At 40.5% G+C, this 72,089-nt stretch overlaps 6 protein-coding genes across 10 annotated transcripts; 2 read left to right on the forward strand and 4 right to left on the reverse strand.

Annotated features, from left to right (window-relative positions):
• Positions 1-13,398: 13,398 nt before the first annotated feature.
• Positions 13,399-16,679, reverse strand: LOC115225578. Of its 2 annotated transcripts, XM_036514447.1 has the most exons (3): positions 16,343-16,679; positions 13,852-15,426; positions 13,399-13,821 (listed from the first exon to the last, which is right to left on the reverse strand). In XM_036514447.1, exons 2-3 carry the CDS (start codon positions 14,546-14,548, stop codon positions 13,691-13,693), a joined length of 828 nt encoding a protein of 275 aa, XP_036370340.1. In that variant the 5' UTR covers positions 14,549-15,426; positions 16,343-16,679; the 3' UTR covers positions 13,399-13,690. The 2 variants fall into 2 exon arrangements, with proteins under 2 accessions (XP_036370340.1, XP_036370339.1); XM_036514446.1 differs by having other exon boundaries at positions 13,399-15,426; positions 16,343-16,676.
• Positions 16,680-20,413: 3,734 nt separating this feature from the next.
• On the reverse strand, positions 20,414-21,787 carry LOC115225580 (zinc finger protein 239-like). Its single transcript, XM_036514477.1, has 4 exons — positions 21,661-21,787; positions 21,464-21,540; positions 20,722-21,367; positions 20,414-20,595 (listed from the first exon to the last, which is right to left on the reverse strand). The coding sequence occupies exons 1-4, from the start codon at positions 21,785-21,787 to the stop codon at positions 20,414-20,416; spliced, it is 1,032 nt and encodes a 343-aa protein (XP_036370370.1).
• An 8,341-nt stretch (positions 21,788-30,128) lies between these two features.
• Positions 30,129-55,202, reverse strand: LOC115225582 (zinc finger protein 62 homolog). 3 transcript variants are annotated; one of them, XM_036514419.1, is made up of 5 exons: positions 55,156-55,202; positions 53,607-54,044; positions 53,487-53,573; positions 31,002-33,021; positions 30,129-30,450 (listed from the first exon to the last, which is right to left on the reverse strand). In XM_036514419.1, exons 2-5 carry the CDS (start codon positions 53,680-53,682, stop codon positions 30,297-30,299), a joined length of 2,337 nt encoding a protein of 778 aa, XP_036370312.1. In that variant the 5' UTR covers positions 53,683-54,044; positions 55,156-55,202; the 3' UTR covers positions 30,129-30,296. The 3 variants fall into 3 exon arrangements, with proteins under 3 accessions (XP_036370312.1, XP_036370313.1, XP_036370311.1); XM_036514420.1 differs by lacking the exons at positions 53,487-53,573; positions 53,607-54,044; positions 55,156-55,202 and adding an exon at positions 34,921-34,997 and having other exon boundaries at positions 30,129-30,393; positions 31,029-33,841; XM_036514418.1 differs by lacking the exons at positions 53,487-53,573; positions 53,607-54,044; positions 55,156-55,202 and adding an exon at positions 34,921-34,997 and having other exon boundaries at positions 31,002-33,841.
• LOC115225581 (zinc finger protein 658B-like) lies at positions 41,992-44,991 on the reverse strand. The gene is made up of 2 exons (XM_036514423.1): positions 42,959-44,991; positions 41,992-42,671 (listed from the first exon to the last, which is right to left on the reverse strand). Exon 1 carries the CDS (start codon positions 44,850-44,852, stop codon positions 42,987-42,989), a length of 1,866 nt encoding a protein of 621 aa, XP_036370316.1. The 5' UTR covers positions 44,853-44,991; the 3' UTR covers positions 41,992-42,671; positions 42,959-42,986.
• A 3,606-nt stretch (positions 55,203-58,808) lies between the features above and the next one.
• LOC115225583 (zinc finger protein 525-like) lies at positions 58,809-60,013 on the forward strand. Its single transcript, XM_029796505.2, has one exon. It carries the CDS (start codon positions 58,853-58,855, stop codon positions 59,954-59,956), a length of 1,104 nt encoding a protein of 367 aa, XP_029652365.1. The 5' UTR covers positions 58,809-58,852; the 3' UTR covers positions 59,957-60,013.
• A 5,806-nt stretch (positions 60,014-65,819) lies between these two features.
• On the forward strand, positions 65,820-69,809 carry LOC115225584 (zinc finger protein 91-like). Of its 2 annotated transcripts, none has more exons than XM_029796506.2 (2): positions 65,820-66,110; positions 67,166-69,809. In XM_029796506.2, exon 2 carries the CDS (start codon positions 67,455-67,457, stop codon positions 69,708-69,710), a length of 2,256 nt encoding a protein of 751 aa, XP_029652366.2. In that variant the 5' UTR covers positions 65,820-66,110; positions 67,166-67,454; the 3' UTR covers positions 69,711-69,809. The 2 variants fall into 2 exon arrangements, with proteins under 2 accessions (XP_029652366.2, XP_036370314.1); XM_036514421.1 differs by having other exon boundaries at positions 65,820-65,921.
• The last annotated feature ends 2,280 nt before the right edge of the window (positions 69,810-72,089 follow it).

Below are 72,089 nucleotides of genomic sequence, written 5' to 3' on the forward strand. Positions count from 1 at the left end.
TACAATTCACTCATCAATTCCTACCTTCCTCAAAGACCCCTATATCACAAAGTGAGCCACTCTATCAAAGACTTTCTCCAGACCAACAAGTGCCAAGTATAATGGTTTATTCATAACTAAATACTTGTCTTGCAGTCGTAACTAGGAAGACCTATTCATCATCAGCATCGTTTAACGTCCACTTTCCATGATAGCATGGGTTGGACAGTTCAACTGGGGTCTGGGAAGCCAGAAGGATGCCCTTCCCAACACCAACCACTCCATGAGTGTAGTGGGTGCTTTTTACGTGCCACCGACACAGGTGCCAGATGAGGCTGGCGAACGGCCACGCTCGGATGGTGCTTTTTACGTGCCACTGGTACGGAGGCCAGGTGAGGCTGGCAACAGCCACAATCGGATGCTGTTTGTTATGTGCCACCGGCATGGAGGCCAGTCGAGGCAGCGCTGGCTATTGCCACGTTTGGATGGTTCTCCTACGTGCCACCGGCATCACAACTACAAATTCCATTGATGTTGATTGATTTCGATTTTTTCATATATATATACCGGAGTAAACACATAAATGTGAAACAAGGTGGAAAAAAGAGTACTCAAATACCAGTGGTAGAGAAATATGCTTTATTTAAAGCAGCAGAAAATTCAACAAAATCTGTTACTCTGAGTTTCTCGTTGCCGTTCATCAGACAGTTTTTGCTAGAAATTTTTGAATTTTCTGCTGCTTTAAATAAAGTATATATATATATATATATATATATATATATACATACATAGGTAGGGTTATAATCTAAATTGTGTTGTCTTGAAGTATATATGTTTATTCCAGAACACCAAAGTTATATGTATATTTGTGTTAGGTATGCAGTAAGAGTTGAAAAATACTGGAAAATAGCTTTTAAGAAACACAGGAGATTGGGGAACGTTTTGCTGTTATTTATTCACAATTACATGCATTTACAAAATTTTATACATAGAGAAAACAAACATGCCAGACATCTCTTATTAGAAATTATTCATACATACATACATCACTTATTGTCCACTTTCCATGCTGGGATTGGAACTGGCAAGCTTCAGAACTGCACCAAGTTGCACTCTGATTTGACCAAAAAATATTATCAATTAATTTTCAAGAATTATCTACTTGCGTTTTATTTAATTTGTTCGAAAAATATTATTTAATTTGTGTAAAAAAAAATTATTTCATTTTGTTCATAAACAGGTAACACGCAGTGTGTAAAATAATTATTTTATTTAGTTCATAAAAAGGTAACGCGCATGTGCAAATGAACTCATTTGCATACGCCCAAGTCATAGTATCGACCACGTACGACTAGCTTGCGTGTCGCTGCGCAACAAGACCAGTATGTGCTAGTAGTACCATAATGCTTCGCCTTGAGAATTGTTTACCTTGAAAGCGAAAATACAAGACCAACATATACAACAGGTATGTAAAACATACCTGTTGTATATGTAAAGCATTTTATTAAAAAAAAAAGCATTCTTGAAGACTAAACTAGACAGTATAATACTGCCTAACGCATCTTATGAAATTCATAAAAGCAGTCTCTGTTTTATCACCGCCAACTAAACTTGGACAGATATGTTGAAAACAACACACCTGATTATTGATTGGAAAAAAAAAAAACCCGAAAAAGTTAAAAATTAGGAGGCAGAAAGAGAGTTAAAATTTTAAAAATGTAGATTTTTGCATATTCAGAATCTCCATCATAGAAAGCTCAGTTCCGGGAGGCTGACTCCACTAGTTCCACCTAGTAACTTAAGGTGTATTGATCACAGAAGGCATGGAACACTACTTATTAGTTCCTGAAATATTGGTAACTATCATTAACATACGAAATATAATCTGATAGCAGCAAATAGAATGGTTTTTCACTACTCTCACTTCACTCAAAAATGCTTCTCGCTTTCTCACTCTTCCCCAAAACGCCAATCAAAATACTCATCATCAGAACTGCAAACAAAAAGCGTGGTGCAGACAAATTCTGTTGGTACAACTAGCGAAAAGCGGTTCCGGTGCGCGCACACATGCAGTCACTCATAAAGCCGTGAAAGAGTCTATTAAAAAGAATTCATATCGGGAAAACTAAATTAAAACTACGGGACTTTATCCTCGTTACATATTTATGGTCGCATAACACACCTATTTATACATCGATTGAAATGGCACAAAGTACTTGCTATTCAATGGTACCACCAATACATCAGAGACATTTGCAGTAATCATCCTGTGAATAACCCATACCGAATTGGTGGATTGGGCACATCGTGGAAATAGATGAATCCAAGAAAAACAAGGAAAATGGAAGTGCTACGTGATGGGACAGAGAGCGTTCAACATGCTGGCGAATGACTTCCGAAATGATGTGTGCCCATCCAGGATGAGCAAAGAAGATGCCCTGAAAGATGTGGAAAGGAAGAGCACCAGCACGCCGATTCCATGGACCCAGGAGGCAGAAGAGACGGGTTCCCCCCGTCTGCCGGACCCAGACGAAACAAGGTAAGTGAATTATGGCTGTATAAATGTGCGCAGCCTGACATCGAACTGGAAACAAGGCCGTTTACTAAATGATGTCAGGTCGCAGAATTTAGACGTAATTGTAGCTACTGAGACGCGAATCGAAGGGCCAAGAGATCTACTCCCGCTCCTGGATGGCTACGAGAAATATACTTCTGGCCAGCAGTGGGGTGTTGGTCCTGCTGAAAAAAGATAGAGTCTCAGAGAAAAAGTTGATTTTTTCTGATTCAGAAGGTAGGCTGGTCGTCTTAGATCTGACGTTCAGTTGTGGTAAAAAAATCAGGCTGGTAGCGGTATACGCACCTAATTCGAGTCAGACGGATTTTTATCGAGACCTGGAGAAGTTTCTTGGCACGTCAAAATCCATAGTCATGCTAGGGGACTTTAAACATCATAGTCGATGCGCGCGTCGATGGCGTTGGCTCAAAAGATAGAAAACCAAACCTTGGCTTCCGGGATCTACTGAGTCGCTTCCAGCTGGTAGATCCCTACAGACTTGAATTCCTGAACGCTCCACAGTGGACGTGGTCAAATAGCGACGGGTCTGTCAGGTCCTACATAGACAGAATTCTCATTAGAAAAACAGATAAAGGATTAGTTAAGTGTCCACAGTTTCACCTGGTCAGTTACAGCGACCACAAGATGGTCACTGGCGAACTGAACCTAGATAAGATATGTAGTAAGGGATTCGGCTACTGGAAACTCAATAAGTCCCTTCTGGCTATTGAGGAATACAGAAACCGGATCGAGTTATTAGTGCAGAGGGCGTTAACCGGTTCCATTATTAACAATAAATGGTGGTACGCCCTCAAATACGAGTCCATTAGATGCAGCATAGGTCTAGCAACTAGTGGGCGTAGGAAAGAGATAGGGCTAGTTAAGGCCTTAGAGGAGCCATGAGAGCTGGCGATGGAGCCCAAGTTAGGCTGAAGAAACTGGAGTTGAACCAGCACCTCGAAGCCAAACATATGGGTTGTATCGTCAGAGCTAGAATTCGCGCAATGGGGTGCGAGGGTATTAAGGCTGCCGGATGGGCACGAGTTGTGGAGGCCAAACGTGGAAACGATTCCACAATTAAGTCTGTGACGAACGGGCGAGGCGATGTGATTACTGAACCAGAGGAGATGTGTCGGACGTTTCAGGAGCACTTCGCTCAGCTCTTTGGGGGCGACGGCGGGCCGGAGGAGAGGGTGGACCTAACGGACATCCTCGCCGGGTTGCCGCGCCTCTCGGGCCAGGACGTGGAGAGCTGTGAAGCGTCGATCTCGCCTGAGGAGATAGCTGAGGTCCTGGTCGACTGCGGTGAAGGCAGGGTGCCGGGGATTGATGGTTTACCTTACGAGCTATATAAAAGAATGCCAGACTTGTTCGGGAACGTGCTGACCGGCGTCTTTGCGAACTGGCGACAGAATGGGTTCATTCCCAGATCTGTACGTCGGGGAGTGGTGACGCTGATCAGAAAGGACCCGAGCAAGGGGGACAACATAGACAACTTTCGGCCCATCACACTGCTAAACACAGAGGTGAAGATTTTGGCCAAGGTGCTAGCGAAAAGGTTGACGCGTGTTGCGGGTGGTCTGATCGGTGAGGCACAAACGTGTGCGGTCCCTGGAAGAACCATCCAGGATAATCTTCACCTAGTACGCTACACAATAGAGAGGTTTGGGAATGACTCTGGCAAAGGTGGGGCATTGGTCCATTTAGACCAGAGTAAAGCGTTTGATAGGGTGAACCATCGGTACCTGGTGTCCATGCTGGCGCAGTTCGGTCTGGGCATTGGCTTCCTCATGTGGATCATACAGTTGTACAATAACATCGACTCGATTGTTCGGGTGAATGGCTTCTTTTCGAAGCCGTTCCGCATCAGACGGCCTGTTCGTCAAGGGACTCCGCTCTCCCCAATTTTGTATGTGATGGCTCTCGAGCCACTGCTGTGAAAGCCGAGCGCCATCCCGACGAATCCAGGAGGTGGAGGATCTGTGACATCGTATGCGGACGACATCACCATCATCGTGACCGAGGTGGAACTCCTACGTAATGTGGGAGATGCCATCAAGGCTTACGAGACGGCGACAGGAGCAAAGATTAACCGGGAAAAATTGGTCGGCTTGCAACTCGGCACGTCGATGCCTTCGAATAGCATCGTGGGTTGCTGGACGGAGGGCCCGGTTAAGCTGCTAGGGATCTGGTTTGGTCCAGATATCCAGATAGAAAAGAACTGGTCTGAGGTGATGAGCAAGGTGGCTATCCTTGAAAGGGAGGGCGGAGGTGGCCAATGTGTTTTTAGCATCGGTCATCACCTACTGCCTGACCGTCGTCCCTTGTCCGGATTCGTGGTTAAGCAAGTTGGAGAGGAAGATCTTCCACTTTTTGTGGAAGGGAAACACTCCTCTTGTAAGACGTTCTATTTGCTGTCAGAAACTGTTAAAGGGTGGGTTAGGGATGCCTTGGCTGTTGATGCGCTGAGGTTAGGGCATCTTTGGCCCTACCTGGATGGTGAACGGGTGTGGTCCCCACTTGCGAGGCAGATGATCCCCAGCTTTGCCAGTTTCAGTGGCAGAGAAACCAGGTATCGTCGTAGACTTAGATCGAGCATGTGGTATTCAGAGTGCCACAGGGCACTCTGCCACAGGGCACTCTGCCACTTCCGCAAGTCAGGCAATACCGGCAGCTTTCTATAGCAGGTTGGTAGAGGCCGGAAATGACGATGCCTTGGGAAGGACCTTGGGCCTCGATCGAAATCAGTTAGACAGTCTGTTCCGAAGGACGTTCGGGCCGAAGACATTGGATAACTTCCAGAAGTCTTTGACCTGGCAATGTTTCAGAGGGGCTTTATCCGTTCGGGATAAACTCACAAGGCATGGTTGGAGTGGACCATCGAACTGCCCAAGATGCGAGCGGGATCTGGAAACAGTCTCGCACGCTATTGTTCAGTGTCCGGAAGTTTCGGACGTGTGGGTATATGCCGAACACCTGTTGTCGGATGGAAGAAGAGTACAGCTATCGGCTGAGACAATTATAAAAATTGACTCGCCTAGCTTTTTGACAAGTGAAGGTAAGCATTGCTTTCTCAGTACAGTAGCAGTAGCGAAAGAGTGTATATGGAAGACTAGAATGAAAGCGGTAATGACAGGCACCATGATCTCTGGCTCCGCCTTGGTGACCTATTTCAGGTTCCACCTAAAAAGAAAGGTGGAGTTAGAGAAAAGGTGTCTGTCTGCGTGTGAGTTCGACAAAATATGGAACCGTGTGGCACGATTGCTGCGAGTGAAAGGGGCCACGTGAACATGCTGTAAGTTGGCTGCCGAGTTTCGGTGGGAAAAACAGGGCTCGTGGGGTCGGCAATCCTGGTGTTCCCACTTCATGTGTTCCTTTTATGTCGTGCTGTTGTTAAAAACATTGTGTATCATTCGATTTCTTCGATTTTGTGTAAACATTTTTATGTAAATTTCATCTGTATCTCGTGACCCCAAATCATGATGTGTTGTCCCCTTCTTCGTTGGCCCCTTGTGGGTAATAAAGAAATAGGTGAACCCGATAGGATGTGTATTTTTTTCGGCTCGTGAAAATTTTGTCAGTGTATTCTACTACCAGTTGTTATTTGTGAAAGATAAAACAAAAAGAAAAAGCAAGTTGTTTTTTGAATTCGTTAGTCGAATTTATTTGACTAATATTAGTGAAGCCGCTGAGGAGGGGTAGGCCAATAATGGCCAGCCCGAAGGCGGACAGAACGGAAGACCAAACCCAGGTCCTGAGTCCAGAGATGTCCAGCCTAGAAAAAACAATAGCTTTACCCGACATTTCCTCGGACGAAGAGGAAAGTAGGGGAATCAGAAGAAATATAGATGTGCCAAGCATGGCAAAGAAAGCGCTAAACTTCGCCGAGGCGGCTAGCCCAAAAGAAAGAAAGATAAACCTGACCAAGTTGGAAGAAGTGAAAAAGATAGTATCCCGAAACGGGTATAAAATTAAACTGAACCAGGCGCAAGAATCTCTCGAAGAGATAGAGAGAAAGACGATAATATATAAAACATATCGTAATAAGGAAAGGAGAATAGACTTTTCTTCGGAAAAGGAAGTGGAGGCTTGCTTACTACCCATCTGGGAAAAAATTACATTTTTAACCAGGGGTAAGAGATATGGTACCGTGGAAACCAGGTTCAGAACAGAGGAAGAAGCAAGGGAGCAGTCCATGCAACCCCTGAAAACAGATACAATAACCCTTCTACCTATTTATAGAGGAAGGCGCATTTCAAGAATAACAATTGCTAACATACCGCCAGAGGTTGAGCCCGAACTAATAGTGGCTGGAGTCACTGCAGGGCTGGGAGAAAAAATAGAAATTCGCGATGCCATGGTGGAAGACGCCAAAAAGTGGCAAGGACAGAGAGTAAAGATTATTATACAGGCCGAGGCGGACGTCTTGGAAGAGATAGGCGAGGTTATCGAGATAGGAGAGAGCCGGATGGCAGTAATGGTGGAGGGCCGGAAGCCCAGGTGTTTCACCTGTGGCAAGAAGGGCCACATCAAGAAAGACTGCAAGCCGGCGGAGAAGGAGAAGAGCGAACCCACAAAGCCAAGTTCTCAAGTGGCGGTAACAGAAACAACACCTGCAACAGAAGTAGGGGAGGGGTGGTCACAGGTTGCTGCTACAAAACGAAAACACAATAACCCCTCCCCGGAGAAAACCATAAGCAAAAAGAAGAGAGAAGTGAAGAAAGCGAAGAAGCCGGAGAAGGAAAACAAGGTGTATGTTGCGATGAACACCGCAAACAGAGAAGTGATGCGTAGAGTGGAGACACAACACATCGAGGAGGTGGAGATGGAAGTGAGATGTAGAGACTGGAGATGCTACGTGATGGGACTGAGAGGGTTCAACACGTTAGCAAATGATTTTAGAAAAGATGTAGGCCCATCCAGAATGAGCAAGGGGGATGCCCTGAAGGATGTAGAAAAGAAGAACAGCAGCTCGCCGATTCCACGGCCCTCGGAGGCAGAAGAGATGGGTTCCCCCCGTCGGCCGGACCCAGAGGAAATAAGGTAAGCAAACTATGGCTGTTTACGTTGGTTGTATAAATGTGCGCACCCTGGTAGCGAACTGGAAACAAGGTCGTTTACTAAACGATATCAGGGCGCAGAATTAAAATGTAATTGTAGCTACTGAGACACGAATCGAAGGGCCAAGAGATCTACTCCCGCTCCTGGATGGCTACGAGAAATATACTTCTGGCCAGCAGTGGGGTGTTGGTCCTGCTGAAAAAAGATAGAGTCTCAGAGAAAAAGTTGATTTTTTCTGATTCAGAAGGTAGGCTGGTCGTCTTAGATCTGACGTTCAGTTGTGGTAAAGAAATCAGGCTGGTAGCAGTATACGCACCTAATTCGAGTCAGACTGATTTTTATCGAGACCTGGAGAAGTTTCTTGGCACGTCAAAATCCATAGTCATGCTAGGGGACTTTAAACGTCATAGTCGATGCGCGCGTCGATGGCGTTGGCTCAAAAGATATAAAACCAAACCCTGGCTTCCGGGATCTACTGAGTCGCTTCCAGCTGGTAGATCCCTACAGACTTGAATTCCCGAACGCTCCACAGTGGACGTGGTCAAATAGCGACAGGTCTGTCAGGTCCTACATAGACAGAATTCTCATTAGAAAAATAGATAAAGGATTAGTTAAGTGTCCACAGTTTCACCTGGTCAGTTACAGCGATCACAAGATGGTCACTGGCGAACTGAACCTAGATAAGTTAGGTAGTAAGGGATCCGGCTACTGGAAACTCAATAAGTCCCTTCTGGCTATTGAGGAGTACAGAAACCGGATCGAGTTATTAGTGCAGAGGGCGTTAACCGGTTCCATTATTAACAACAAATGGTGGTACGCCCTCAAAAGAGCCATCAAATACGAGTCCGTTAGATACAGCATAGGTCTAGCAACTAGTGGGCGTAGGAAAGAGATGGGGCTAGTTAAGGCCTTAGAGGAAGCCATGAGAGCTGGCGATGGAGCCCAAGTTAGGCTGAAGAGACTGGAGTTGAACCAGCACCTCGAAGCCAAACATGGGTTGTATCGTCAGAGCTAGAATTCGCGCAATGGGGTGCGAGGGTATTAAGGCTGCCGGATGGGCACGAGCTGTGGAGGCTCGACGTGGAAATGATTCCACAATTAAGTCTGTGACGAACAGGCAAGGCGATGTGATCACCGAACCAGAGGAGATGTGTCGGACGTTTCAGGAGCACTTCGCTCGGCTCTTTGGGGGCGACGGCGGGCCGGTGGACATTACGGACCTCCTCGCCGGGTTGCCGCGCCTCTTGGGGCAGGACGCGGAGAGCTGTGAAGCGTTGATCTCGCCTGAGGAGATAGCTGAGGCCTTGGCCGACTGTGGTGAAGGTAGGTCGCCGGGAATTGATGGTTTACCCTACAAGCTATATAAAAGGATGCCAGACTTGTTCGGGAATGTGCTGGCCGGCGTTTTCGCGAACTGGCGGCAGAATGGGTTCATTCCCAGATCTGTACGTTGGGGAGTGGTGACGCTGATCAAAAAGGACCCGAGCAAGGGGGATAGCATAGACAACTTTCGGCCCATCACCCTGCTAAATGCAGAGTTGAAGATATTGGCCAAGGTGTTAGCGAAAAGGTTGACGCGTGTCGTCTGATTGGGGAGGCACAAACTTGTGTGGTCCCCGGAAGAACCATTCAGGACAATCTTCATCTAGTACGCTACACCATAGAGGGATTTGGGAATGACTCTGGCAAAGGTGGGGCACTGGTCCATTTAGACCAGAGTAAAGCGTTTGATAGATTGAACCATCGGTACCTGGTGTCCGTACTGGCGCAGTTCGGTCTGGGCATTGGCTTCCTCATGTGGATCATACAGTTGTACAATAACATCAACTCGATTGTTCGGGTGAATGGCTTCTTTTCGAAGCCGTTCCGCATCAGACGGCCTGTTCGTCAAGGGTCTCCGCTCTCCCCAATTTTGTATGTGATGGCTCTCGAGCCACTGCTGTGAAAGCCGAGCGCCATCCCGACGAATCCAGGAGGTGGAGGATCTGTGACATTGTATGCGGACGACATCACCATCATCGTGACCGAGGTGGAACTCCTACGTAATGTGGGAGATGCCATCAAGGCTTACGAGACGGCGACAGGAGCAAAGATTAACCGGGAAAAATTGGTCGGCTTGCAACTCGGCACCTGGAGGGGCAAGTCAATGCCTTCGAATAGCCTTCGTGGGTTGCTGGACGGAGGGCCCGGTTAAGCTGCTAGGGATCTGGTTTGGTCCAGATATCCAGATAGAAAAGAACTGGTCTGAGGTGATGAGCAAGGTGGCTATCCTTGAAAGGGAGGGCGGAGGTGGCCAATGTGTTTTTAGCATCGGTCACCACCTACTGCCTGACCGTCATCCCTTGTCCGGATTCGTGGTTAAGCAAGTTGGAGAGGAAGATCTTCCACTTTTTGTGGAAGGGAAACACTCCTCTTGTAAGACGTTCTATTTGCTGTCAGAAACTGTTAAAGGGTGGGTTAGGGATGCCTTGGCTGTTGATGCGCTGAGGTTAAGGCATCTTTGGCCCTACCTGGATGGTGAACGGGTGTGGTCCCCACTTGCGAGGCAGATGATCCCCAGCTTTGCCAGTTTCAGTGGCAGAGAAACCAGGTATCGTCGTAGACTTAGATCGAGCATGTGGTATTCGGAGTGCCATAAGGCACTCTGCCACTTCCGCAAGTCGGGCAATACCGGCGGCTTTGGTACCACCGCAGCTTTCTATAGCAGGTTGGTAGAGGCCGGAAATGACGATGCCTGAGGAGGACCTTGGGCCTCGAGCGTAATCAGTTAGACAGCCTGTTCGGGCCGAGGACATTGGATAACTTCCAGAAGTCTTTGACCTGGCAATGTTTCAGAGGAGCTTTACCCGTTCAGGATAAACTCACAAGGCATGGTTGGAGTGGACCATCGAACTGTCCAAGATGTGAGCGGGATCTGAAAACAGTCTCGCATGCTATTGTTCAGTGTTCGGAAGTTTCAGACGTGTGGGTATATGCGGAACACCTGTTGTCAGACGGAAGAAGAGTACAGCTATCGGCTGAGACAATTATAAAAATTGACTCGCCTAGCTTTTTGACAAGTGAAGGTAAGCATTGCTTTCTCAGTACAGTAGCAGTAGCGAAAGAGTGTATATGGAAGACTAGAATGAAAGCGGTAATGACAGGCACCATGATCTCTGGCTCTGCCTTGGTGACCTTTTTCAGGTTCCACCTTAAGAGAAAGGTGGAGATAGAGAAAAGGTGTCTGTCTGTGTGCGAGTTTGACAAAAGATGGAAACGTGTGGCACGATTGCTGCGAGTGAAAGGGGCCACGTGAACACGCTGTATGTTGGCTGCCGAGTTTCAGTGGGAAAAACAGGGCTCGTGGGGTCGGCAGTCCTGGTGTTCCCACTTCATGTGTCGTTTTTATGTCGTGCTGTAAAAATTTGTGTATCATTCGATTTCCTCGATTTTATGTAAAATCATGTGTTGTCCCCATCTTCATTAGTCCCTTGTGGGTAATAAAGAAACAACTGAACCCGGAACCATGTGGTTGGTAAGGAAGCTACTTACCACACAGCTATCCACTCTTTCTCGAACACATCTCCTCTAAACCCTGCCAACGCTGTTTCCCCGAACACACTTCTCGACAAAACTTGTATTTTTTTTGTAACTTTCAAATAAAATGATAAAAAAAAAAAACCATAATTTCATATTGATGTGGGGAAAATACTCCGAAAGAAATCTTTGCAGAAAGGTGAGTAGATTCATTACACATTTCATTATGTTACTCTCTCTTTTACTTGTTTCAGTCATTTGAATGCGGCCATGCTGGAGCACCGCCTTTAGTCGAGCAAATCGACCCCGGGACTTATTCTTTGTAAGCCCAGTACTTATTCTATCGGTGTCTTTTGCCGAACCGCTAAGTGACGGGGACGTAAACACACCAGCATCGGTTATCAAGCAATGCTAGGGGGACAAACACACAAACACATATATATATACATATATACGACAGGCTTCTTTCAGTTTCCGTCTTTGGTAGACGGAAACTGGCATCCACTCACAAGGCATTGGTCGGCCTGGGGCTATAGCAGAAGACACTTGCCCAAGATGCCACGCAGTGGGACTGAACCCGGAACCATGTGGTTGGTTAGCAAATTACTTACCACACAGCCACTCCTGCGCCTGTTACTGCAGTTTAGTGAGATTTGGCTTTATTTCTAGCATGAAAATAGCCGGCTTGAGGGGGATACATCTCTATATTTAAAAAAAAAAAAAATTTTACAAAAAAGTGAAAACTGAATTAATGGGGAGGGAGGGGGGGATTTGAATTTTTGAAGTTGCGATTTATAATTATTCTGTGACAATATAATCTGTACTTACCACATGTGTGGTAGATTTGTTAAAAGCTCTACCTGCGACGATTTCATCTCAATCGAAGGAGAGGTGCTTTCTCCGTCCGGGTTGCGGATCCGTGGAACAAGCTGCCAGACGAGATGGTGAAGATGCCGACGACCGCTTTGTTCAAAGCCTCCCTGGACCTCAAGTGGCCTGAACTCTTTACATGAACACCACCCTGTACTTAACTCCATGTCCTTGCTATTTGCTTTTGAGCCTAACTAACTAACTAACAAATCTACCACGCTTCTATTTCAAATTTTTTAACGTTGTCAGTTGTTACAGCAGCCACGTGGAAATTGGTCGAACATCTTTATTGCCCAGGATACAAATTCGCAGCTTGCAATAAAAATTCATGAATCCTTTTGGGGGCAGGGCGGAAAGCTTGCATGAATTGGTACCTAGCAACATATTGTTTTAAGAAACACGGTTTAATTCCAGGCCTTATCACGTTCCTCTTTAAGCTCCCCCAAAATCTTTCTATTGTCTGTGTATGAATAGATGGGTTTGCTGGATCGACAAAGTTCTGGCTGTGATTTATTTGGAAATGCTTGTAACCCAAACTATCTAGCCTATTATATATGGGCCAACAATCGCTATATACAGTTGAACCAGGATGAATGTGGCGTCTGATTAATGGAATCAGTGTGGAAGAATCTCGCCTTTGAATTTCACAACATTCCGATGTCAGAGGTATCAAAAAATTTTTCTTGGAATCCCTTTCCATTCTGCCAAAAAGCCAAATAGTTTTCACAAGTCTCCCCCTGTTATATTTCCTCCTAACCAAGACTGTCTCATCTATTTCAACTGCGATCCCTGGCCCTCCAATTGGTGCTTGGGAATTTTCGACCCAATGAAGGCAGACTTCAGAGCAGAAAGACCTCCAATCAACAGACGTGGCAAGCGATATATCTAAATTGTCCATAACAGCTTGATGCGACCAACCTTCTGTTAAATGATTTATATACAAAAGAATTTTCCATGGGGGTAACCGATTCCACTCCAAAAAGGTGTTCTTAAATATCGAAACCGAAAAACCACATTCTGTTGCCTTTTGTCTTCCACGACGATCCATCTTCCTGCAACGAAATACATGTCCCATTTCGTAGAAATGTGAATTGCCCAACATGCAATTCACTGTGTGTTCTACGAAATGGAACAGATATATTACTGGAAGAATGCGAAAAGACGATTTAAGATCATGATGGGGGTACACTCCAACATGGTGGAATCGTATCTAGACGAATTTCTGTGGAAGGAGCAATAAGGGAAGTGTGGAAAGGAATGTCTTGAAAACATTCTTAAGCACCTTTCCGAACGTTTCACATTCAAGTGAATCAAATGAACTGCAAGAACTGAGATATTCAATTTTCTACTTGCTGTTTGCTTTTTATTTACTTCAATTAATTTGTGTAAAAAAATGATATACATAAAAATTTTTTTAAAAATCTTTGTTTATAAAAAAAAATTTTATTTACTTCGTTTCCAAATATGTATCGCGCATGCACCAATCTATTCATTAGCATATGCGCAAGTTGTAGGATCGATTACTTATGACCAGCTAGCGAGGATGCAGGACTGAGCGTACCGGGACCACTGTTCGCTAGTAGTACCGAAATACTTTGTAATATATATATATATATATATATATATATATATATATATATATATATATATATATATAAATATGGGGAAAAAAAGAAAAATCGCCCCCCACGAATATATACAATCAAGATTTTAAAATCTTGCAATCCCCGCTAACAGTTTTTCAAAAAGATCGCAACCTTCGTACCTTTTGCGCCACATAATTTCACAGAGACCGGAGTCAATCATAGAACTCTGCTTAACACAGGCCCAAGGGCCTTCCATCCGTGGCGACTTTGACTTTGACTTAGACCGAGCACCGTGCTTCTCTGCTTTATGGCGAAATTGATAACCCTCGATCTCCGGAATATGAGAGTAAGATCTCCACAGATCACTAATGACCGTGGTTCCGGGGAGAACCGATTGGCGGATGCATTCTTCGAGTGTGTCGCGATCCCGACATGTTATTGTATAGAGAAAAACCTGCTTGGCCTTGCGACACACTCCTTTATAGACCCACTGGTGGGGCGGCCGACCTCCAAGTCTACATTTCCTCCTCGAGAAGACTGTCTCGTCTATCTCGACAACCTTCCCAGGACCACCTATCTGAACTGGGTTGAAGAGTAAGTCCTCTGCACAGACTTCTCTTAAACAGCTGGTGTAGTCAACAGCTGCAGTGTGACTCACACCCAGCTCTTCATAACAATAACGTATCGTGGTCAGCTTCTTCACCCAAGAATACAAGAAAAGGAGGATAGTTCGCAGAGGAAGCGAGGTGCCTTCCAGCCATGTACCTTTCCTAACAGATAGAGACTGGTCACAGCCTTTCCGTGTGCAGCGCCAGCGAACGCTCCGATCTTTCACTTTGCGTTTCATGAAATGTCTCTTTTTACATCTTTTCTTTGGAGGTATTATACCCTTCTCTGCAAAGAAAGCTACCGCATCCGCTTCGGTCCTAATCGTGTTGAACAAATCCATGAGGCCATGCGGTTTAGTTGCAGCCACAGCCATACTTCCTCAATACAACAGTAGGGGGGAAATGCAAAAGTGCAAAGAGACGATCGAAAAGCAAAAAAAAAAAAAAAAAAAAACCCTACTATGCAACAGACAGCAAACAGAAATAAAATATTAACAGATTGGGGGGAAAATAATCACAAAATTAACATGGGGAAATGTACAAAAGGGGGCGTTCAAAAAACAAGAAAAAATACAAAAAAAAAACGTGTAATATGAAACAGGTAGGAAACAAAAAAGTTAAATAGAACAGTGTTGGAAATAATTACAGGTAGTGAGTAAAAATATCCACATATAAGTTAAAAAAAATATACAGTCAAATTAAAGAACACACCAGAATAATTAATGTGCACGTGGTCGTGTTGCTCTCAGATTACTATCGCAAACAGTAGGATTCTTCATGCGACAACATGGAATAAATTCTAAAGTACACGTGGTTCTGTTGCTCTTTGGTTACTTTCACAAACAGTAGAAGGTATCTTCAGGTATTTGTCGATTTGGTTAGAATAATCCAAATGCGACAACATGAAATAAATTCTAAAATACGAAAGCTTGTGAAAAATGTTGACAGTGTTCAGCGTGAGAAATTACACCAGTATATGAAGTTTCAAACAGTTCAGTTTAAAATATATAATCAAAAATATCTGTGAACCAAATTGAAGAGATTTAAATTACCTCTTGCGCATTTCATTCAGCGAAATAAAGCAATGTTTTTTTCTTTCTCTCTGAGGAAATATATTACTGTAACTCAGCAATGTTGTATAGAAGCAGGATTATACGTTTGTAGAATATCTTTGCAGAGTCTTTCAAACATGATACATATTGATGATTCTTTAAAAGTAAAAAATACTTTTTAGCCAATTTCAGGCGATTTTCTGAAAGAATAGGAAAATAATATAAGACATAGAATATGTTTAAAAGGTACAAATTTACGGTACCAATTAATAGTAGTCACGGTGCGCGCACTCGCGATAGTTAGTCGTGACTAGTCGATCTTTACTTTGTGTTTCTGTTCTACTTTGTTTAAAAAGAATTATTTAGTTTGTGTTTTATTTGTTTCAAATAAAATTATTTACTTTGCTAGATAGTCGTTGTAGGATCGAGTAGTCACGACTAGCAAGCGCAGATGCGCGTACCGGGACCACGCTTCTTAAATAGTACCCAAATTTACAATTGTTTTGATAAATTGTAGACGTAAACCTTAAATTATAAATGAATGAGATACAGTAATTATAATAGCGACCCCTGGATATTAAATCCTTAACAAAACTCTATCACCCTCTCTCAAACATATATATATATATATATATATTTTATCTAGTTTCAGCTCACGAGCTGTGGCCATGCTGGGGCACCGCCATTAATGTGAAGTTTTCACGGCGAAGGTAAAGAATACGCACACCTGGTGTTTAGGAACACGACGAAAACGGGTTGTGCGTTTTCTTTACCCCTGCAAATTGAAACACGATGGGGAGGGGTCAACGGAATCCAGAGATTTATTTAAGGAATGGATAACAGCTCTCATACGAAAGAAAGAAAGATAATAACTAGGCCTAACTTCGGTATAAGTACCGGATATATTTCAAGAACGTGTTTTTTTTTTATATGGAGGGTTTAGGGTTTAGGAGGAAAGGGTTTGTGTTATCTTCAGAAATGTACACAAAGTCACGTGTGTACCTATACCGAAGGTTCGCCAATAATTACATTATTGTGTACCAAAATGCATGCAAATAAAGATAATTATGTGTTGGAGTGATGCAACAAAAAAAAAAAAAAAGGGTTAATACTCACTAATAATCAGACGCCCTTACTCGCCAAAAAGGGTTACGGGTGCGTTTTCTTTACCCCTGCAAACTGTAACACGATGGGGAATTAACACGTTGTGCAAATGGTGATTTGTCACGGTTAATTTTAAGTGATATGTGTGTCTAGAAGGAAAAATATCAGCCTCTCGCTACATGTGGTTAACGAACACTGGGACGGAGTAAAAATGACGGATTAACTCGTCAACGTCAAAACAGCAACTAAAGTTGACCTCTCCGGTTTTGGCGCTAGTTGCTATGTGTATCCTTCCGCCGCAAGCTACAAGTGAGCGGAGTAACGTACCCTTGTACGAAATAGTTCGATGCCAGTGTACATAAGTATAACCAAAACTGCAATGGAATATCTAAAAGAAAGAAGGCTGTGACCATGTATTTTTGTCTTTGTTTAGTGAGATAATTTCTCTTGCACATTTCATTCAGTAAAATAAAAGTTTTTTTTTCCTTCCAGAGGAAATATTTTACTGGGCCAAAATAATTCTATAATTTTATACACACGCTTTCCGTACGTATACGGAAAGCGTGTGTATAAAATAATAGAATTATTTTGTATGCTAATTGTTTAAATTATTTTCCATTGCTTTAGTTTTTTTTTACACGCGTAACAATTAAATTAATTTAACAATTAAGAAAAAAAAAATTTAGGGTTAGGGTTAGTTACAGGTTGTTGTCTCAGTTTTAGACGCAGCAAATGATTTTAGCTCAAAAGAGAGCATAGGATTGGTTAAAATTCGAAAAATTAAACTACGTTAAACAAACAAATTACAATTTTCTCAAGAAAGCCAAGTGAAAATAATGTTTTCTTTTGACACATATAGGCACAGGAGTGGCTGTTTGGTAAGTAGCTTGCTAACCAACCACATGGTTCCGGGTTCAGTCCCACTGCATGGCATCTTGGGCAAGTGTCTTTTGCTATAGCCCCGGGCCGACCAATGCCTTGTGAGTGGATTTGGTAGACAGAAACTGAAAGAAGCCTGTCGTATATATGTATATATATATATATATAAGTGTGTGTGAATATGTTTGTGTGTCTGTGTTTGTTCCCCTAGCATTGCTTGACAACCGATGCTGGTGTGTTTACGTCCCCGCCACTTAGCGGTTTGGCAAAAGAGACCGACAGAATAAGTACTGGGCTTACAAAGAATCGGGGTCGATTTGCTTGACTAAAGGCGGTGCTCCAGCATGGCTGCAGTCAAATGACTGAAACAAGTAAAAGAGTAAAGAGTAAAATTCTCCCAGTATACGAAGTTTTAAAGTGTTTAGTTAACAAGAAATTTTGTTGAAATCTGGCCTTCAAAAGGAAAAGATCCCTTTTCGGTTTCACCAGCAGTTTTTAAAAATAATATCCACGTAACTAAAAAATTTTAAACTTCGTATACAGGTAGAATGTGGGTACTACTAGTAAATACTGGTCCCGGTGCGCGCACACGCGCTAGCTAGTTGTAGGTAGTTGATCCTACAACGACTTTTGCGTATGCAAGGAAGTTGATTGGCGCATGCAGAATAAAATAAAAGAATTTTTTAAAGAAAGTGAATAAATTATTTTTTAAAACAATGTATATGATTTTTTTACACAAATCAAATAAAAAGCAAAGTAAATAATTTTTTAAACTTTTAATTTTCTTTTATAAACAAACTAAGATTTTTTTTTTGAAAAGTGTATATAATTTTTTTTACACAAATCAAACAAAGTAAATATAAAGCAAATAGCAAATAAAAAAATTGAATATCTCACAGTTCTTGCAATTCGTTCGAAAATGCCACCAAACAAAAAAATAAAATGTTGAAGTTCATTTGAGTTCCTCGAATGTGAACCATTCTGAACACACACGCATGCATTTATACATATACACATGGATACAAATTAAATTAGAGATAAAACCACAATTAGGCAAATCAAACAGTGAAAAACATAAACCAAAACATAGAAATAAAATTAATTAATATTAATTAATATAATTTACAAAATATATAAAATATAAATTTCAGAATATAATTATAATTTAAAGTTAAAAATTTAAAATTATTAATTTATATTTATAAATTTATATATATATATATATATATTTATTTTTTATTTATAAATATAAATTAATAATTTTTAATTTAAATTTAAATAATTTAAATTTTGAATTTTATATTTTATATATTATATTAATTAATTTTATTTCTATGTTTTTCACTGTTTGATTTGCCTAATAGTGGTTTTATCTCTATTTGTATTTATACTGTAAAATTAGATTTAATCCTAAATCTAATTTTTCCCTGTAAGTTTGGATTTACTCCCTAATATTATTATTATATATATATATATTTCTTTACTACCCACAAGGGGCTAAACACAGAGGGGACAAACAAGGACAGACAAACGGATTAAGTCGATTATATCGACCCCAGTGCGTAACTGGTACTTAATTTATCGACCCCGAAAGGATGAAAGGCAAAGTCGACCTCGGCGGAATTTGAACTCAGAACGTAACGGCAGACGAAATACGGCTACGCATTTCGCCCGACGTGCTAACATTTCTGCCAGCTCACCGCCTATTATATATATATAACATATATATACACACATACACATGTGCATGTGTATACATATATGTGTTCTCTTACATGATGGTTGTGATTGTGCATCGACATCAAATGAGCAGTTGTTAGTTTCCAGTCTGCATAAAATATGTCCTTGCTTGGAAACAGGTGAGGATTGGTGACAGGGAAGGCATCCAGCTGCAGAAAAATCTCCATCAATGAATTCCATCTGATCCATTGAAGCATGGAAAAATGAATTTTAAATGATGATGATTATCATCATCATACTGATATGCAAAAAACAGTTTGATAGTATTTATTCAGCATTACATGTGTTTCATTACCTAATAGGAATTACAAACTTTTAGACAAAGAGAAAACATGTAAAATATCTCCTATAAGAAATTCTTCCTATATACATATAGGAGTGGCTGTGTGGTAAGTAGCTTGTTTACCAACCACATGGTTCCGGGTTCAGTCCCACTGTGTGGCATCTTGGGCAAGTGTCTTCTGCTATAGCCCCAGGCCGACCAATGCCTTGTGAGTGGATTTGGTAGACGGAAGCTGAAAGAAGCCTGTCGTATATATGTATATGTATATATGTATGTGTGTGTGTGTGTGTGTTTGTCCCCCTAGCATTGCTTGACAACCGATGCTGGTGTGTTTACATCCCCGTCACTTAGCGGTTCGGCAAAAGAGACCGATAGAATAAGTACTGGGCTTACAAAGAATAAGTCCCGGGGGTCGACTTGTTCGAGTAAAGGCGGTGCTCCAGCATGGCCACAGTCAAATGACTGAAAAAAGTAAAAGAGTAAAAGAGAGAGACGTGTGTGTGTGTGTGTGTGTGTGTGTGTGTATGCACAAGTGAGTGTATCCTTGTCCAGATATTATGTGATGTCCGTAAATGGCCATCATGACCGTCATACTTGTGCAGTTGTTCATTTCCAGTCCTCTGCGTAAAATATGTCTCACCAGGGAAAATATTTCCTTGCTTGGAAACAGGTGAGGATTGGTGACAAGAAAGGGTACCCAGCCCAGGAAAATCTCCATCAATGAATTCCATCTGATCCATTGAAGCATGGAAAAGCGAATTTTAAATGATGATGATTATCATCATTGTAGTGATATGGTTCCTCTTCTGTATGAATGCAGTTATGTTTTAATAATTGATCATTTTCATAGATTGATTTAGCACGAATTAGGTTATGGTCATATCTTTCATAATAATAAGACTGTGTATAATTAATACACCATTTTGAAGGAATGATTAACTCTTTCGTTACTGTATTTATTTTGAGATGCTCTGTGTTTCTTCCAATTATTTTAAATATAACAAAGAATTTAGTAAAATAATATCGTTATCATTAAGCTAGTGTTAGGAACATAAATTGTGACTAAAATTTGGTGGAAGATTTGAATTCAAAACTTATGAAAACAAAACATTTACACTAAAAAGCCAGAGCCGGTTTCAGTCAGGTTGGTAACGAAAGGGTTAAGCTCTGATATCAGACCGTTATGGTTTCTCCTCTGTATGAATATGTTTGTATTCAGTCAAGATGCTCTGAAGAGAGAATGATTTACCACAGATATCACAAAGAAATGGTCTCTCCTCTGTATGAACATGGTTGTGTACAGTTAATTGTTGGTTTGTAGAGAATGCCTTGCCACAGATATCACTCTGGTATGGTTTCTCACCTACATGAACATACCTGTGCATAACTAATTGTTTGTTTTGAGAGAATGATTTACCACAGATATCACAATGATATGGTGTTTCTCTTGTGTGTATAAGTTTGTGTGCAGTTAAATGGTATTTTCGACAGAATGATTTACTGCAGATATCACACTGATATGGTTTCTCACCTGTATGAATCCGTTTGTGTGTAGTTAAGGTACTGCCAGCAGAGAATGATTTACCACAGATATCACAGTGATAAGGTTTTTCCCCTGTATGAACCCTTTTGTGCGTAGTTAAGCTACTGTCAACAGAGAATGATTTACCACAGATATCACAGTGATAAGGTTTTTCCCCTGTATGAACCCTTTTGTGCGCAGTTAAGCTACTGCTAACAGAGAATGATTTACCACAGATATCACAGTGATAAGGTTTCTCTCCTGTATGAACCCTTTTGTGTATAGTTAAGCTGTTGCTTTTAGAGAAAGATTTACCACAGATATCACAGTGATAAGGTTTCTCTCCTGTATGAATACGCTTGTGTTTAGTTAAGCTGTTGCTTTTAGAGAAAGATTTACCACAGATATCACAGTGATAAGGTTTCTCTCCTGTATGAATACGCTTGTGTTTAGTTAAGCTTTTGCTTTTAGAGAAAGATTTACCACAGATATCACAGTGATATGGTTTTTTTCCTGTATGAATACGTTTGTGTCGAGTGAAGCTACTGTCAACAGAAAATGATTTTCCACAGATATCACAGTGATAAGGTTTTTCCCCTGTATGAATACGTTTATGTACAGTTAAATAGATATTTCGAGAGAATGATTTACCACAGATATCACAGTGATATGGTTTCTCTCCTGTGTGAATGTATTTGTGAGTAGTTACCTCACTTCTTTCATAGAATGATTTATCACAAATGTCACACTGATATGGTTTGTCTCCTGTATGACTACGTTTATGTACTGTTAAATAGATATTTTGAGAGAATGATTTATTGCAGATATCACAGTGATATATTTTCTCTCTCGTATCAATTTGTTTATGACTGAATAATTCTGAATCTTGACAGACTGATTTATCACAGGTATCATGGTGATTTTGTTTCTCATCTGTATGAATGCATTTGTGTCTAGTGAGTTCACCTTTTTCTGAAAATGACTCTTCGCAGATGTCACAGTCATATGATGATTTTTCCAATTCTTCCGACATCTCTTCAAGAAAAATTTAATGAATCCTTCAAGTTTACGCGTCAATAACTTTTCAAAAATATTTCTCCTCTCACCAAAATTTATGGATATTTTGCTTCTTTTTGCTTTAATAGTTAATTCCAAACAAATATCACTTCTCTTATATTTCTTCTAAATGTGATCAATGCCAATATTTAAAAATGTTGCAAATACTCTTTGGAAATCTATCAAAGAATATTTAAAAGAGAAAATTATCTCTTGCACATTTCAGACACGGAAGTAAAGAAATGCTTTCTCTCTCTCTCAGAGGAAATATTTTACTGTAATTCAGCAATGTTTTATAGAAACAGGATTATACGTTTGTAGAATATCTTTGCAGAGTCTTTCAAACATGATACATATTGATGATTCTTTAAAAGTAAAAAATACTTTTTAGCCAATTTCATGTGATTTTCTGAAAGAATAGAAAAAAAATATAAGACACAGAATATATTTTAAATAATCTGAATATTGTTTCTGAAAATTATCTCCATTCACTTTGTGCATAGAAAAGATAAATTTGCTGCTTCAATTCTCCAGAATAACATTTGTTAAAGGACTTATACACATAAACATCAATCCTTAACCATCAGAAAGATTAGAAATACAGCCAAAATTTAAAATATCTAGGTGAAATGAAATAGGATCATGGAAAACCAGCCGAACGTGGCCGTTGCCAGCGCCGCTCCGGTGGCACATAAAAAGCACCATCCGATTGTGGCCATTACCAGCCTTGTTTGGACCCCGTGCCGGTGGCCATTTGAGAGCCTCGACTGGCACCTGTGCAGGTGGCATGTAAAAAGCACCCACAACACTCACGGAGTGGTTGGCATTAGGAAGGGCATCCAGCCGTAGAAACACTGCCAGATCAGACTGGGCCTGGCGCAGACTTCTGGCTTCCCAGACCCCAGTTGAACTGTCCAACCCATGCTAGCATGGAAAATGGACGTTAAACGATGATGATGATGATGATGATGATGAAAAATGACACATGATATGAAATTAACGAAACGTAACTAATTCTTAAAACTCAACATAGAATATTCTTTATAGCTCCTTCATTAATTTGTTGGGGTGGCTGTCTTCGAGATATATTTATTCACCATGCAGTTAAAGGATAGAAATTATTGATATTAGTCTTTACTCATTTTGTACCAGTTTAGACATATTTTGAAAACTGAAAATTATCAAATTAGACTTTATCGTAGGAAGAAATTGACTTGAAATCCAACAGAGGAAGCAATTTCAATTGTTAATCACCAAAAATTATCCAGACATTTTTATTGGCAATCTCAATTACAATTGGGTGAAAGTTGAGGAAAAGCTTTTTGAAAAAAGGAAAGGACATTTATAGGCGTAGGAGTGGCTGTGTGGTAAGTAGCTTGCTTACGAACCACATAATTCTGGGTTCAGTCCCACTGCGAGGCACCTTGGGCAAATGTCTTCTACTATAGCTTCGGGCCAATCAAAGCCTTGTGAGTGGATTTGGTAGACGGAAACTGAAAGAAGCCCGTCGTATATATGTATATATATATATATGCGTGTGTGTATTTGTGTCCCCCCCTAGCATTGCTTGTCAACCGATGCTGGTGTGTTTACGTCCCCGTTACTTAGCGGTTCGGCAAAAGAGACCGATAGAATAAGTACTGGGCTTACAAAAGAATAAGTCCCGGGGTCGAGTTGCTCGATTAAAGGCGGTGCTCCAGCATGGCCGCAGTCAAATGACTGAAACAAGTAAAAGAGAGTAAAAGAGTATATGTATATATATATATATGTATGTATGTGTTTGTGTGTCTGTGTCTGTCCTCCTAGCATTGCTTGACAACCAATGCTGGTGTGTTTACATCCCCGCCACTTAGCGGTTCGGCAAAAGAGACCGATAGAATAAGTAGTAGGCTTACAAAGAATAAGTCCTGAGGTTGATTTGCTCGACTAAAGGTGGTGCTCCAGCATGGCCACAGTCACATGACTGAAACAAGTAAAAGACAGACCAAAGCTGTCCGAGTTTTCGACCAACAATTATTCTGAAATTTAGTTCCTGGACACTTCTAGAAATGTCCAAAAGTAGATTCTCCCTCTCTCTTTTACATGTTTCAGTCATTTGACTGCGGCCATGCTGGAGCACCGCCTTTAGTCGAGCAAATCGACCCTGGCACTTTTTCTTTTGTAAGCCCAGTACTTATTCTATCGGTCTCTTTTTGCCGAAATGCTAAGTGACGGGGGCGTAAACACACCAGCATCGGTTGTCAAGCAATGCTAGGGGGACAAACACAGACACACAAACATACATATATACGACAGGCTTCTTTCAGTTTCCGTCCACCAAATCCACTCACAAGGCATTGGTCGGCCAGAGGCTATAGCAGAAGACACTTGCCAAAGATGCCACGCAGTGGGACTGAACCTGGAACCATGTGGTTGGTTAGCAAGCTACTTACCACACAGCCACTCCTGCGCCTATAATTATAAAATTTCCGATATTTTTTCAGTGACATTTAAACTGTAACCGGAGGCTTTGGTCACTCACATCTGCATGCCTCGTAGTGTTGAATTATTTTTCACACTCATTAAATAGACATTGCATTAGCCATATTCTCCATCATGACCTTAAGTCATTTACCTAAATTCTTCTTAAAGTGGTTTGAAGAATTAAAGAAATTTAACACTTGTCATTCGTCTCGACGAATAAATTCTTAGAGGAAAAGAAATTAGAATAAATTTATGCCTTCTCAAAGGTTTAAGTAGACCAAGGGAGAGCACTCCTGTAACATTTCTACTTCAACTATTGAAATTGAATTTGGTTTGCAAGATTCTTTATATGAGTTCGTGTGTTGAAGCATATTCTGTTGTGTCTGGGGAGAGTCATTTTTTTTTTGTGTCTTATTATTTAACACACTCACCGGTAAAATTTCCACTTATTTCTTATTTTTATTTCCTAAAATTTTCGTTGCATCTTGCAACCTTTTCAAGAGTCAGGACTATTGAAAAAGTTGCAAGACGCAACGAAAAGGCGATCTTTCGTCTCTAGTAGACCTTTCCGTCGATTTCCGTAAAAAATTTTTTTTTTTTTTACATATGGGCTTGCGGGAACTTTTGAAGTAATATACATACATATACACATATACCGAGTAAAAAATTTCAGTTATCTCTTTCTTTCACACACACTAACAGAAGCACTTCACTTACACAACATACTGTCTGTCTCTCACACCCCATCAAACACACACACACACATGTACATCAATGCTTCACATGCACGGTAACTTCAAAAGAACTTCCCTCGTCATACAATCGCTTTCTCTTAGTCTCTTTCGCTCTCATTACTTCAAAAGTTCCCGCAAGCCCATATGTAAAAAAAAAAAAATTTTTTACGGAAATCGACGGAAAGGTCTACTAGAGACGAAAGATTTCCCAAAGGCGATGTTCGCCAGGGTCAGATATGTATGCATGTAGAGGTCTATGTGTAAGGCTGAACAAGGAATTAAAAAGAATAAAAAAAGGTTTTAAGGAACTTGCCAACCAAATAGTTTTACTTTTCCGGGACCGAAAACGACGGATTGCCATTTTTATTTGTTGTATTGTCAAAAATCAATCCTCCTGTTAATTAATATTGCTACGTAGTTATTTAGTAATCCAAGGCGGCTAGGAGCTGGCAGAAACGTTAGCACGCCGGGCGAAATGCGTAGTCGTATTTCGTCTGCCCTTTACGTTCTGAGTTCAAATTCCGCCGAGGTCGACTTTGCCTTTCATCCTTTCGGGGTGGATAAATTAAGTATCAGTTACGTACTGGGGTCGATATAATCTACTTAACCCGTTCGTTTGTCCTTGTTTGTCCCCTCTGTGTGTGTAGCAAAGAAATAGGTATTTCGTCTGCCGTTATGTTCTGAGTTCAAATTCCGCCGAGATCGACTTTGCATTTCATCTTTTCGGGGTGGATAAATTAAGTACCAGTTACGCACTGGGATCGATAGAATCTACTTAATCTGTTCGTCCTCTCTGTGTTTAGCCCCTTGTGGGTAATCAAGAAATAGGTATTTCGTCGGCCCTTTACGTTCTGAGTTCAAATTCCGCCGAGATCGACTATGCCTTTCATCCTTTCGGGGTGGATAAATTAAGTACCAGTTACGTACTGTGGTCGATAGAATCTACTTAATTCGTTCGTCTGTCCTTGTTTGTCCCCTCTATGTTTAGCCCCTTGTGGGCAATAAAGAAATATATTTAGTAATCCATATCAATTGCACCACTGTTTCCTTTGTAGTGGTTAGGTGTGTATGTAAACCGATTCATAATTGAAAAGAATTTACTTACAGGGTTTGATTCGTTATGGGTACACTACATACAAAATACATTTGTGGGTGTCATATCAGGAATTAATATGTTGGTGTGTGTGCGTTGTTCATTTGAAACAGTAGTCGATCGGTCTCTGCCAAAACCTTCTGTAGGTGGACTGTCTCGTCTGTCTACCTGCCTCTGCTGTTTGTACCTAAATAGGTCGGCGCTTGTCCAGCTGAACTTCACATGACCGGCTGAGGTCGCAGGTCAAAGACAGATGATCAATCAGTTTTTGTCAGGACAAAGCAAACCTTTTTTCGCGCCTATTAATCGTCGGCAGAATCGTTAGCACGCCGGGCGAAATGCGTAGCCGTATTTCGGCTGTCGTTACGTTGTGAGTTCAAATTCCGCCAAGGTCGACTTTGCCTTTCATCCTTTCCGTAAATTAAGTACCAGTTACGCTCTGGGGGAAGGGGTCTATGTAATCGACTTAATACCTATGTCTCTCCTTGTTTGTCCCCTCTGTGTTTAGCCCCTTGTGGGTAATAAATAAATAGGTTTGGACGACCGAGAATTCTTGGATTCGGTTTCGAATCAAGGCTTGGAGAAGGAAGTGTTAGTTCTTACACCTTGAATCTTTCTGCTTATGCTATCCCCAATTTCAAATATTTCCGTTTTCGACTCTCAAACCAGATAAAAACTTGTCATACCAATCCGCTAAAATGACTTTATACTCTTTTACTTGTTTCAGTCATTTGACTGCGGCCATGCTGGAGCACCGTCTTTAGTCGAGCATATCGACCCCAGGACTTATTCTTTGTAAGCCTAGTACTTATTCTATTGGTCTCTTTTTGCTGAACCCCGGGGTCGTAAACACAACAGCATCGGTTGTCAAGCGATGTTGGGGGGGGGGGGACAAACACAGACACACACACACGCACATACATATATACGACGGGCTTCTTTCAGTTTCCATTTACCAAATCCACTCACAATGCTTTGGTTGGCCCGAGGCTATAGTAGAAGACACTTGATCAAGGTACCACGCAGTGGGACAGAACCCAGAACCATGTGGTTCGTAAGCAAGCTACTTACCACAGCCACTCCTACGCATATATTCACATTTTCCAAGATAAATTCACGATTTTCTTACTACATGAACACTTTATACTAATTTACTCACTCTTCTCTACACTTCTTTCACAGTTTATCTTTAAAAGCACGGCGCATTTTCGATGAAATTGGGGAGTGTATGAAATTATCTTGGGTTATGCGAAACCCCGAAACGAAAACAAAATATCGTTCATAATTTCTGTTTCATTTTATAAATAATATGAATTTTTAATACTTAAGAAGAGTGGTCTCGGTGCGCGCACTCGCGCAAGCTAGTCGATCCTACGACTACCTGGCAAAGTAAATAAAACACTAAATAAATAATTTTTTAAAAACAAAGTAAATAAAACACACAAACACAAGGTAAATAATTAAAAAAAAAAATACAAAAACACAAAGGATCGACTAGCTAGTGCGGGTGCACGAGTGCGCGCACCGGGACCACTCTTCTTAAGTAGTACCTGTTTTTTCTTTTTTTAATTAAAGTTAGCAAAATATTGATTTCAAATGTCGGCAAAGGCTCACAATTTTGAGGGAGAGGTGAGTCAATTACACACCCCCACCTGTGTTCACCTTATTTTATTGATTCCGAAAGGAAAAAGTTGAACTTGGCGGGATTTGAAATCAAATCATAAACACAGACGGAATATTGCTGAGTATTTTTGCCCAGCTTGCGAACGATTCTGCCAGCTCGCTACCTTAAAGTTATCTAAATACTATATTACATTTTTATAACAGACTTACCGCATGATCTTCACGTCTGCTCTCTCTCTCGCTCGCTTTCTGAAATTCAGGTCTCGCTGCATCGACGTAGCGATACGGAGGGGAGGTAAATCTAGTTTTACCAAAACTACTGTTAAGGACGTAAGGGGCCACACGATAGCGCCTGTTTTTAATCTGATGTTTTTTTTATAGTGCACCACTCGTTGGGGTTAGGGTTAGGGTTACACAGAAAACGGGGGGGGCTACGGATTTCTTCCCTCACTTACACAAGGGCCGCTTGGTAAAACTAGATTACCTCCCCTTTAGATGCGTCGGGACCTCTGTAATTAAATAGTACCAAAACTACTAATGGTTCTAAAAATAAAATGAGATCACATCAGGCTCAGGGAGGTCATCTCTCTCTCTCTATATATATATATATGCATTGGCTGTGTGATAAGTAGCTTGTTTACCAACTGCATGGTTCCAAGTTCAGTCCCACTGCGTGGCACCTTGGGCAAGTGTCTTCTACTATAGCCTCGGGCCGACCAAAGCCTTGTGAGTGGATTTGGTAGATGGAAACTGAAAGAAGCCCGTCGTATATATGTATATATATATATATATATGTATATATATATATATGTGTGTGTGTGTATGTCCCCCTAGCATTGCTTGATAACCGATGCTGGTGTGTTTACGTCCCCGTCACTTAGTGGTTCGGCAAAAGAGACCGATAGAATAAGTACTGGGCTTACAAAGAATAAGTCCCGGGGTCGAGTTGCTTGATTACAGGTGGTGCTCCAGCATGGCCGCAGTCAAATGACTGAAACAAGAAAAAGAGTAAAAGAGAGAGCCTCGTCTGGCACCTGTGTCGGTGGCACATAAAAAACACCATCCGAGCGTGGCCGTCTGCCAGCCTCGTCTGGTACCTGTGTCGGTGGCACATAAAAAACACCATCCGAGCATGGCCGTCTGCCAGCCTCGTCTGGCACCTGTGTCGGTGGCACATAAAATCACCCACTACACTCTCGGAGTGGTTGGCGTTAGGAAGGGCATCCAGCTGTAGAAACACTGCCACATCTGACTGGCCTGGTGCAGCCTTCGGGCTTCCCAGACCCCAGTTGAACCGTCCAACCCATGCTAGCATGGAAAGCGGACGTTAAACGATGATGATGATGATGATGATGATATGTAGATACACATACATATCTATCTATCTATATATATTTTTTTTTCTTGGGACCATAAGTTACTAAAGATATCACAATGATATCTTTCCTGTGCAAATGTGTTTGTGTTTAGATAAGTGACAATTTTCAGAGAATGATTTTATGCGTGTATATACTGTATATACTTGTGGATAGGTCACACCCTTAGTTTGGGATTATCGAAGTAGGTATTTGTAGTTTACTTACAGATAGGTTGTAGTATAATCTGGGGTATTACTCGGCCCTTTTTTTAACATAAATATAACTAATATTTGTTAAGTATTATCAAATACTCTTTTACTTGTTTCAGTCATGTGACTGCGGCCATGCTGGAGCACCGCCTCTAGTCGAGAAAATCGACCCCGGGACTTATTCTTTGTAAGCCCAGTACTTATTCTATTGGTCTCTTTTGCCAAACCGCTAAGTGACGGGGACGTAAACACACCAGCATCAGTTGTCAAGCAATGTTAGGGGGACAAACACATACATATATATATATACATATATACGACAGGCTTCTTTCAGTTTCCGTCTACCAAATCCACTCATAAGGCTTTGGTCGGCCCGAGGCTATAGTAGAAGACATTTGCCCAAGGTGCCATGCAGTGGGACTGAACCCGGAACCATATGGTTGGTGAGCAAGCTACATACCACACAGCCACTCCTACGCCTATATATATATATATATTGCAAGTTATGGATGATTCTTTTATGACTTCATTGCTTTCAGGCTTAGCTTAAGGTATTTTCGCGCCTGACAGGACAAAATGCGTCTGAATAAACATTGCCTGACAGCAAAATAGAGACTCGGACATTGCTTAGAAAATATTTTTCATTTTCAACCTCGTATATAGTACGCACTAGGGATTTTGACCTTTGAATTTTGGGAAAAAAAGTGTGGATTATACTCGAGGATTTATGGTACAAGGTTTTGAAAAAATAAGTACTGAGGCTGATTTGTTTGATTAAACCCTGCAAAGTGGTGGCCCCAGCAAGGCTGCTGTCCAATGACTGAAACAAGTAAAAAAATAAGAGAAAAATGCAAATATTTTATCACAAATTTTTACATAAATTTCTCAGTAATTTGTTCTTTCTGCTTCCATTTCTAGAGAATTCTTCAAACAAACCATTTCAATATTGTCTCCGTTGTGTGTGTTTGTTCTAATTAAAATGACACACAAATGATTCCCCACAGATTCAACAATTAGGTTTTTCACCTGTGTGTCTTCGTTTATGTTTATTTAAGTCACCTTTACAGGTAAATGATTTCTCACAAATGTCACAATGATACGGCCTTTCTCCAGTGTGGCTACGAATGTGAACAATAAGATCGGAATTATCGAAGAATGATTTTCCACAGATTTCACAGTGGAATGTCTTTTCTCCTCCATGTTCCCGTTTGTGTCTTTTTAAATTATCTCTCTCTATATAAACGGCAGTTTGTCTGTGCGTTTTCTGTGTGTCTGTTTTCTCGTACCCTCACCCTGACCACGGCTTTCAACCGATTCTGATGAAACTTGACACACACATAGCCCAATGTCATAATTCAAAACTAACGCAGCGAAAATTTTGAAAAGTTCCCCCAGTTCTGAAAAAAATCGATAAATTCGACATGGGGTCGAGAATCAGAAACCCAAACCACAGACCGTCTAGGGGACGCAACTCCACCTTTTTAACTCTCAAAAAAATTTACCATCATTTTTTCCCCATTTTTTTGCTATTTTTTGGCTATAACTCTCTAAAAATGCTTTATAGTTATTTCCCTTACAAACCTGAGCAACGCCGGGCGATACTGCTAGTAATCATTAAAATAGGACTTGCCACATGTTTCACAATGGAAGGCTTTTTCCCCCCATGTGTTGTAGTTTGTGTCTTCTTAAACTACTGCTACGGAAGAAAGATTTCCTACATGTGTCACAATGATAAGGCTTTTCCCCAGTGTGACTACGAATGTGGGCAATAAGACTACAATTATCAAAGAAAGATTTCCCACATGTGTCACAGTGAAATGTTTTTTCTCCCACATGAATTCTTTTGTGTCGTTTTAAATTACAATTATTGAAATAAGATTTTCCGCATTCTGCACAGTGGAATTCTTTTTTCTCACTGTGTATAATTTTGTGTCTGGTTAAATTGCTGTCAGAGGAGAAATATTTCTCACATACGACACAAAAGAACGGTTTTTCCCCCGTATGTACCCTTTTATGACTTTTTAAAGAACTCTTGGTGACAAACGACATTCCACAGATTTCACACTGAAATCGTTTTTCTCCAGAGTGAATTCTTTTGTGTTTAACAAAACGAAACTTCACCAAGAAAGATTTCCCGCATACTTCACAATTATAAGGTCTTTCGTCACAGTGTATCCGTTTGTGAATTCTGAGAGAGTAACTGCTGGCAACCGACTTTCCGCAGATTTCACAGTGAAACGTTTTTCCACCATCATGTTCCTTCCTGTGTCTTTTTAAATCACAATTATCAAAGCAAGACTTTCCACATATTTCACAACGGAAGGCCTTTTCCCTAATGTGTTGTTGTCTGTGTCTTTTTAAATTACTGTTACAAGAGAAAGATTTCTCACAGATGTCACAATGATAAGGTTTTTCTCCAGTGTGACTACGAATGTGAGCCGTAAGACTACAATTATCAAAGAAAGATTTCCCGCAAATTTCACAATGAAATGTTTTTTCGCCATCATGTTTTATTTTGTGTCTTTTCAAATCGCAATTATTAAAATAAGATTTCCCACATAATTCACAATGGAATTCTCTTTTCCCAACGTGTATTATTTTGTGCCTGGTTAAATTACTGTTTGAGGAGAAATATTTCTCGCATACATCACAAAAGAACGGTTTTTCCCCCGTGTGGACTCGTTTGTGACTTGTTAAAGAACTCTTATCCACAAACGACATTCCACAGATCTCACAGTGGAATTGTTTTTCCCCAGTATGAATCCTCTTGTGTTTAATGAGATGGAACTTCACCAGGAAAGATTTCCCGCATATCACACAACCATAAGGTCTTTCATTAGAGTGTATCCTTCTATGGACCCCAAGAGAATAACTGGTAGTAAACGTCTTTTCGCAGATCTCACAGTGGAATGGCCTCTCTCCGGTATGAACTCTTTTGTGGGTTGTTAAATGATTTTTAGATATGAAAGATTTATGACAGATTTCACAACAATAGGGGTTGTCCCTTGAGTGAATTTTCTTGTGTTTTGTAAAATAATTTTTATTAACAAATGATTTCCGACATATTTTACAACGGAATGGTTTTTCCCCAGAGTGTAGACTCTTGTGATTCGTTAAGCAATTAAGAACAGCAAATTCTTTCCCACATGTCTCACAACGGTAAGGTTTCTCTCCAGAATGAATTCGTTTGTGCTTCATTAAATAGTTATTACTGACAAATGATTTCTCACATATCTTACAATGGAATGGTCTTTCTCCAGAGTGAATCCGTTTATGATTCGTTAAAGAACAATTAATGGCGAAAGATTTCCCACAAATATCACAATGGTAAGGTTTCTCCCCAGAATGGACTTTTTTATGCCTTGTTAAATGACTTTTAGCAACGAAAGACTTATTACAAATTTCACAACAATAAAGCCTGCCTTCAGTGTGAAACCTTTTGTGGTTCGTAAAATAACTTTTATCGACAAAAGATTTTCCGCATATATCACAGTGGTAACGTTTCTCCCTATTATGAATCCTTTTGTGAGTTGTTAAACAGCTAAGAATTGCAAAGGGTTTGCCACAGACATCACAATGATAAGGTTTTTCGCCAGTGTGACTACGGATGTGGACAACAAGCTGAACGTTCTTTGCATACGATTTCCCACAGACTTCGCAATGAAATGGTTTTCCTTCTGTGTGTAGTTTTTTGTGATTTGCTAAACACCTATTACTGGAAAATGACTTTCGACATATCTTACAATTAATATTTTTCTCTGATGACTTTTCTTTATGAGATAAAGGTTTATTACCATAAGACAAAGCTTCCTCAGCACTGGATGTCTGTTTAACAGAATCTATATTCCCAGAAACAGTTGTGTTAGAAGTGTCCGAGTGATTACCATCCTCCATATTAACCCTGAAGAAATCTCAAAACTGATGTCTGTGGATATAGTCTATAATGGTTCAATTTCCTGTCTTATGATATCCATCTCTGCGACGATTTCATCTCAATCGAAGGAGAGGAGCTTTCTCTGTCCGTGTTGCGGATCCGTGGAATAAGCTGCCGGACGAGATAGTGAAGATGCCAACGACTGCTCGGTTCAAAGTCTCTCTTGACCAGAAATGGTCTGAACTCTTTGCATCAACACTCTTCCTGTACATAACTCCATGTCCCCCTAAACGGCCTTGCTTTTTGCTTTTTGAGCCCAAAAATTAACTTAAATATCTCATGGGATTCTGTTTATATGTGTAGGAAATATTCAATGCAGATATATTTTCTACACAACACTTGGAATATTTGTTGCTGGCTGAGGCATATCCGAGTGGCACACATATTGTAGAAGAAAAAAAAATTCTGTATTGTGGACAGGGGTGGACTGAGCAGTTGGTCAATTGGGCACTGCCTGAGGGCCCTTAATACTCTCAGTCTTCCCTGATTGTGGATTTAGTTAATAGATGTCATGTAGGCTACAAACATAGAGAGAGCATCCATAAATAATTGGTAGCATGTGCCCAGGTGGAATCGGAAATTTCGTACGACAAGTTGTAACAGAACATTCAGCACAACTGTAAAGGAAAGAAATATAAAATAGATGAACGGGAGAAATACGCGTGTATGCACGTTTATACATAAATATAAGGGGTGACATGGAGGGGTGGTACCTTCGATGGGGAAAACACGTAATACTCTTAGGCTCACACACTTGTGGCTCCAAGTATGTGCACGCATGCAACGGCAACCACAACTCGGTAAACTGTTTCGAGGTGAGGGTGATGAAACTGTTAAGTGACTCTTGGTGAGGGTGAGGGCTTGCATGTGAAAAATAGATCAGGCGGACATTGCCGAAGAAGCCTTCATGGTTGAACGTAGAGGAAGGCAGTATAAGCACACACACCGTCTCCATCCCCCGGTCGTTTTGGCCTGGTCTTGCTACAGGATTGAACGTGGTTCATGGACGAGAGAATGAGGATCATCGTGCGCAAGTGTTTCTCACTCGAAAGAAAACCCACCACGCAAGTCCTCAGTCACCCTTCACTTAGAAATCACTCGATCTGACGGACGAACGTATTCAAAGCATAAATACACACACAACCATATATAGCATAAACGTTTACAATGTGCTTTGTGATGCTAATACAAATAACACGTGCTTTAGATATTTGGCAATCTTTCGTCTCTAGTAGACCTTTCCGTTGATTTCCGTAAAAAACATTTTTTTCTTTTTACATATGGGCTTGCGGGAACTTTTGAAGTTCACACACATACACACTTGTACATCAATGCTTCCCATGCAGGGTAACTTCAAAAGAACTACCCTCGTCATACAATCGCTGTCTCTTAGTTTCTTTCGCTCTCATTGCTTCAAAAGTTCCCGCAAGCCCATATGTAAAAAACAAAATGTTTTTTACGGAAATCGACGGAAAGGTCTACTAGAGACGAAAGATCTCCAGATATTTAAATGTTATCCTAAAAGTTGAAGAAGAGTAAAGAAAGAAAATCAATTAGTTATTTGCCGGTTAAAACATATTTCAGCTGTTCTGTAAAGGGAGGAGAACAACCAATTAACGATCTAACGAAAATTAATTAATCATCGGCCGTTCACCTTAACACGAGTTAATAACTACGCAGAAAAAACCGAAATTACCTGAAATATACTAATTTAGTCAGATTCTTCATAATTTTCCTCCTGTCTCAGTGATACTGCCGGTGATGTAAGTTAAATGTTCCTAACACAATTTAATACTGCCCGAACCGTTTCAAGACGATGCTAAGCCAAAGATACATCGCTTAACAGAATAAAGATTGCGATGATATGTGACAGAAAACGGAGTAATTGGAATTAGAAACAGTAATAATCCTTTCTACTCTAGGCACAAGGCCTGAAATTTTGGGGGAGGGAACTAGTCGATTACATCGACCCTAGTGCGTAACTGGTACTTAATTTATCGACTCCGAAAGGATGAAAAGCAAAGTCGACCTCGGCGGAATTTGAACTCAGAACATAGCGGCAGACGAAATACCTATTTCTTTATTACCCACAAGGGGCTAAACATAGAGGGGACAGACAAACGGATTAAGTCGATTACCTCGACCCCAGTGCGTAACTGGTACTTATTTAATCGACCCCGAAAGGATGAAAGGCAAAGTCGACCTCGGCGGAATTTGAACTCAGAACATAGCGGCAGACGAAATACCTATTTCTTTATTACCCACAAGGGGCTAAACATAGAGGGGACAGACAAACGGATTAAGTCGATTACCTCGACCCCAGTGCGTAACTGGTACTTAATTTATCCACCCCGAAAGGATGAAAGTCAAAGTCGACCTCGGCGGAATTTGAACTCAGAACATAGCGGCAGACGAAATACCTATTTCTTTATTACCCACAAGGGGCTAAACATAGAGGGGACAGACAAACGGATTAAGTCGATTACCTCGACCCCAGTGCGTAACTGGTACTTAATTTATCCACCCCGAAAGGATGAAAGTCAAAGTCGACCTCGGCGGAATTTGAACTCAGAACATAGCGGCAGACGAAATACCTATTTCTTTATTACCCACAGGGGGCTAAACATAGAGGGGACAGACAAACGGATTAAGTCGATTACCTCGACCCCAGTGCGTAACTGGTACTTATTTAATCGACCCCGAAAGGATGAAAGGCAAAGTCGACCTCGGCGGAATTTGAACTCAGAACATAGCGGCAGACGAAATACCTATTTCTTTATTACCCACAAGGGGCTAAACATAGAGGGGACAGACAAACGGATTAAGTCGATTACCTCGACCCCAGTGCGTAACTGGTACTTATTTAATCGACCCCGAAAGGATGAAGGCAAAGTAGACCTCGGCGGAATTTGAACTCAGAGCATAGCGGCAGACGAAATACCTATTTCTTTATTACCCACAAGGGGCTAAACATAGAGGGGACAGACAAACGGATTAAGTCGATTATATCGACCCCAGTGCGTAACTGGTACTTATTTAATCGACCCCGAAAGGATGAAAGGCAAAGTCGACCTCGGCGGAATTTGAACACTGAACGTAGCGGCAGACGAAATGCGGCTACGCATTTCGCCCGGCGTGCTAACGGTTCTGCCAGCTCGCCGAACATACAAAAGTTAACTTGGCCTTCCTGAAACGAATTAGTAAAGTCCTCGAAATAGGTAAACCATGCTTTCATCATTTGTTTCTCTGGATTTTGATTTCTGTTTTGCATTTAAGGCATTCAAAATGTGCAAAAATACATAATTAACATATAACTTCCATGAAGCGAACATAGAAATACCTAAAAGCCGTTTATTAAATGTCATTAAATGGAAAGAAATTTAACCCCTTACCCGGCTGAAACGAATATATGCGTTTTGACCGAAATCGTTTTTTTTTCTATCTCTGGCGAGTTAACTCGTCAAAAGATAGACTCGCCAAAATCGACAGCAAACGAGTTCCTTCGTCTAAAAACGGGTTAACTCGTTTCTGCCCAAAGCGGTAATTTAAAATCAATATTATTGAATTAAAATTCATAATAAATAAGGTTTGAAATATATCTCGAAATCACCATTCAAAACATAGTAAAATAAAACAATTAAAAAATATGTCTGAAAAAATACATTCATTTTCAAAATAATTGTTGGATAAGGGGTTAATATCCTCTTTAGTTTCGAAGTTCTTTGTGTTGTATTGATATTTTCTTTCCATTTTTATTTTTGGATATTGGGTTTAATAGATTCGTGCAGTTTAGTTATTATTGGAATTAATAAATGTTTTATAACTACTTCAGTTCCCATTTTATTTTTATGACTCTTAAAGGATTGGTTTCTTTTTCTGGAAATAATTCCAAAAGGAGAGCTTGGTAAAAAAAAATCGATCTCTCCTGTTTGGCTGTCATGATTTCAAAAATCAAAGTTTATTGAAAATTTCGAAATTTGATACATTAATGTAGTTTTCCAAACTAAATTGCTGGAGATATTTCACTTTTTCCAGAAATTTTTTTTTAAAAAAGGAGTGGCTGTGTGGTAAGTAGCTTGCTAACCAACCACATGGTTCTGGGTTCAGTCCCACTGCGTGGCACCTTGGTCAAGTGTCTTCTACTATAGCCTCAGGCCAACCAAAGCTGTGTGAGTGGATTTGGTAGACGGAAACTGAAAGAAGCCCGTCGTATATATGTGTATATATATATATATATATGTGTATGTGTTTGTGTGTCTGTGTTTGTCCCCCTAGCATCGTTTGACAACCGATGCTGGTGTGTTTACGTTCCCGTAACTTAGTGGTTCGGCAAAAAAGAGACCGATAAAATAAGTACTGGGCTTACAAAGAATAAGTCCCCGGGGTCGATTTGCTCGACTAAAAAGGTAGTGCTCCAGCATGGCCACAGTCAAATGACTGAAACAAGTAAAAGAGAGGTTTAAAGTTTGATAATTTTCACCCAGTCAGGTAACAGGATTTGGAAGCTGACATTTTGTGTGTGATTGCACATTTTGTCAACATCTTGAAAATAGAATGCGGGTTTTTATATGAAAGTATAAATGAGCAAATTACGCACGACATATAACCCCTCATGACTCTCTCTTTTACTCTTTTTACTCTTTTTCTTGTTTCAGTCATTTGACTGCGGCCATGCTGGAGCACCGCCTTTAGTCGAACAAATCGACACCGGAACTTATTCTTTGTAAGCCCAGTACTTATTCTATCAGTCTCTTTTGCCGAACCGCTAAGTGGCGGGGACATAGACACACCAGCATCGGTTGTCAAGCAATGCTAGGGGGACAAACACAGACACACAAACACACACACACATATATTTATATATATATACATGTATACGACAGGCTTCTTTCAGTTTCCGTCTACCAAATCCACTCACAAGGCATTGGTCGGCCCGGGGCTATAGCAGAAGACACTTGCCCAAGATGCCACGCAGTGGGACTGAACCCGGAACCATGTGGTTGGTTAGCAAGCTACTTACCACACAGCCACTTTTTGGAATTTTCAGAAAATATTTGTGAATTTGTATTCTAGTGTGATTTAAGGTCTATTTAGCTGTTATTTTTAGCACACCTCAATGACCAAAAGAAAAACAATCTATTACTTGAAGGTAAATGACTCAGTGGTTAGAGTGTTGAGCTGACAATAGTGACATTGTGAGTTCGATTCCCAGACTGGACTATGTGTTGTGTTCTTGAGCAAGTTTCTTTATTTCAAGTTGCTCCAGTTCATTCAGCTGTAGAAATGAATTGCAATGTCCCTGGGGCCAAGCTGTATCTGCCTCTTGGATAACATCAGTGGCATGGAGAGGGGAGGCTGCTATGCATGGGTGACTGCTGGTCTTCCCTAAACAACCTATTTCTTTACTACCCACAAGGAGCTAAACATGGACAGACAAAGGGATTAAGTCGATTATATCGACCCCAGTACTTAACTGGTACTTAATTTATCGACCCCGAAAGGATGAAAGGCAAAGTCGACCTCAGCGGAATTTGAACTCACAACGTAACGGCAGCCGAAATACCGCTAAGCATTTCGCCCGACGTGCTAACGATTCTGCCTAAACAACCTTGCTCGGACTTGTGCCTCAGAGGGAACATTCTAGGTGCAATTCCATGGTCATTCATGACCGAAGGGGATCTTTACCCTTTACCCTCTGTACATATAATGGCAAGGAGAGGGGAGGCTGGTATGCATGGGTGACTGCTTGTCTTCCCTAAACAACCTTGCTCGGACTTGTGCCTCGGAAGGGAACATTCTAGGTGCAATCCCTTGGTCATTCATGACTGAAGGGGGTCTTTACCCTTTACCCTCTGTACATATAATGGTGTGGAGAGGAGAGGCTGGTATCCATGGGTGACTGCTGGTCTTCCCTAAACAACCTTGGTCGGACTTGTGCCTCAGAAGGGAACATTCTAGGTGCAATCCCTTGGTCATTCATGACCGAAGGGGGTCTTCACCCTTTACCCTCTGTACATATAATGGTGTGGAGAGGAGAGGAGAGGCTGGTATCCATGGGTGACTGCTGGTCTTCCCTAAACAACCTTGCTCGGACTTGTGCCTCAGAAGGGAACATTCTAGGTGCAATCCCTTGGTCATTCATGACCAAAGAGGGTCTTTGCCCTTTACCCTCTGTACATATAATGGTGTGGAGAGGAGAGGCTGGTATCCATGGGTGACTGCTGGTCTTCCCTAAACAACCTTGCTCGGACTTGTGCCTCAGAAGGGAACATTCTAGGTGCAATCCCATGGTCATTCATGACCAAAGAGGGTCTTTGCCCTTTACCCTCTGTACGTATAATGGTGTGGAGAGGAGAGGCTGGTATCCATGGGTGACTGCTGGTCTTCCATAAACAACCTTGCTCGGACTTGTGCCTCAGAGGGGAACATTCTAGGTGCAATCCCAGGGTCATTCATGACCGAAGGGGGTCTTTACCCTTTACCCTATATACATATAATGGTGTGGAGAGGAGAGGCTGGTATCCATGGGTGACTGCTGGTCTTCCATAAACAACCTTGCTCAAACTTGGGCCTCGGAAGGGAACATTCTAGGTGCAATCCCATGGTCATTGAGGATCAAGGGGTGGGGTCTTTACCTTTACCTTTTGTTACCTGTAATATAAACCAACTCCGAAAAAGAGCACTTTACTTCAGAGATTATTTCTGATTGCTTATTCTTTACTCTTTTACTTGTTTCAGTCATTTGACTGCAGCCATGCTGGAGCACTGCCTTTTTAATCGAGCAAATCGACCCCGGGACTTATTCTTTTGTAAGCCCAGTACTTATTCTATCGGTCTCTTTTGCCGAACCGCTAAGTGACGGGAACGTAAACACACCAGCATCGGTTGTCAAGCAATGCTAAGGGGACAAACACACACATGCATATATCATCATCATCATCATCATCGTTTAACGTCCGTTTTCCACGCTAGCATGGGTTGGACGGTTCGACCGGGGTCTGGGAAGCCAGGGCTGCACCAGGCTCCAGTCTGATCTGGCAGTGTTTCCATATATACATATATACGACGGGCTTCTTTTCAGTTTCCGCCTACCAAATCAACTCACAAGGCTTTGGTCGGCCCGAGGCTATAGCAGAAGACACTTGCCCAAGGTGCCATGCAGTGGGACTGAACCCGGCACCATGTGGTAGGTAAACAAGCTACTTACCACACAGCCACTCCTGCGACCAATTTTTCCGTTGTGAAGCACTTATCTTTTACCTTTTACCTGCTTCAGTCATTAGACAGCAGCCATGCTGGAGCACAGCCTTGAACTTTTAGGCAAATGAATGAATCGACACTCATACTTCTTTTTTAAGCCTGGTGCTTATTCTATCAGTCTCGTTTGCTGAACCACTAAGTTACAGGGATGCACACAGCAACACTGGTTGTCAAGCGGTGGTAGGGGACAAATACAGACACAAAGACGCATGTACACACACATACATATAAAATATATGACAGGCTTCTTGCAGTTTCCACCTACCAAATTCACTCACAAGGCTTCAGTTGGCTCAAGACACTTGCCCAAGGTACCACTCAGTGGGACTGAACCCAGGACCATGTGGTTGGGAAGCAAACTTCTTACTACACAGCCACTCCTGCGCATATATATATATATCATCATCATCATCATCGTTTAACGTCCACTTTCCATGCTGGCATGGTTTGGACGATTTGACTGAGGACTGGCGAACCTGATGGCTGCACCAGACTCCAATCTGATCTGGGCAGATTGATACCAACCCGGCTAAAACCGCCTCTGGCTCTGTAGTACAAATGCCTTGTTTTCATAAGTTCTGAATTAAAATCTTTCAACAAACCTTAGTCACAATTTGTATTCCTAACACTAGCTTAATGATAACTAAGTTATTTTACTAAATTCTTTGTTATATTTAAAATTAATTGAAAGAAACACAGAGCATCTCAATAGAAATATGGTAACAAAAGGGTTAAGGCAATAAAATGGATTATGATTAAGGGCAAACTCAAGTAAAACACAGATTCTTTTCACTTTAATGTTTTTGTATTTAATTTCGATTTGCATATGTTCGTAAATTCGCTACAATTTCTTTAAAGTAAGCAAAATAAAAAATGTTAATGGGTGGGGTGGGGGTTGCATATTCATAATTTCCGATATCTAAAACGTAGGAATCCTAAAAAAAAAAGGAGGGGTGTGAAACTGCATTAGCCTAACCCCTCTGTCTGTAACTCCTTTGCTCCCTCTCACATCTGGTTGTTACTTATCCTATGTGGTGAATGATCACACAAGACAGTTTAGCTACAGTTGATGTTTTGTAAAAGATGTCAAAGATATTGTTGCATGAATTATGAGGGAATTTGTGGTCTTTTCCATCAGGGCACCCTTTCGGATTGTTCCAAAAGGAATGTGGTCAATACTCTCATCGGCTTTATCATGTATCTGAGAATTTATTTTCTTCTTTGCTGAATGCTTCCATTATGGTGATGCTGCTTCTTTGTTGAGCGAAGTGGTCTTCGTCCCGTCTGTAGTGGGAGAAGTCCGAAATGTGGTCCTTTGCTATTCGTAAGACCCGCAGAAGAGAAAGCAGGTCAACCCCCGACACCGAGAGCATCGACGGATGGATGAATGCGCATCCAGGCTCGGCGGTTGCGTAGGAAGTCGGGGGACAAGAAACAGGAAGAAAGAGTGAGAGAAAGTTGGAGCAAAAGAGTACAACAGGGGTCGCCACCTCCCCCTGCCGGAGCCTCGTGGAGCTTTAGGTGTTTTCGCTCAATAAACACACACAACGTCCAGTCTGGGAATCGAAACCACGATCCTCCGACCGCGAGTCCGCTGCCCTAACCACTGGGCCATTGCGCCTCCACTTGGTGATGCTTCCGATGGCTCCGTAGACCAATTCTTGCAAAGAGTTGATGGCATTGCCTGCACGGTGGAGGGCGAAGTTGATTTTGTCAAGCTTTTCTCTTCTGTCATTTGAGTCCTTCCTTTTCTCTTCAGGTAGCTTCAAGGCTTTTGGTTCCGATGGTGATGGAACACCGTCACTTGGTACAGCTTCAGGCTTGCGTTTCAAACGATTTAGGCCCAATTCCAGTGTTGCTTGAGTTGGTTGTTGTCAGGATTTCAAAAATCAAAGTTTATTGAAAATTTCGAAATTTGATATATTAATGTAGTTTTCCAAGCTAAATTGCTGGAGATATTTCACTTTTTCCAGAAATTTAAAAAAAAAAAAAGTTATAGAGGTTTAAAGTTTGATAATTTTCACCCAGTCAGGTAACATAATTTGGAAGCTGACATTTTGTGTGTGATTGCACATTTTGTCAACATCTTGAAAATAGAATGCGGGTTTTCAGGTCATTTTCCTGAAGTTCAATCCATTCTAGCAACGTTTCACCATAGTGATAAGATACATAGTTACTAAAAGAGATAAGGCCGAAAATGTCGCTAGAAGCTAGGATCACCAAGCGTAGATTGGCATATTTCGGTCATATTATGCAGAGAGAATCCCTGGAGAAGGACATTATGCTCGGAATGGTCAGTGGCAAGAGAGGAAGAGGCCGACCAAGAACCCGCTGGCTTGACACCATTAAGAGTGATATCGGAATGGACATAGCCAATCTGAAAGAAGTGGCCCAGGATAGAACTGACTGGAGGACACTGATCCAACGAGTGACCGAGAGTCGACTGAGCAGATAGAGAGAGAGGGAAAAGAGATTCTTTGACCAGATAACACAGTATCATTATTACAGTCTCTCGCTAGTGTGAATTTGTGCATGTCTGGACAAATCACCATTTTGTGAGAATGCCTCGCCACAGACATCACAGAAATAGGGTTTCTCATCTGTGTGGACAGATTTGTGGCTCCTCAAACTGCTATTTAAAGTGAACGTTTTACCACAGATATCACAGTGATAGGGTTTCTCACCTGTGTGAACACGTTTATGGCAAGATAAATGAGCGGTTTGGGAGAATGTTTTACCACAGAAATCACAGCGGAATGGTTTTTCGCCTGTGTGTATACGTTTGTGACGAGATAGAGCACCACTTTCAAAGAACGGCTTACCGCAAATATCACAAGAGTGCGATTTCTCACCTGAGTGTCTACGTTTATGCTTGTTTAAGAAATTGTTCTGAGAAAACATTTTACCACAGATGTCGCAGTGGAACGGTTTCTCCCCTGTATGAGTTCTTACGTGGTAGAGCAAAGACGTCCTCACAGAAAACTGCTTACCACAGATATCGCAGGAGTATGATTTCTCACCTGTGTGAATATGCTTGTGGCGAGATAAATTACCAAGCTGGGAGAACTTTTCACCACAGATGTCACAATCATAGGGTTTCTCTCCCGTGTGAATACGTTTGTGGCAAGCTAAATGACCAATTTGGGAGAATGTTTTGCCACAGACATCACACCTGTACGGCTTCTTACCTGCTTTTGTAGGTTTAATTTTGTTTAACAAACTCTTCCGAGAAGAGGTTTCATCACCAATTTCACAGTGGAATGGCTTCTCTCCTATATGAGTCCTTACATGGTAAAGTAAAGAAGTTCTCTGGGAGAAAGATTTATCACAGCTTTTACAAGAGTAAGGTTTTCCACGTGAGTGAGTACGGATGTGGTTGGATAATTGCCTTCTTTCAAAGAATATTTTACCACAGATGTCACAGTGGAATGATTTCTCTCCTGTATGATTTTTGACATGGTTGAGTAAAGATTTCCTTTCCGAAAACTGTTTACCGCACGTATCACAAGAGTGTAGCTTCTCACCGATGTGAGTACGTTTGTGGCGAGACAAATTGCTACGTTGGGAGAACTTTTCACCGCAGATATCACAACCGTAGGGTTTCTCTCCCGTGTGAATACGTATGTGACAAGACAATGCACTGCTCTCAAAGAAAGCCTTTCCACAGATATCACAAGAATACGACCTTTCACCTGCGTGTCTACGCTGATGCCTGTTTAACAAACTGTTCTGAGAAAACGTTTTGCCGCAGATATCACAGTGGAATGGCTTCTCAACTGCATGAGTATGTTCATGTTGAGATAAGGCACTGCATGCAAAGAATGCTCTGCCACAGATCTTACATTGGAATGGTTTTTCACCTGTATGAATAAGTTTGTGTTTAGCTAAGGCACTACTTTCAGGAAATACTTTATCACAAAATTCACAGGGGAACTGTTTCCCTCTCGTATGAACATTTTTATGGTAAAGTAAAGAATGTCTTTGAGAGAATGCTTTGCCACAGATATCACAACAGTAAGGTTTCTCACCTGTGTGAGTGCGTATGTGGCATGTTAAATTACCAATGTGAGAGAACATTTTACCGCAGACATCACAGGTGAACGGTTTCTCACCTGTGTGAGTACGTTCATGGGTAGATAATTGTCCCCTTAGTAAGAATGCTTTGCCACAGATATCACATTCATGCGGCTTTTTCCCTGTGTGAATTAATTTATGCCGATCTAAATTTTTTTTCATCGCGAACATCTTTCCGCAAATGTTACAGGGATGCGATTTTTTCCCCGTCTCTTCTTGAGGCTGCTGCAATACATCGTTATCTCCAGGCTGGGTTTCGTTACAAACCTGATTTTCACACAGTTTCTCATCCATAATTTCTTCTCTTAATCACAGAACAATGTAAACATATGTTGCTTTTTTTTTCTTTGTAATTTATAATAAAGACAGATTTCAATTAATATTTCAAATAAATATTGTTTCCTCAAACAGTGTTAATAAATTCTGAAAATATCATCATCATCATCATCATCGTTTAACGTCTGCTTTCCATGCTAGCATGGGTTGGACGGTTTTGGCTGAGGGCTGGCGAACCAGACGGCTGCACCAGGCTTCAATCTTGATCTGGCAGAGTTTCTACAGATGGATGCCCTTCCTAACACCAACCACTCCGAGAGTACAGTGGGTGCTTTTACGTGCCACCGGCAGTACTGGCAACAACCTTGCTCAAATCTTTTACTCATCCCACCGGCACAGGAGCCAGTAAGGCAACGCTGGTAACGATCACACTCGAATGGTGTCTTTTACTGGCCACTGGCATGGAGGCCAGATAGCCGCTCTGGCAACGATCACGCTCGGATGGTGCTCTTAATACCCTACTAGCACCAGGGCTCGAGTGCCAGTAAGACGACGCTGGTAACGATCACGCTCGAATGGTGCCTTTTAGGTGCCACTGGCACTGAAGCCAGTTAGCCACTGTCAATGATCACACTCATATGGTGCTCTTTGCACCCTGCTAGCACGGACGCCAGTCATCGAATTTGATTTTGATTATGTATCCCGAATTTGATTTTGATATATATCCCGAAAAGAAATTATTTTAAGATTCTTCATTTAGATAGAATCCCTTTGCTAGATTCAATCCATGAATGAAAAACATCACAAATAAAAGATCTTTAAACCTGCTCCACTTGTCACAATCCAACAATGAAACATGTTTCACAGAATGGAAGACATGTGAACAGGATGAATCATAGTAAAGTTTCCAATTGTATTCAACACACAAATTCATCTGGTAAACATTTTTGCAACTTTGCACAAAATATTTGAAGTTAATATTGATTCAGAGAGATATTTCACAGTAATTTAATCAACATTATAGTTATGTATAGTGACGTGTCTTCTTCATGATATCATTCTTCAGTCTTTAAACAGATTTCTTGCAATGTCCTGGGAGAGAGAGAGAGGTTTCCCTTGTAATGCCATCACAAACCCTGAAAAAACACAAAAAAATATATGTAAAACACAATTAATATGTAAATAGAAAAGATATTAAAGACAAATATCTTGGTCAAAATGCACAGTAAGTTAAAATATATACAGTATCATAAATTAATGATACAGACATGCAAAAATGAAAAATGGAAACTTTCAGGGATGTTTGGCATGACTGGCATGAACTGATTAGGTTTTGGGATCAATCTGGTACCTGACAAGGATTCTGGATTATTTTTCCTGCTTTGTATTTAATTTTTGAGAGCGGTCAGGTTCATTTTTAGTATTGTAATTTGTGAGAGCAGTTGAGTTTAATTCAGAAATTCTCATTTTAAAAATCATCTCTGGCTAATCATTGAGAGGACATTGGTGTTGACTTGGCGGAGGTTTGCTCTCTGAGTGCTCTTGTTGGAATTAAGACACTTATCACTTCTGTCAATGGAACTTGCCAATGTTTATCTATAATCTATATTAGCATCAGCGGTTACAGTAGGATGGGTGCTACTTTAGCGAGCAGTCTACCAGGCCATTCATACTTTTGTGAACAGTCTAACTCTAAACCCTAACACAGATCAGGTCATTTCACAGTATAGACTACTGTTGTGGACTGTACACTAACGCAGAACCGAACGACGATTCTGATACTGCTGACAACTTTACGCTAATGACCACACAAGGACTGGTTGGGTCTAGACTGAAACACTTTTAATCAGGCGTTTGCAGATCGAATAACAACTGCTTATTGATTTGTGACATACATACATACGTACTTACATACAGACATACATGCATGCATACATACATATATACGTAAATACTTACATGCATGCATACATACATATATACGTAAATACTTACATGCATGCATACATACATATATACGTAAATACTTACATGCATACATACATACATACACACGTACATACATACATACATACATACACACACACATACATACATACACACACATACATACATACATACATTCATATATACTTACGTACATACATACATACACACGTACATACATACATACATACATGCATACATACAAACATACATACATACACACACACATACATACATACACACGTACATACATACATTCATATATACTTACGTACATACATACATACATACACACGTACATACATACATACATACACACGTACATACATACATACATACATGCATACATACATACATATACATACATACACACACACACATACATACATACATACATTCATATATACTTACGTACATACATACATACATACACACGTACATACATACATACGTACATACATACACATAAATACATACATAAACATACACACACGTACATGCACGACGGGTTTCTTTCAGTTTCCATTCACGAGGCTTTGGTCGGACAGAAGCTAAACTAGAAAACGCTTCTCCACAAAGCAGGGCAAGCGGGATTGAACCTAAGATCACATAGTTTGGGAAAACAAGCTTCTGAACCACAGAGCCAAAAAACTTCAAAAGCAAATAATAAAAAGTGTTAAACTTACCGAAATTAAAGCCGAGAATGTCTGAGAGACAGAATGAACGACCGAAAAAAAGCACCTGCAGTTGCTTTTTCTAATTTTTTTTCAACATAATTATAATCTAAACCCACCACAAAGTAATTAGCAAAATTCTACATAAATACAAATAATTCTTATGGCCTCTAAAAAAGGATTTTCTTTAAAAACCTCGAAATTTCAGAATTTTACTTTCTTCTGCTTTCCATTACAATTACGGAATAACTAACAATAGAAATACATTTTGTAGCCGTGTTTTCGTATTTACAATTAGACTAAGTCTTTCCAATTAATTGACATATTCGGTAATTTGAAGTCGTTCAAATTCCGCCGAGGTCGACTTTGCCTTTCATCCTTTCGGGGTCGATAAATAAAGTACCAGTTTCGCACTGGGGGGGGGGCGATATATATTTCTTTACTACCCACAAAGGGGCTAAACATAGAGGGGACAAACAAGGACAGACAAAGGGATTAAGTCGATTACATCGACTCCAGTGCGTAACTGATACTTAATTTATCGACCCAAAAGGATGAAAGGCAAAGTCGACCTCGGCGGAATTTGAACTCGGAACGTAACGCACGAAAAACGCTACCATTTCTGCTACGTTCTGCCGGTTAACGAAAGTCCCTTGAAGGATCCAACGGTCTATTTTGTACGTTATTAATGATAAGAAAATAAGAGGCGACACCGGCATAATGTTATTGTGCTGGTGAGTGCAATTTCGAACCACCAGTAGGCCCTAGGCGTATTTAATCACTTGTAATCTTTACTACTGGTTTCAATTTGACTGTGGCCATGCTGAGCACCGCCTTTGTCTAAGAATAGACCCCCAGGACTTATTCTTTGTAAGCTAGTATTTATTCTTCGGTTTTCTCTTGCCGAACCGGTTACGTTGAACGTAAACACACCAGCATTCTTGTCAGCGTGTTTTTTTTGGGGGGGGAAGACAAACACAGACACACAAATATATATTTATATATATGTATATAATAAATATATATATAAACGGCGGCTTCTTTTGAGTTTCCGTCTACCAATCTCACAAGGCTTTTGGTCGGCAGGCTATAGCAAAGACACTGGCCAAGGTGCCATGTTTGGTAAGCAAGCTACTACCACACAGCCACTCCTGTAGTTTAGTGATGTACAGTATGCTGGTTGTTCATAGTCGTGTATGCAAGCTATGTTTGTCTGTTTACTCAGTGCGATCGCAGACTTGCCGCTTGTTTGCATGTACTCATGATGCTTGTACATAGTTGTCTTATACAATAGCAGCTGCTATACTACACTACAGCCTTCTGTCTCACATCTGTTTGTCGCATTAATTTCGATAGTTTTCTCATCCCCTCTTCTAGGCGACATTGTACCTCATTCTTTTACTCTCTTACTTTTACTTGTTTCAGTCATCTGACTGCGGCCATGCTGGAGCACCGCCTTTGTCGAACAAATCGACCCCGCAGACTTCTTCTTTGGTAAGCCCAGTACTTATTCTATCGTTTCTTTTTTTGCCGACTGCTAAGTGTACGGGGACGTAAACACACCAGCATCGGTTGTCAAGCAAGCTAGGGGGACAAACACAGACACACAAACATATATAACATACATATAATATATATATATATACATGTATATACAGGCTTCTCTTTCAGTTTCCGTCTACCAAATCCACTCACAAGGCTTTGGTCGGCCCGGGGCTATAGCAGAAGACATTTGCCCAAGATGCCACGCAGTGGGACTGAACCCGGAACCATGTGGTTGGTTAGCAAGCTACTTACCACACAGACACTCCCGCGCCTATTGTTCACATTGCTACATGTTACATCCAGCAGGAGCACACTTTATATATTTTTTTTCAAGCTTTAACACCCTCACTGCATCCTGTCCCCATCTCTCTCACTACCATGCAGCATTGCAGTTTGTACACAAGCATTGTACACTCTACCTTTTGTTTGACAAGGCAAAAAAGAACGAACCTGGTCTAGCTTTCCTCACTTCCTCTCTCAACCTTCTTGTTCCGGTCAAGCCCCTTTGACCATTGACATCAAAGCCCTTTCCCTATGGCTCATCTCATCCCCACAAAAACAGATTATGATGTTGTCTGCTTGTATGAAGTTGTGATGCACATGCTATTGAGGGTGGGGAAAAGGGTATGTGTCAGTGATGTTACCTTGAAGCATTCTCCTTGTTTCAAATGGCTTCATACCACCATAAAAGACAATGCCCCTAAGATACATCATTCCAAATAGTGTTGGCCACATAACTTCATCTTCTTTTTTCTTCAGCCTTGCTACATAAAATCTCATTCCCGATGTCTTCAGCAGTGACACTTGACAGTCAAAAACGGGTTTGGATATCAGTATCCAAAGGCGGCGAGCTGGCAGAAACGTTAGCATGCCGGGCAAAATGCGTAGCCGTATTTCGTCTGCCATAACGTTCTGAGTTCAAATTCCGCCGAGGTCGACTTTGCCTTTCATCCTTTCGGGGTCGATAAATTAAGTACCAGTAACACACTGGAGTTGATATAATCGTCTTAATCCATTTGGTCCTCTCTGTGTTTAGCTCCTTGTGGCTAGTAAAGAAATAGATATCCAAACCCTTCCTGGCCATGATCTTCAGTTGTCTTCTCTGTTACCCGTTTTATCAAAAAGGCCTATCTGAAATTCTTCAAAATCCAAAACAACTGTAACATTGTTTACTTCTAGCCCATCCCACTCCCTCGGCCCTTTTTCTCTCTTCTCACAGCTTCTGGTTTTCCTTCTTTTTTCCCCCTCTGATTTCCACACATGATCCCCCCCACACACACATCCTTTTCCTGCAATAATTCTCTTAGGATTCCTCTCCAATCTAGTCTATACCTCCCTTCTTCATATCTTCCATCCAAATTAACCCTTTATAATGTGGGATAGTCCTACATCTCACAGCACAACTAACCATATCACCTGTTCAACGGTACCCCTCCCATTTTTTATGACCTCCCACTAATCACCCGCCCTCTTTCCCCTTCCTTGCCATATGACCCCTTTTCTCTTCTTACTTACCTCCCTCATCCCTTCACCTATGATCATCCTCTCCATCAGTTATAGGGGCCACTTTAAGATGCTGGCACCCCTAATAAAGTACCCAGAGTGCTTTAAAAATGGTTGCCATTAGGAATTGCATCAGGTTAAAGAGAATATACCAAAGCAAACATTGATGCACGATGCAGTCCTGTAACTCATCAGACTTGGTCAAATCATCTAACCATCCGAACGTAGCCGATGCCAGCGCCGCCTTCACTGGCTTCGGTGCCAGTGGCACGTAAAAAGCACCAACCGATCGTGGCCGCTGCCAGGCTCACCTGGCACCTGTGCAGGTGGCACATAAAAAGCACCCACTACACTCACGGAGTGGTTGGTGTTAGGAAGGGCATCCAGCTGTAGAAACACTGCCAGATCAGACCGGAGAGCCTGGTGCAGCTTTCTGCTTCCCAGATTCCGGTCGATCCGTCCAACCCGTGCTAGCATGGAAAACTGACGTTAAACGATGATGATGATGATGTAATTCTGCAACAATGTTTGCCAGACATTTGCCAAGATCATAGACTTCAACAACTTCCAAACACAACAAGACTTAAAAAGTTCAAGACTTCCCCCAGGGAATGAAACCACAATCAGTGGCCGCTGCCAGGCTCACCTGGCACCTGTGCAGGTGGCACATAAAAAGCACCCACTACACTCACGGAGTGGTTGGTGTTAGGAAGGGTATCCAGCTGTAGAAACACTGCCAGATCAGACTGGAGAGCCTGGTGCAGCCTTCTGGCTTCCCAGATTCCGGTCGATCCGTCCAACCCGTGCTAGCATGGAAAACTGACGTTAAACGATGATGATGATGATGTAATTCTGCAACAATGTTTTCCAGACATTTGCCAAGATCATAGACTTTAACAACTTCCAAACAAGACTTAAAAAGTTCAAGACTTTACCCCAGGGAATGAAACCACAATCTTACAGTTGTGAGTCCAACACCCTAACCACTGAGCCACACATCCCCATAAATGACTGAATTACAAAATGCAATCACGTTACAGTTTTATTGACATTTCAATAACCCACAATCATAGGAGATAACAGAGGTGTTCCAGATATGACCATCCTGTCAATATATTGTTTAATAATAGATAAATATTTATCATATTGCAAACCACATGCAGGCAATGTATTTGTTTATTTATTAATTTGTTTCAATGAACTGTGGCCATGCTGGAGCAATTCTGTGAAGTCCAGAGGGGAGCAAACTGATTCCAATGTTTGTTTTAAGTCTGGTGCTTATTCTAACAGTCCCTTTTTGTTGAACTGCTATGTCATAGGGTGTGGACAGATAAATAGTTTGTCAAGTGGTGAAAGACGAACAGATGAACAGAAACGCAAAGATACATTCACATATTTACATATTGGGCTTCACACAGTTTCCAGGTACCATGTTCACTCATGAATGTCTCATACAAAAAATTTTTTTAAATTGTGGTTTTCCAAAACTGCTCAACCCTTTAGCATTTAAACTGGTTATATCTGGCCAAAATATTCAACCTGTTTTATGTTGAGGTATTCTACAACTTCACATTTGCAAACGTTTCAGAATTTAAAGCCTTCTCTCCTGTGTGGGTTTGTTTGTGTTTATTCAAGTAACTTTTATAGGTAAATGTTGCATACAAAAAAAATTTTTTAAATTGTGGTTTTCCAAAACTGCTCAACCCTTTAGCATTTAAACCGGTTACATCTGGCCAAAATATTCAACCTGTTTTATGTTGAGGTATTCTACAACTTCACATTTGCAAAGGTTTCACAATTTAAAGCCTTCTCTCCTGTGTGGGTTTGTTTGTGTTTATTCAAGTAACTTTTATAGGTAAATGTTTTCTCACAAATGTCACAATGATAAGGCCTTTCTCCAGTGTGACTACGAATATGAACAATAAGATCGGAATTATCGAAGAATGATTTTCCGCAAATTTCACAGTGAAATGTTTTTTCTCCGTTATGCTTCCGCCTATGTCTTCTTAAATCACTGTTATTCACATAAGTTTTCCCACAGATTTCACAGCGGAAAGCTTTTTTTCCCCAAAATGCAATAACTTGTGTCTTGTTAAATTACTGCTTGAGTAAAAATATTTTCCACAAATATCACAATGGGACGGTTTTCCCCAGTGTGTACCCTTTTGTTTAAAAAAGCATTTCCCACAGATTTCACAATGGAACGGTTTTTCACCTGTATGTACCTTTTTATGACTAACGAGATATAAATTTAACGAGAATGATTTCCCACAGATGTTACAATGATAAGGTTTCCCTTCAGTATGAATTCTTTTGTGAACTCTAAGACGAGAATTGGTAAAGAATGATTTTCCACACGTTTCACAATGATGAGGTTTTTCTCCAGTGTGAACCTGTACATGAGTAACAAGTATTGAGTTCTTCATAAAAGACTTCCCACAAACTTCGCAGCGGAATGGTTTCCCACGATTGTGAATTCGTCTGTGACTCGTTAGATTACTTTTATCAACAAAAGATTTTCCACATATATCACAACAGAAAGGTTTTTCTCCAGGGTATAAGCATTTGTGCCTTGTTAAATAACTATTTTCCACAAATGATTTTCCACACGTTTCACAGTGGAAGGGTTTTTCTCCCGTGTGGCTTCGTACATGAACAACAAGCCGAGAATTATGCGGAAAAGATTTTCCACATATTTGACAGTCAAAAGTATTTTCCCCGGTATGTGTCCGTTTGTGACTTCTTAAATAGCAATTATCAATAAAAGATTTTCCACATATATCACAGTGATAAGGAGTTTCTCCAGTGTGACTACGCCTGTGGAGAATCAGGTGGTATTTCTGGATCTTCAATGACTTCCACCAAATCTCAACACTGAAATGGTTTTTCCCCAGTATGTAACCTTTATGTTTTTTTAAATTACTGGAATTCACAAAAGTCTTTTCACATATTTCACAATTAATATTTCTCTTTGACGACTTTCCTTCACAGGACGAAGTTTTTTTATCATAAGAGAATAATTTCTTACCACCATCATTTTTATCATAAGAGAATAATTTCTTACCAGACATCTGTTTAACTGAATCTTTAATGTCAGAAACGTTTGTGTTAGAAGTGTCCGAGTGACTACCATCCTCCATATTAATTCTGAAGAATTTCTTGAAAACTTATGTCTGTGGTTATAATCTCTATTATGGCTCAGCTTATTGTCCTATGATACCAACATCATGAGATTCTCTTTACGTATAAGGAAAATATGCTATGTAGATTTTTTTCTGCAGAACACTTGGATGTTTAATGCAAGTTGTGATATCTCTAAGTGTCACACATTGTGGAAACAAAATGACCTCTATATCTATGTTGAATAATAATTCTGGATATAGTTAATGCAAGTTATGTAGACTTCAAAGGGAAAGAGACAGAGAGCATCCATAAATGATTTGTTCTGGTGGAAGCTGTGTCTTTCTTTGTATGGTGGGTTGTAATGGAACAGTCAGCACAACTGAAACGAAAGAAAATATATAATGTAACAAGATCGATTTTGGAGAGATGAAACTCGTGTCTGTGTGCATGTAAGGAGCACTCCGTCGGTTACGACGATGAGGGTCCCAGCTGATACGATCAACGGAACAGCTTGCTCGTGGAATTAACGTGTAAGTGACTGAGCAATCCACTGACACGCGCACCCCCAATGCAGTTCTCGGGGAGATTCAGCGTGACACAGAGTGTGACAAGGCCGGCCCTTTAAAATACAGGTACAACTCACTTTTGCCAGCTGAGTGGACTGGAACAACGTGAAATAAAGTGTCTTGCTCAAGGACACAACGCATTGCCGGGAATCGAACTCACGACCTTACAATCGTCAGCAGAATGCCCTAACCACTAAGCCATGCGCCTTCACATGTACATACACATAAACACACACAAGATTAACCACATAGTATAAAAGATTACGATGTGTGTTGTGCTATCAATACAAATAATTATTTCCAAGTTTTGCCATAAGGGCAGTTTGGGGAGGTGGGGGATGAGTCGATTACTTCGACCCCAGTGTTCAACTGGTACTTATTTTATCGATCCCGAACGATAAAAGGCAAAGTCGACCTCGGCGGAATTTGAACTCAGAACGTAGCTGCAGACGAAATACCTATTTCTTTACTACACATAAGGGTCTAAACACAGAGGTGGACAAACAAGGACAGACAAACGGATTAAGTCGATTATATCGACCCCAGTGCGTAACTGGTACTTAATTTATCGACCCCGAAAGGATGAAAGGCAAAGTCGACCTCGGCGGAATTTGAACTTCAGAACGTAGCGGCAGACGAAATACCGCTAAGCATTTCGTCCAGCGTACTAACGATTCTGCTAGACCGCTGTCTTCATACCAATACAAATAATACATACTTTCTCATTTAAAATTTAGCTAAAAAGTCAAGAAAGCTAGAACAACTAATTAACAGTGAAACGTAATTTGTGATGAAAATTAAAATATTTAACCACCCAGGTGTTGGAACACCAACCCTCATATGTCATAATCGGTCGCTTTAGGCTGTCCATAAGCGTAATCGTTCACCCTGACAGGAGTTAATTTCCATTCATAATATAATTACCTAAAATATACAAAGTTGGTCGAGTCATTCATAATTTTTCATTCATCTTAATTACGACCGGTGACGTGAGTTAAATGTCCCGAACGAAATTTAATACAGTCAGTAACACCTTTGAATTATATCAATTTACCCTCTATGGCATATAAATCAAAATTTACACCATCCACCAAAATACTTTTTAAAAAAAACTAGCAGTATCGCCCTGCGTTGCTCGGGTTTGTAAGGGAAATAACTATATAAACATTTTTAGAGATGTAAAGTATAATAGCCATCTCAATATGGTTAACCACAAAGGGGTGGTGGTGTTACTGTAGCTTTTTACGTTCTGAGATTTAATAAATTTTTAGAGAGTTACTTCCCTTATGTATACCAAAAATGCATTAAAAATGGGAAAAATTGATGGTAAATTATTTTTAAAATCGTAGACTCATCGTAGACTTGCGCTAATACCCAGAAGGGCTCGATATGAATCACGACTATAAGATACCCGGTTTTGGTTAAACTGCATCGCAAAATGTGGGAGTAGTTAGGAATCTAAATCGTAGGAGACAGACACCACACAACCTCACTTTTATATATAAAGATAACTGCGGGTAAATGAGGGCGAAAGCTGTGTAATTAAAATTGGAATTTGTAAGAATGGCGAGTATTATAAAGTTAACTTGGCGCGTGTGAACAAATGCTTGCCTTATAAACGTTTCTGTTAGTTCGTTTGTATTTCGACTTGACAGACTCTTCCCATTAACAGCCTTTAACCATCGTTGGACTATGAAATTAACGATTTAACCATTTCTTTATTACCCACAAGGGGCGAAATACAGAAGGGGGGGGGGGGACAATACAGCCTGATTGGGGTCAGACACACTATACTCTTTTACTTGTTTCAGTCATTTGACTGCGGCCATGCTGGAGCACCGCCTTTAGTCGAGCAAGGACTTATTCTTTGTAAGCCTAGTACTTATTCTATCGGCCTCTTTTGCCGAACCGCTAAGTAACGGGGACGTAAACACACAATGCATACATACACACACACACACACACACACATATATATATATATATATATATATATATATATATATATACATGTATACGACAGGCTTCTTTCAGTTTCCGTCTACCAAATCCACTCACAAGGCATTGGTCGGCCCGGGGCTAAAGCAGAAGACATTTGCCCAAGATGCCACGCAGTGGGACTGAACCCGGAACCATGTGGTTGTGGTAAGCAAGCTACTTACCACACAGCCACTCCTGCGCCTGATTATATGACTTTAAAAATTTTACAAGATATAATGAAATCGAATGAGATACAACAAGGACGAAATACAAACATGAAATGAAGCAGAGAGATGTGATTTTTTATTACCCACAAGGGGCGAACATAGAGGGGACAATACAATCTGATTTGGGGGTCAGACTTACGAATGATAAATACACAAAATGAAATTTTAAAATTAACACAAATGACAATATAATTAAAAGCAAAAATTCGAATGAGAGAACAGACCAGAAGACATTACGGATGGAGTGGGCGGGGCGGGTTACGCTCCGACCCAACGAGCCCTATTCTAGGGCTGGGACCTTATGACAGGTTCGCGAGGAATCTTTCATTTCCAGCACCCTCGCAACATGCAACCATCCTCTCTTTATTTCCTTTCCATACTTAATTCTAAAATGGATCTTTTCCTCAAAAGGAAAAGATCCTTTAAAATCAATTCACTTTGGCCCGTGCTTTGAATACCAAAGTAAGGCTACAAAACTAAAGCTGTTTTTAGTACTACTTTAATTGCAATGGGAGAAAGAGAGAAGGAAAAATCCAAAATTTCGGTATTTTTAGGGAAAATATTTTGTTAGAGGCGATAAAAATTACTTTGTGTTTTATGTGGAATCGAATACTGTCAGGTTAGTCTTCATCGGAAATATATTTCTGTAATCTATTTATTTCTCATATCCCTTGCTGTAATTTATAACAAAACATGTTTATTTCTATGTGGCCTAACTACAGATTAGTGCCCCACGAATTTGATTCTAAATAAATTAGTGAGAAGTGTATATCTGGCATTCTTTCGATTTGTTTTGGTCTCATCGAGTCAAATCGAAAGAATGCCGTATATCTTTATAATGAAATTCTGCTCAGACACTTTGCCGATGAGTTAGATTACAATTGTGTTGCGAGGCATGCATTTGTTGACGGAAAGTCCGTTATATAAAGGCTTATAAAATTAAGAGAAATATTTTGTAGATGTTTCGGATCGTTCCTTCTGTCGCCTCTCCGACATTGTTGCTATCGATTTTCCTAAGTTTAGGTATTTTTTTAATGTTTGAAGCATCAACATTACGTATTGTACACAGTTGGAAATATATTTCTGCGTTTTAAAACACTTCCACGGGGAAGAGAGGTTGTTGCCGTAGTAACAAGCCAACGAAAAGAATACAATGAGTTTGTGTCTGTTAGAAATGAGACATGATGGGAAGGTGGCACTCTTCCTCTTAGCTTATTTTTAAATGAGAAAGTATGTATTATTTCTATTGATATGAGGGCAGCGGGCTGGCAGAATCGTTAGCATGCTGGACGAAATGCTTGGCGGTATTTTGCCCACCGCTATGTTCTGAGTTCAAATTCCTCCGAGGTTGACTTTGCCTTTCATCCTTCGGGGTCGATAAATTAAGTACCAGTTACACACTGGGGTCGATATAATCGACTTAATCCCGTTGTCTGTCCTTGTTTGTCCCCTCTGTGTTGCCCCTTATGGGTAGTAAAGAAATAGGTATTTTGCCTACTGCTATGTTCTGAGTTCAAATTCCGACAACGTTGACTTTGCCTTTCATCCTTCGGGGTCGATAAATTAAGTACCAGTTACACACTGGGGTCGATATAATCGACTTAATCCCTTTGTCCTTGTTTGTCCCCTCTGTGTTGCCCCTTATGGGTAGTAAAGAAATAGGTATTTTGCCCACTGCTATGTTCTGAGTTCAAATTCCGACAACGTTGACTTTGCCTTTCATCCTTCGAGGTCGATAAATTAAGTACCAGTTACACACTGGGGTCGATATAATCGACTTAATCCCTTTGTCTGTCCTTGTTTGTCCCCTCTGTGTTGCCCCTTATGGGTAGTAAAGAAATAGGTATTTTGCCCACTGCTATGTTCTGAGTTCAAATTCCGACAACGTCGACTTTGCCTTTCATCCTTCTGGGTCGATAAAATAAGTACCAGTTGATGTACTCGACTCATCCCCCACCTCCCCAAACTGCCCTTATGGCAAAATTTGGAAATAATTATTTTTATTGATAGCACAACACACATCGTAATCTTTTATACTATGTGGTTAATCTTGTGTGTGTTTATGTGTATGTACGTGCACACAGACACGAGTTTCATCTCTCCAAAATCGATCTTCTTACATTATATATTTTCTTTCGTTTCAGTTGTGCTGACTGTTCCATTACAACCCACCATACAAAGACACCGATTCCACCAGAACAAATCATTTATGGATGCTCTCTGTCTCTCTTTTAAGCCTACATAATTTACTTTAACTATATCCAGAATTATTAACATAGATATAGAGGTCTTCTTGTCTACACTATGTGTGCCACTTAGAGATATCTCAGCCAACAAAAAACATTGTGTTATGCAGAAAATAAATCTACAAAATATCCACAGACATCAACTTCCAAGAAATTCTTCAGAATTAATATGGATGATGGTAATCACTCGGACACTTCTAACACAAACGTTTCTGATAATGAAGATTCAGTTAAACAGACATCTGGTGCTAAGAAACCATTCTCTTATGATAAAAAACCTTCGTCCTGTAAAGGAAAGTCGTCAAAGAGAAATTTTAATTGTGAAATATGTGAAAAGACTTTTGTGAATTCCAGTAATTTAAAAAACCACAAAAGATTACATACTGGGGAAAAACCATTTCAGTGTGAGATTTGCGGAAAATCATTGAATCAGAAATACCACCTGATTCTCCACAGGCGTAGTCACACTGGAGAAACGCCTTATCACTGTGATATATGTGGAAAATCTTTTATTGATAATTGCTATTTAAGAAGTCACAAACGGACACATACCGGGGAAAATACTTTTGACTGTCAAATATGTGGAAAATCTTTTCCGCATAATTCTCGGCTTGTTGTTCATGTACGAAGCCACACGGGAGAAAAACCCTTCCACTGTGAAACGTGTGGAAAATCATTCACTACCAATTCTCGTCTTAGAGTTCACAAAAGAATTCATACTGAAGGAAAACCATATCATTGTAATATTTGTGGGAAATCTTTCTCGTTAAATATATATCTTGTGGGTCATAAAAAGATTCATACAGGAGAAGAACCGTTCCATTGTGAAATCTGTGGAAAATCCTTTTTCGATAAATCAAATCTTGTTAGTCACAAAAGGGTACACACTGGTGAAAAACCATCCAATTGTGATATTTGTGGAAAATATTTTTACTCCAGCAGTAATTTAACAAGACACAAGTTACTACATACGGGGAAAAAACCATTCTGCTGTGAAATATGTGGAAAAACTTACGTGAATAACAGTGATTTAAGAAGACACAGGCGGAAACATGATGGAGAAAAAACATTCCACTGTGAAATTTGCGGAAAATCTTTCTTTGATAATTCCGATCTTATTGTTCATATTCGTAGTCACACTGGAGAAAGGCCGTATCATTGTGACATTTGTGAGAAAACATTTACCTATAAAAGTTACTTGAATAAACACAAACTAACCCACACAGGAGAGAAGGCTTTAAATTGTGAAACGTTTGCAAATGTGAAGTTGTAGAATACCTCAACATAAAACAGGTTGAATATTTTGGCCAGATGTAACCGGTTTAAATGCTAAAGGGTTGAGCAGTTTTGGAAAACCACAATTTAAAAGAAATAAAAAACACCATCCGAGCGTGGCCGTCTGCCAGCCCCGTCTGGCACCTGTGTCGGTGGCACATAAAAAACACCATCCGAGCGTGGCCGTCTGCCAGCCTCGTCTGGCACCTGTGTCGGTGGCACATAAAATCACCCACTACACTCTCGGAGTGGTTGGCGTTAGGAAGGGCATCCAGCTGTAGAAACACTGCCAGATCTGACTGGCCTGGTGCAGCCTTCGGGCTCCCCAGACCCCAGTTGAACCGTCCAACCCATGCTAGCATGGAAAGCGGACGTTAAATGATGATGATGATGTAAAAAATAAATAAAGTTGAAGCAAAGTAACACCAAATATATAGTGTGTGTGTTTTTATTGGCTAAACTGGCAACATGACCATTCCTAAATACAACAATATTTGTTTCAACACACGATTTCACATCAAGAATCTTGCAAAACAAATATATAAACGTAATATTGTAAAGATCTTTATTATGAAATTAACATCCAGAGTAATTTTCTTTCCACTTATTTTTTTAACTTTCTGAATATCCTTTTATAAAATTTCATTTAAAGTTAAATATTTTTCTTTTGGAAATCAACATTCATTTCATCCTCTTGTATAAGCACCAACAAATTTGGTAACAGTTCAATTATAATCACTTATTGTGGGTCATGTTTCCAGATAATACCCTCACTGGGTAATGTTTACTTCCAGTGTTATTCATCACATGGGAGGTAACATTCTAGTTATATGATATTATCATTGTTATTAATATATATATATATATATACTTTATTTAAAGCAGCAGAAAATTCAACAAAACCTGCTACTCTGAGTTTCACGTTCCCATTCGTCGACATGCCGGTGGCACGTAAAAAGCACCATCCGGCCGTGGCCGTTTGCCAGCCCCGTCTGGCACGTAAAAAGCACCCACTACACTTTCGGAGTGGTTGGCGTTAGGGAGGGCATCCAGCCGTAGAAACATTGCCAGATCAGACTGGAGCCTGGTGCAGCCTTCTGGCCTCCCAGACCCCAGTTGAACCGTCCAACCCATGCTAGCATGGAAAGCGGATGTTAAACGATGATGATGATGATGATGATGATAACAAAACGAAAGAAGCGAAAATGACAAACTTGGTTAGAAAGTCTTCTGGTCCTGGTAAGCTAAAAAATAGCATTTGAAATGCAAAGTAAATTCAAGTCTATGGCTGTCGAAAATGTTGCACGTGTGGGCTTCCATAGTGGTATCCAGTTAGTTCTTCATCGGATAATTGTTTGAAGTTGTCATTCATTTAATGTTACGAGCGCAATGTATAGGCGCAGAAGTGGCTGTGTGGTAAGTAGCTTGCTTACCAACCACATGGTTCCGCGTTCAGTCCCACTGCGTGGCATCTTTGGCAAGTGTCTTCTGCTATAGCCTCGGGCCGACCAATGCCTTGTGAGTGGATTTGGTAGACGGAAACTGAAAGAAGCCTGTCGTATATATGTATGTATATAAGAGCAGGAGTGGCTGTGTGGTAAGTAGCTTGCTTACCAACCACATGGTTCCAGGTTCAGTCCCACTGCGTGGCATCTTGGGCAAGTGTCTTCTGCTATAGCCCCTGGCCGACCAAAGCCTTGTGAGTGGATTTGGTAGACGGAAACTGAAAGAAGCCTGTCGTATATATGTATATATATAGGAGCAGGAGTGGCTGTGTGGTAAGTAGCTTGCTTACCAACCACATGGTTCCAGGTTCAGTCCCACTGCGTGGCATCTTGGGCAAGTGTCTTCTGCTATAGCCCCTGGCCGACCAAAGCCTTGTGAGTGGATTTGGTAGACGGAAACTGAAAGAAGCCTGTCGTATATATGTATATATATAGGAGCAGGAGTGGCTGTGTGGTAAGTAGCTTGCTTACCAACCACATGGTTCCGGGTTCAGTCCCACTGCGTAGCATCTTGGGCAAGTGTCTTCTGCTATAGCCTCGGGCCGACCAATGCCTTGTGAGTGGATTTGGTAGACGGAAACTGAAAGAAGCCCGTCGTATATATGTATATATATAGGAGCAGGAGTGGCTGTGTGGTAAGTAGCTTGCTAACCAACCACATGGTTCCAGGTTCAGTCCCACTGCATGGCATCTTGGACAAGTGTCTTCTGCTATAGGCCCTGGCCGACCAAAGCCTTGTGAGTGGATTTGGTAGACGGAAACTGAAAGAAGCCTGTCGTATATATGTATATATATATATGTATGTGCGTGTTTGTCCCCCGAGCATTGCTTGACAACCGATGGTGGTGTGTTTACGTCCCCCGTCACTTAGCGGTTCGGCAAAAGAGACCAATAGAATAAGTACTGGGCTTACAAAGAATAAGTCCCGGGGTCGAGTTGCTCGACTAAAGGCGGTGCTCCAGCATGGCTGCAGTCAAATGACTGAAACAAGTAAAAGAGTAAAGAGAGTAAGAGCAATGTGAAAACTGTATTTCTTGAGCTCGGCAGTGTTGCATTTTTGTGAAGCGCATCGTGGATTGCATCGCAGTATAGAGCTTTCTGTAGCAGGTCGAAGGAGGGTTACACCTTGGTGGAGATGAAGTTTGTCATTCTTTTCCTCAGGTTTAGCGACTGTTGATATGAAGCCCCTAGTTCTTTCGTTCGAAGCCAGCAAAAATGCAGCGGCATATAGCATCAGAAGGTAGCAATTCTTTCACTCGGGGTCACCAGATGTAAGGGTTGAAATTTATTGCAAAGGCATGTTGAAAGATGTGAAAGATGAATAATGCATGAAGTTTTAACCCTTTAATGTTCAGATTACTCTGTTAAATGTAATATTTTTTTTATTCAAATTGTTTTGAATAAATCAAACATTATCTCATAGCTTTGAGGTTTCAATGATGTGATTGTTTATTTTTAGAATGGCATTGTATGTTAGGTGTGAGAGGCTAGATATTGCCAGTTAGAATATAAAACATATAGAATATTTGGGCCGGATATGACCGGTTTAAACACTAGAGGGTTAAGGAAATATTTATTTAACCGTTACATTACACAATGTGGAGGCGCAATGGCCCAGTGGTTAGGGCAGCGGACTCGCGGTCATAGGATCGCGGTTTCAATTCCCAGACCGGGCGTTGTGAGCATTTATTGAGCGAAAATACCTAAAAAGCTCCACGAGGCTCCGGCAGGGGATGGTGGTGATCCCTGCTGTACTCTTTCACCACAACTTTCTCTCACTCTTACTTCCTGTTTCTGTTGTACCTGTATTTTAAGGGGCCGGCCTTGTCACTCTCTGTGTCACGCTGAATAACCCCGAGAACTACGTTAAGGGTGCATGTGTCCGTGGCGTGCTCAGCCACTTACACGTTAATTTCACGAGCAGGCTGTTCCGTTGATTCGGATCAACCGGAATCCTCATCGTCGTAACTGACGGAGTGCTTCCACAATACACAATACTTTGCCTCGATGGGCAGGTCATAAAATCGTAAACCATGCAAAGTAAAAAAAAGTTAATTCCGGCCTGTTTCTTTTTATTGTAGTAGTAAACCATCGAGAGAGAGACTTGGTAATGTGCAGAGAAGAGAAAGTTAGATGTCGTAGATTTTCCTTACTCTTTTTAATTCTTTTACTTGTTTCAGTCATTTGACTGCGGCCATGCTGGAGCACCACCTTTTAGTCGAGCAAATCGACAGCCAGGACTTATTCTTTGTAAGCCCAGTACTTATTCTATCGGTCTCTTGTGCCAAACCGCTAAGTTACGGCAGCATCAGTTGTCAAGCGATGTTAGGGGGACAAACATAGACACACAAACACAAGCATATATATAAACACATATATACGACGGGCTTCTTTCAGTTTCCGTCTACCAAATCCACTCACAAGGCTTTGGTCGGCCCGAGGCTATAGTAGAAGACACTTGCCCAAGATGCCACGCAGTGGGACTGAACCCGGAACCATGTGGTTCGTAAGCAAGCTACTTACCACACAGCCACTCCTACGCCTTGTATAGTCTTGTGTACACATTGTCTTAGTGGTTGCCTCCTTGTGATCATGATTCTAGTGTTACGCTCCCTAACTGATGGTAGCTGTCTCTGACTTGGTTGTCATTTGCTAACTAACTGATTGAGTTGTCACAAGCTGACTAACTGATTTTTGCTTGGGGGTTCTTGCTTTTATAACTATCCAGAAGGGTAGACATATTGTTGAGAACAATAGGCTTCATCTCTATTCTAGCTTTTCATGAAGTAGAAGAGGTTAGAAAGGTCAAGTGGGAAAGGCATTATTTTGGCCTAGCTAAGACATCAGGAAAATGTAAAACTACTGTCACAGAAAAAAGAAAAACATTGTTCCACCAAGAGAAAAGTTCTGTTAAAGTGTTAATTTAAATTTGGCTGTGGTGGCTGCAAGATTCACTGCATACATACATACATACACACATACATACATACATACATACACACATACATACATACATACATACATACATACACACACACATACATACATACATACATACATACATACATACACACACACACACACACACATACATACATACATACATACATACACACATACATATATACATACATACATACATACATACATACATAAATACATACATACATACACACATACATACATACATACATACATACATACACACACACACACACATACATACATACATACATACATACATACATACATAAAGACATACATACATACATACATACATACATACATACATACGCACATACATACATACATACATACATACATACACACATACATACATACATACATACATACACACACACATACATACATACATACATACATACACACACACATACATACATACATACATACATACATACATACATACATACATACATACATACATACATGTTGTAAACATAGGTGGGAAATCGAAAATTAGTTTCGGAAATTTATTTTCTTTTCGTATTTGCCTTCCTTTCCACACTCGTCATATTCAATGTTCCGCATGTAGAAATAGAAATCTAATCCGAACATAACTTAAAACGAAGAACTTAGTGTTGAACGCCTAACGTCTTTGTTGTAAAGAAATACCTATTTCTTTTACTACCCACAAGGGGCTAAACACAGAAGGGACAAACAAGGACAGACAAACGGATTAAGTCGATTATATCGACCTCAGTGCGTAACTGGTACTTATTTAATCGACCCCGAAAGGATGAAAGGCAAAGTTGACCTCTGCGGAATTTGAACTTAGAACGTAGCGACAGACGAAATACCGCAGAGCATTTCGCCCGGCGTGCTAACGTTTCTGGTCTTTTTCGTTTCACTCAATCGAAGTCAACTTTTGTCTATTCCTTTATCACATTTTCGTCGTAATATTTATTTAGTGAGTGGAGGCGCAATGGCCCAGTGGTTAGGGCAGCGGACTCGCGGTCATAGGATCGCGGTTTCGATTCCCAGACCGGGCGTTGTGAGTGTTTATTGAGCGAAAACACCTAAAAGCTCCACGAGGCTCCGGCAGGGGAATGTGGTGATCCCTGCTGTACTCTTTCACCACAACTTTCTCTCACTCTTACTTCCTGTTTCTGTTGTACCTGTATTTCAAAGGGCCGGCCTTGTCACTCTCTGTGTCACGCTGAATATCCCCGAGAACTACGTTAAGGGTACACGTGTCTGTGGAGTGCTCAGCCACTTACACGTTAATTTCACGAGCAGGCTGTTCCGTTGATTCGGATCAACCGGAACCCTCGTCGTCGTAACCGACGGAGTTCTTCCATAAAAAAAAAAAATTTATTTAGTTAAGCGAACACTGTTTCTGCCTGCACCAAATTATGTTAAGGGACATTTAACTCGCATCACCGGTACCATAATTGAGGCGAAAGGAAAATCATCAACGACTCGGTTGCATTTCAGGTAATTTAATTACATTCTGTGTTGTAATTAACTCATGTTAAAGTGAACGATGATGTTTGTAGGCAACTGAAAGTCTCCGATTTGATGTATCAGAGTCGGTGTTCCATCATCTGGAAGATTATTTATTTAATTTTCTTTGCAAATTACGTGACATCGTTAATTGGTTTTTCCGGCGCAATTCTGGATCAGGTACCCTTTATAATTTTTTTATATTCTCTTTTACTCTTTTACTTGTTTCAGTCATTTGACTGCGGCCATGCTGGAGCACCTCCTTTTAGTCGAGTAAATCGACCCCGGGACTTATTCTTTGTAAGCCCAGTACTTATTCAATCGATCTCTTTTGCCGAACCGCTAAGTGACGGGGACGTAAACACACCAGCATCGGTTGTCAAGCAATGCTAGGGGGACAAACACAGACACACAACACATACACACACACACACACATATATATATATACATACATATATATGACAGGCTTCTGTCTATCAAATCCACTCACAAGGCATTGGTCGGCCCGGGGCCATAGCAGAAGACACTTGCCCAAGATGCCACGCAGTGGGACTGAACCCGGAGTGCAATTTTCAAATAATTTTTGCGTATTTTTGTACTCTATGCAAGGGGATTCATGCAATTGTGGAAAAAACATTTCCAAAATGTCTTTTTTTTAATTTTTAAATCTCTGTTTATAATACGACGGTCCACATCTTTCATTAACTGTTTGGCATTCTTTCGGCTTAATGGGGAGAAAGATATTGAAAAGCATCAATACGTCAAAGTGACAAAGGAATGGGCAACGTACCAGGTGGTCAGATGTGCTAAAAATAACAGCTAAAGAATCCTTAAATCTCACACAAAAAAAATTGGGGATGAAGTTTTTGCATAATTGTATGATTTCTCGTATGCAGAACACAAATTTGGCAAAAATTTTCTGAAAATTCAACAAAATAAAAAAGTTATGTGGATTTATATGGGGTGCTTATAACATAATCTCGTTGGTTTTTCCTCACTTTACAGGACAATTAAAATGTTCTAATCACCAAATTATGAGTAATTAATTTCTTGACTTTTTGGGGAGACATTCAAATGAAAAAGTATTATTTGTATTAATTTCCCAACACACATTTTAAACATTTTACCATATGTGATTTATATGTTTATGTGTGTATATATATATATATATATACACACCTGTTACCTCTCTTCAACATCTATCTTGTACAATCATGTTTTCTTTCTTTACAGTGTTCCATTGCAACGCGCTGTACAAAGATACCGATTCCATTTACGGATGCTGTGTCTCACTATGTTTTCATTGTAGATAGCTTCAGTTAACTGTATCCATAATTATTAACAAAGAAATAAGTCTTTTTGTACCGCTTGGAGATGTCTCAGCCAATAACAGATATTCTAATGTTATGTAGAAAAGATATCTACATTGCATATTTTCTACACAAGTAAACAGAGCCCCATGATTTGGATATCATAAAACAAAAAGCTAACATCAGTTTTCAAGAATATTTCCAGAGTTAATATGGAGGATGGTAATCACTCAGACACTTCCAACACAACTGTTTCTGAGAATATAGATTCGATTAAACAGACATCTGATGCTGAGGAACCATCATCTCATGGTAAGAAACCATTATCCTGTAAGAACAAGTCACCGCGAAGAAATATCAATTGTGAAATATGCGGAAAAACTTTTGAGAATTCCAGTAATTTAAAAAAGCACAAGCGATTACACACGGGGGAAAAACCATTTAAATGTGACATTTGTGGAAAATCATTGAATCAGAAATACCACCTGATTGTCCACAAGCGTAGTCACACTGGAGAAAAACCGTTTCGCTGTGAGCTATGTGGAAAATCTTTTGTTGATAATTATTACCTAAAGGTTCACAAAAAGAGGCATACCGGGGAAAACTGTTTTAATTGCGAAATATGTCAGAAGTTTTTTCCTTACAATTATCTCCTTGTTCTCCACATTCGTAGTCACACGGGCGAGAAACCGTTCCACTGTGAAACATGTGGTAAGTCTTTTGCTGATAATAGTTTCCTAACAAAGCACAAGAGGATCCATTCCGAAGAGAAATCTTACCATTGTGACATCTGTGGGAAATTATTTGTCAGTAATACTGTCTTGAAAATTCACAGAAGAATTCACACGGGGGAGAAACCTTACCATTGTGATATTTGTGGTAAATCTTTTGCCATTAATAGCTCGTTAACGAGTCATTTGAGGATTCATACTGGGGACAAACCGTACCCCTGTAAAGTATGCGGAAAATCTTTTCTCAGTAATAGCTATTTAACGAAGCATGAACGAATTCATTCTGGGGAGAAACCTTATTGTTGTCAAATTTGCGGAAAATCGTTCGTGGTAAAAAGTCATTTAACAAGGCATGAACGAATTCACTCTGGAGAGAGACCCTTCCACTGTGATATTTGTGGAAAATCGTTCGTTGACAATAGTGATTTAACAAAACACAGAAAAATCCACACTGGCGGGAAACCATTTAAATGCGAAATATGTAGGAAATCTTTTGGGAATATTCATTCTCTTGGAGTTCACAAAAGATTACACTCCGAAGGGAAGCTTTTGAATTGTGAAGTATGTCGGAAATCCTTCTTGGATAACACTCAACTGCTTCGTCACAAAACAGTCCACACTGGGGAAAAACGGTTCCGCTGTGAAGTATGTGGAAAATCGTTCAGGAAAAACTCACTACTTGTGGCCCATATACGTATTCATACTGGAGAGAAACCTTACCACTGTGAAATGTGCGGAAAATCATTCGTAGTTAAAAGTAATTTAACGAGTCACAAACGAGTTCACACCAGAGAGAAACCGTTCCACTGTGAAATCTGTGGAAGGTCTTTCATGAAGAACTCAGTACTTATCACCCATATACGGAGTCATACCGGAGAAAAGCCTTACCATTGTGATATTTGCGGGAAGTTCTTCAGCGCCAATTCTTATCTTGTCGTTCACAAAAGAATTCATGAAGGGAAACCCTATTATTGTGACGTGTGTGGAAAGTCTTTCTTGATTAAGTCTCTACTTCTTCGTCACGAAAAAGTCCACAGCGGAGAAAAACCATTCCGGTGTGAAACGTGTGGGAAATCCTTTTTGGATAAATCTCGACTTGCTCGTCATGAACGGATACACACGGGGGAAAAACCATTCTCTTGCGATATTTGTGGGAAATCCTTCATGGATAATTCCCGACTTCTTCACCACAGAGGAATACACACTGGGGAAAAACCTTTCCATTGCGAAACTTGTGGGAAATCCTTCTTGGAGAAGTCCCACCTTGCCAGTCACAAAAGAGTACATACTGGCGAAAAACCCTTTTTTTGTGATATTTGTGGTAAATATTTCTCGTCCGGCAGTAACTTAACAAGGCATAAGGTACAACACGTTGGGAAAAAAGAATTCCACTGCGACATATGCGGAAAATCTTACTTCAGTAACGATGATTTACGAAGACACAAAAGGATTCATGATGGCGAAAAAACATTCCACTGTGAAATCTGTGGGAAATCTTTCTTCGATAATTCTAACCTTATTGTCCACATCCGTAGTCACACTGGGGAAAAACCTTATCATTGTGACACCTGTGAGAAATCATTTACCTGTAAAGGTGACTTGAACAGACACAAACAAAGACACACGGGAGAAAGGCCACATTATTGTGAAACTTGTGGGAAATCATATTTCTGTAAAAGTGACTTGAATAATCACAAACGCTCGCACACGAAAGGGAAGGCTTTGAATAATGAGTGACCCGAGAGATCTTTCTCTTGTAAGTCTAAACTCATAGTCTGTCGAAGAAAATGATTACAGATATATTTTTTTCACAACAAATGTCCTCCATTATATATATATATATATATATATATATATATACATACATATATATATATATATATATATATATATATATATATATATATATATATATTATGTGAAATAGAAAGATGAATAATCTTGTAGTAGATTAATCAAAAGTTTAACCGATACCTTAGTAGCAAAAATCACAGCAGTAAACAGCACGGTTGGAGGTACAACCATCTGGCGTTGCAACCGTGCGTTGGTGCGGATAATTGAAATTAAAACATTATTGGTGAATTGAAGAAATGGAGCTGAACGCAGATTGAACAGAAATCGTTTTATATATATATATATATCATCATCGTTAAATGATGATGATGATGATGATATATATATATATATACATACACACATACACACATATTTATATACACACACATGATATATATATTTATATATACATACATACACACATATATATAATATATATACACTATATATATATATATATATAGCATTTAAGGCAGATGTTAAATGATGATATATATATATATACACACACAAACATATATGTACACACATATTTATATACACACACATGATATATATATTTATATATACATATATACACATGCACACACATTTATATATATATTTATATATACATACATACACATATATAATATATACACACATGATATATATATATGTATATATACACACACACACACAGAAAGTGTATATGCATACACACATGAGATATATATATACACACATTTTATATATATATATATTTAATTATTAGTTGCCAAACCTTGATGCTCTTGAAATAATCAGAACATTCCAGAAGCTTAATTCTAGTGACTGACGTCACATTTTTTCTTGTATTATTTAGAATTCTACTTCACTAAATGTTTTGATATTTTCAATCTTTTCTTAATTTTCGACGATGTACTATGTTGGTTGATTAACAAAAACAACAGTTTTTGTTTATTTGTTGCTACTGTTTAAGTTACGCTTCTGGTGCCATTACCAATTATTTTGAATAAATTCTGTTCATAGGCGTATATGTGTTTCTGCGTGGTAAGTAGCTTGCTTACGAACCTCATGGTTCCGGGTTCAGTCCCACTGCGTGGCACCTTGGGCAAGTGTCTTCTACTATAGCCTCGGGCCGACCAAAGCCTTGTGTGTGGATTTGGTAGACGGAAACTGAAAGAAGCCTGTTGTATATATGTATATAAGCGTAGGAGTGGCTGTGTGGTAAGTAGCTTGCTTACGAACCACATGGTTCTGGGTTCAGTCCCACTGCGTGGCACCTTGGGCAAGTGTCTTCTACTATAGCCTCGGGCCGACCAAAGCCTTGTGAGTGGATTTGGTAGACGGAAACTGAAAGAAGCCCATCGTAAATATGTATATATATATGTATGCGCGTATCTGTGTTTGTCCCCCCAACATCGCTTGATAACCGATGCTGGTGTGTTTACGTCCCCGTAACTTGGTGGTTCGGCAAAAAAGAGACCGATAAAATAAGTACTGGGCTTACAAAAGAATAAGTCCCGGGGTCGATTTGCTCGATTAAAGGCGGTGCTCCAGCATGGCCGCAGTCAAATGACTGAAACAAGTAAAAGAGAAAGAGAAGAGATGAGTTTAAACATATGGCGTAGTGGTTAAGAGTTCAGGCTACCAACCCCAAGATTCCGAGTTCGATTCTAGACAGTGACCTGAATAATAGTGTGCTCCAGCATGGCCACAGTCACATGACTGAAAGAAGTAAAAGAGTAAAGAGAGAGTATATCAATGCTTCCTAAGTGCTGTTGCCATAAAAAAAAATGCAGCCAAAATTCTCTGTTGCATGGTTGGCATTATGAAGAGCGTCGAACCTTAGGAATCGCGCCACAGTTGTGACACTGAAGCAAAACAAAGGTTCTCTGACCCACCGATTCCTCTCGAAATGTCCAGCCCATGCTAGCATGGACAGTGCCTATTGGTTATGGTGACAAAGGTTCCAGTTCATCTGATCATCCAGAACAGCCTGCTTGTGAAATTAACGTGCAAGTGGTTGAGTACTCCACAGACATGTGTACCCTTAATGTAGTTCTCTGGGGGGATTCAGCGAGACACGGAGTGTGACAAGGCTGGCCTCTTTGAAATACAGATATGATGTATTTTTTGCCAGCTGAGTGAATTGAAGCGATGTGAAATAAAATGTCTTGCTCAAGGACAAAATGTCACTGGGAATTGAACTCACAACCTTATGATTGCGAGTTGAATACCATAACCATTAAGTCACGCACCTTCAGTATATATATATATATAATTTAAAAAATGGAG

This window comes from Octopus sinensis, linkage group LG28 (assembly GCF_006345805.1).
Source record: "Octopus sinensis linkage group LG28, ASM634580v1, whole genome shotgun sequence".
Classification (NCBI taxonomy): domain Eukaryota; kingdom Metazoa; phylum Mollusca; class Cephalopoda; order Octopoda; family Octopodidae; genus Octopus; species Octopus sinensis.

Coding starts and splice junctions, on each gene's coding strand:
- LOC115225582 (XM_036514419.1), bottom strand. CDS start 53,682: ATGGAGGATGGTAGTCACTCGGACACTTCTAACACAAACGTTTCTGAC. Junction 53,574..53,606: donor TTCAGTTAAACAGATGTCTG/GTAAGAAATTAT, acceptor ATAAAAATGATG/GTGGTAAGAAATTATTCTCT. Junction 30,451..31,001: donor CATTGTGACACATGTAGGAA/ATCTTTCTTCCG, acceptor AATCTGTGGAAA/ATCATTCTTCGATAATTCCG.
- LOC115225581 (XM_036514423.1), bottom strand. CDS start 44,852: ATGGATGAGAAACTGTGTGAAAATCAGGTTTGTAACGAAACCCAGCCT.
- LOC115225578 (XM_036514446.1), bottom strand. CDS start 14,548: ATGGCTGTGGCTGCAACTAAACCGCATGGCCTCATGGATTTGTTCAAC.
- LOC115225584 (XM_029796506.2), top strand. CDS start 67,455: ATGGAGGATGGTAATCACTCAGACACTTCCAACACAACTGTTTCTGAG.
- LOC115225580 (XM_036514477.1), bottom strand. CDS start 21,787: ATGTCGGAAGAATTGGAAAAATCATCATATGACTGTGACATCTGCGAA. Junction 21,368..21,463: donor CATTCTATGAAAGAAGTGAG/GTAACTACTCAC, acceptor TTAACTGTACAT/AAACGTATTCATACAGGGGA. Junction 20,596..20,721: donor TATCTGCAGTAAATCATTCT/GTCGAAAATACC, acceptor ATGTTCATGTAG/GTGAGAAACCATACCAGAGT.
- LOC115225583 (XM_029796505.2), top strand. CDS start 58,853: ATGGATGATGGTAATCACTCGGACACTTCTAACACAAACGTTTCTGAT.